We start from the raw sequence: 72089 nt of genomic DNA, 5'->3' as shown, positions 1-72089 counted from the left end.
GCGTTACGTTGCATTTGCAGAGCCCCTGATGTACCTAAATAGTAGAAACCCCCCACAAGTGACCCCATATTAGTAAATAGACCCCCCAAGGAACTTATCTAGATGTGTTGTGAGAACTTTGAACCCCCAAGTGTTTCACTACAGTTTAGAACGCAGAGCTGTGAAAATAAAAAATCATTTTTTTTCCCACAAAAATTATTTTTTAGCCCCCAGTTTTGTATTTTTCCAAGGGTAACAGGAGAAATTGGACCACAAAAGTTGTTGTCCAATTTGTCCTGAGTACGCTGATACCCCATATGTGGGGGTGAACCACCGTTTGGCTGCATGGCAGAGCTCGAAAGGGAAGGAGCGCCATTTGGAATGCAGACTTAGATGGATTGGTCTGCAGGCTGTTGTGAATTCCGTTCTCGGGCTCCCTCCTGTGGTCATGAGCGGTATTGTGTGAGTTTGCTCTGGGGCTCCCTCTGGTGGCCTTTAGCGATATGGCTGGTCTTGGCTGGGCTCAGCTTCTTCATTTCCTACTATGCTGAGGCCTATTTAATTCACCTGGCCTTTCATTTGTTGCCTGCTGTCGGTGTATTCAGTCCTGTTTCTGAGAGCTCCTGAATATTCCTTGTGACCAGTCTCCTGCTGGAGAAGTTAAGTTTGTTTGTTCATTTTGCTCATTATTTCCTTGAAAACGTTTCTTGTATATGATGAGTTCAGTCCAGCTTGCTTATATGTGATTTTTCGCTTGCTGGTTAGTTCTGGGGTGCAGAGTGCGCCCCTCACATCGTGAGGTGTGGGGGTTCTTGTATTCTCTGCGTGGTTTAGTTTTTATAGTTTTTGTACTGACCGCACAGACTCCTACATATTTTCAGTCTATCTAGTGTTAGCGGGCCTCATTTGCTAAACCTGTTTCATTTCTACGTTTGTCTTTTCCCCTTAACTCACCGTTATTATTTGTGGGGGGCTGACTAATACTTTGGGGTTATTTCTCTGAGGCAAGTGAGGTCTTTGCTTTCTCTCTAGGGGTAGTCAGTTTCTCAGGCTGTGAACTGTTGTGAACTCTATTTCTGGGCTCCCTCTAGTGGTCACAAGCGGTACTGTGTAGTGTTGTCCTTCTGCAGGTTGGCTTCATCAGCTGGTTCGTTATCCTTGGTTGGTTTTCTATTTAGCCCACCTGGATACTCAGTTCCTTGCCTGCTATCAATGTATTCAGTGCTCTTCAGATTCCGTGTGTCTACCTTGCTCCCAGTCTCTCCAAGACAAGCTAAGTTTTTGTTTGATCATTTTTTGATTATCAGTGTTCATTATGTTTTTAGTCCAGCTCGCTAAAATGTTATTTCTTCGCTTGCTGGTTGCTCTAGGGGACTGAGTTTCTCCCCCCACACCGTTAGTTGGTGTGGGGGTTCTTGAAATCTCAGAGTGGATATTTTGTAAGGGTTTTTTACTGACCGCATAGATTCCCTTTTCTATTGTCTGCTATCTAGTATTAGTGGGCCTCATTTGCTGAATCTGCTTTCACCCCTGTGTATGTGCCTTCCTCTTACCTCACCGTTATTATTTGTTGGGGGCTTCTATATCTTTGGGGATTATTTCTCTGGAGGCAAGAGGTCTTTCTTTCTCTCTAGGGGTAGTTAGTTCCTTAGGCTGGCTCGAGACGTCTAGGAATTCAGGCACGTTCACCGGCTACTTCTAGTGTGTTTGGTTAGGTTCAGATTTGCGGTCAGTCCAGCTTGCCACCTCCCTAGAGCTTGTCCTATGTTTGTTACTTAGCTGGAGTAATTTGTGATCCTCAACCACTAAGGATCATAACAGTGAACGTGGCGTCTAGGATTTTAGGAACGCTCCACGGCTGCCTTTAGTGTTTGTGGATAGGATTAGGATTGCGTTCAGTATAGCTTCCACCTCCCCAGAACTGGTCCTATATTCTGGTCACATGTGTCAGGTCAGTTTTGAGATCCTACCACCGGATCATAACAGCAGGCGTTACGTTGCATTTGCAGAGCCCCTGATGTACCTAAACAGTAGAAACTCCCCCACAAGTGACCCCATATTGGTAAATAGACCCAAGAAACTTATCTAGATGTGTTTTGAGAACTTTGAACCCTCAAGTGTTTCACTAGTTTATAACGCAGAGCCGTGAAAATAAAAACTCATTTTTTTCCCACAAAAATGGTATTTAGCCACTCAAGTTTTTATTTTCCCAAGGGTAACAAGAGAAATTGGACCCCAAAAGTTGTTGTCCAATTTGTCCTGAGTACGCTGATACCCCATATGTTGGTGTAAACCCGTTTGGGTGCACGGGAGAGCTCGGAAGGGAAGAAGCACTGTTTTACTTTTTCAAGGCAGAATTGGCTGGAGTTGAGATCGGACGCCATGTCGCGTTTGGAGAGCCCTGATGTGCCTAAACAGTGGAAACCCCCAATTGCAACTGAAACCCTAATCCAAACACACCCCTAACCCTAATCCCAACCACACCCCTAACCCTAACACAACCCTAACCCTAATCCCAACCATAACCCCAACCACACCCCTAACCCTGACACACCCTAACCCTAATCCCAACCGTAAATGTAATCCAAACCCTAACTTTAGCCCCAACCCTAACTTTAGCCCCAGCCAAAACTTTAGCCCCATCCCTAACTGTAGCCCTAGCCCCAACTCTAACCCCAACCGTAGCCCTAACCCTAGCCCCAACCTAGCCCTAACTCTAGCTCTAACCCTAGCCCTCACCTTAGCCCCAACCCTAACCCTAGCCCTAACCCCAACCCTAACCCTAGCCCTAACCCTAACCCTAGCCCTAACCCTACCCCTAACCCTAATGGGAAAATGGAAATAAATACATTTTTTAAATTTTATTATTTTTCCTTAACTAAGGGGGTCATGAAGGGAGGTTTGATTTACTTTTATAGCAGGTTTTTTAGCGGATTTTTATGATTGGCAGCTGTCACACACTAAAAGATGCTTTTTATTGCAAAAAAATTGTTTTTGCGTCTCCACATTTTGAGAGCAATAATTTTTCCATATTGTGGTCATGTGAGGTCTTGTTTTTTGCGGGACGAGTTGATGTTTTTATTGGTAACATTTTCGGGCACGTGACATATTTTGATCGCTTTTTATTCCGATTTTTTTGAGGCAGAATGACCAAAAACCAGCTATTCATGAATTTCTTTTGGGGGGGCGTTTATACCGTTCCATGTTTGGTAAAATTGATAAAGCAGTTTTATTCTTCAGGTCAGTATGATTACAGCGATACCTCATTTATATCATTTTTTTTATGTTTTGGCGCTTTTATACTATAAAAACTATTTTATAGAAAAAATAATTATTTTTGCATCGCTTTATTCTGAGGACTATAACTTTTTTATTTTTTCACTGATGATGCTGTATGGTGGCTCGTTTTTTGCGGGACAAGATGACGTTTTCAGCGGTACCATGGTTATTTATATCCGTCTTTTTGATCGCGTGTTATTTCACTTTTTCTTTGGCAGTATGATAATAAAGCGTTGTTTTTTGCCTCTTTTACGGTGTTCACTGAAGGGGTTAACTAGTGGGAGTTTTATAGGTCAGGTCGTTACGGACTTGGCGATACTAAATATGTGTACTTTTATTGTTTTGTGTTTTTTTTATTTAGATAAAAGAAATGTATTTATGGGAACAGTATTTTTTTTTTTTTATTTAGGAATTATTATATTTTTTTTTTACACTATCACATTGTCCCAGGGGGGAAATCACTATATAGTGACAGAGCGCTGATCTGACACTTTGCAGAGCAATGTGTCAGATCAGCGATCTGACGTGCACTGCTCCAGGCTTACAGGCGCCTGCTCTGAGCAGGCGCTTGTAAGCCACCTCCCTGCAGGACCCAGAAGTAGCCCCGCGGCCATTTTGGATCCGGGGCCTGCAGGGAGGAGATGCTCGGTACAAGGTGAGCACATCGCCTTGAACCGAGGGTCTCAGGGAAGCCCGCAGGGAGCCCCCTCCCTGCGCAAGGCTTCCCTATACTGCCGGAACACTGCGATCACCGCTCCTGGCACATAGTGCCGGATGTCAGCTGCGATAGTCAGCTGACACCCTGCTGCGATCGGCTGCGCTTCCCCCGTGGCTTTTATCCTAAGTGCGACTCCTAAAGCGACTTATGGCGCTCTCCCCATGCGCTGACTCATACAGGATTCTTGGCTGCATCCAGGCTACCCCAAAACGTCATTTGGAACTGATAGAGACAGGATACATGTTTCTCTCAATACCAGTATATTTGTTGTGATGAAGGTCTGGATGTGGACCAAAAACGTTCAACTTGCCTTTATGGATGCACATCAATAAACATTTTCATTGCACGCCAAAATTTCCTTCAGAGTGCCAAGTTTTTTCTGGTTTTGGCTTTTATCTTAAGTCATATTGCAAGACTCGTTAAAGGGTTGATTGTGACTTATAGGATCGCTACTTCCAACAGGTGGCGCTATAGAGTTTAAAGGGACTCTGTCACCTGAATTTGGAGGGAACAATTTTTAGCCATAGGGGCGGGGTTTTCGGGTGTTTGATTCACCCTTTCCATACCCGCTGGCTGCGTGCTAGCTGAAATATTGGATTGAAGTTCATTCTCTGTCCTCCATAGTACACGCCTGCGTAAGGCAAGATTTGCGTAAGGCAAAATTCAGGTGACAGAGTCCCTTTAAGTCCTCTTTTTCTCTGAAGATGCAATTTGCATATAACACTAGGGTCAGGGAACTTAGATTAACTTAACACTTAAGTGGTGATTTAAGCAGTGAAAGACTGTAAAGATATTGTGTGTAAGGATGGATGGAATTGCTTAATGGAGTATTGGTATACACTCTGTGGTGTGAGGCACAGCTCTTTGCACTGCGGCCATATGGCGCCATAGTGATTGTACTTTATGTACTCTGTTCCAGATACAATGGATCCTGAAGAACATGCTCAGAAATGAGGTTTCATAGACCTCTATGGCAGCTCTATCACTGCTCTGTACAAAACAGGGAAGTAATGCAATTGTGTGCATGAGCCCTTAAAGGGAACCTGTCACCCCGTTTTTTCAAGATGAGATAAAAATAGCGTTAAATAGGGGCAGAGCTGTGCTTTACATTAGTGTATTTTTTGTGCCTTTATTACCCACCTATGCTGCCGAAATACCTTTGTAAAGTCGCCGTTTTGGGCTGTCACTCACGCTGGTCTGGTCATATGGGCGTGGTCACATCGCTGTTTCTCCCCCAGATCTTGCTCATCTTTCCGTTGGTGGCGTAGTGGTGTGCACATGCCCAACAGGCGAGTCCACTGCGCATCTGAAGGAAAAGAGCGCGATCTGCGCTATTCAGCGGTTTATCGGTGGGCGCGGCCATCTTCCTGAGGCGCAGATAGTAGTGCTCGGCTTCCCGGGGCTTCAGGAAAATGGCCGCGGGATGCCGCGCGTGCGCAGATGGAGATCGCGGCGGCCATTTTCCTGAAGCCGAGTTCGCATCTCTTTACAAAGGTATTTCGGCAGCATAGGTGGGGAATAAAGGCACAAAAAATACACTAATGTAAAGCACAGCTCTGCCCCTATTTAACGCTATTTTTATTTAATCTTGAAAAAACGGGGTGACAGGTTCCCTTTAAGATACAGTACTTCAGGCAGCAGTGAATAAAGACAATAAGTATTACAAAGAAGAAATAATATAAATCCGGTGTTTAAAAATATTCCAGAAATAAGTTGCAAAGTCATTATGAAACCAAGATAGTCATGATAATCTAGAAAACCACTCCCAGTGTAGTAAGATGCAGTAAAAGTAATCAATATTTAGCAAAACAGTATTGCATGTTTTTTTATGAACAAGTGCTGTACTTGGTGCAATTAAAGTATGGGGTGAAAATGTCAGGCGCTTCCTGGACTTTGCCCCACAAGTACCTGGTGTTGTAATTGTATTTGTACAGCGGCGCTCCGCAGCCAATTCCACATCACCTGAGCAGGCACACCCTCGCCTCCTTGTTTTTTTTTGTATCTCTCAGGTGACCTAGTATAACCTCAGTGGTATTTGCTAAACGCTCGCTGCACAACAGGATCTAGAACGTGGTCCCAGTAATGAAATACTCACGTGTGCTCAACTATTTTGCACATGAAAGACCACGACATCACCTGTTCTTGTGCAGATGGGCCACAGAAAGGACACTATCTAATCTGAAGGCATTTACCTCTGTAAATGTTTCTCACCAAATAATTTATTTACGAGGAAAGAAATGAGATCATGACAGACTACCCAAAATAGAACAAATTATTAAAAAAAGGTAAAACTAATAAGTAGCATTAGAACAATAATAAATACAGGCTTGAGATAGTAAACAGTTGGGATGTTTCAGTGTCAGTGGATTTCTTTTGGCAAATAAGACATGTTTATTTCTTAGCTGGTGAACAAGGAAACATTTATTTTAACAATAAAAGTCGTGTCTTAAAGGGATTTCCTTGTCTTATTAGGCTGCCGTCACAGTAGCAGTATTCGGTCAGTATTTTACATCAGTATTTGTAAGCCAAAACCAGCAGTGGGTGATAAATGCAGAAGGGGTGCATATGTTTCTATTATACTTTTCCTCTAATTGTTCCACCCCTGGTTTTGGCTTACAAATACTGATGTAAAATACTGACCGAATACTGATAGTGTGACGGCAGCCTTAAACTGATAACCTATCCTATTCACTTAAATAGGAGCGGAGCTGTAGTTCTCAGCAACAGCAACTACACTTCAATTCTCCAGCTCTTCCATGGATACATCTGGAGCTGGAACAGCTTATCAGACCCCCACGAATCAGACCCCTACCAATTTATTTATCACCTTTCCTGGCCATTTGTACAATGTATGGTGAACTTCAGTACAGAATTCACTTTCCTTACAAAGTATCAAAATTTGTGTGATAAATAGTATCAATATTTACGGTATATAAAACTGGTCTCATGTTTAATAACTCAGTGCAGCCAAAAGTAAAGGTGTCTCCTAGATCATGGCATCTCAAACAATTTCTAATGGTTCCTCACCAGACAGACCAAGGTGATGCCCGAGTCTGAACAAGACAGACCAAAGTGATGCCAAGGCCTCACCATTTCTGGTGAATTTCCATGCCAAAAAGATGCAGCCCACCAGTTCGATAAGTAGCAAGCTCGAACACTCAGTTTATTTGGAGGATCATTTTTACATATATGGCCGGGGTCACACTTGCGAGTGCAATGTGAGAAACTTGCACGAGTCTCTCGCATCAATACCCGGCACTGCCGCCGGCACTCGGGACCGGAGTGTGCATGTATTTCTATGCAGCTGAACGCTCCGGTCCTGAGTGCCAGCGGCAGTGCCGGGTATTCATGTGAGAGACTCGTGCAAGTTTCTCACATTGCACTTGCAAGTGTGACCCCGGCCTAAAAGTGAGTTCAGAAGAAGCGGTAACAATTGTGCCAAATGCAGATCCTGCCTGTGAATTTACAGGGGTTGTTCATTACAGGATAGCCCCTTATTAATAGTTCTCCTGTATACTTACCTCCTGGACAGGCACCATTCCTCCGATCCCAGACCTGTGTCCCCAGGTGGCTATGTGCTATAAACAATGTTTTCTGACCACTGCAACCAATCATTTCCTACTTGAATAATTTCCTTGTATTTACAATCTGTTCATAACACATCACAAAATTAAATAACTTTTGAACCACAATAAGATTCCTACTAAAAATATATACGGTGTGTCCGTAAAGTCATGGTGCACTTTTATAGTTTACATTTTGGTGCCTTTCTCTGGCCCAATCATATCAGTCCTGTTCATGAGGAGAGATAACAAGAACCAATCAAACAACTCAAACTCATTTAAGCTGTTGCTGAGCCCCGGTCAGATTAACCCCTGATAGACTGAACTCTGATTAATACACTGCCAGATCTGTGACATCATGCAACCACAAGCTTATGCTATCGTTTGGATGTGTGTGGGGCAGTAAATGGAGCCCACATTGAACTGCACTGAATAGGTATGAAGCTGGGGAAAGTTTTTCTTTTATTTGGAGCGGATTTCACATTTCTATCATTTTTTGTTACTTTCCAGTGACTGATCAAAAGGGCACCATGACTTTACAGACACACTGTATATATATATATATTTTACAGGGTCAATGCTCAGTCCATGGAATTGGCCTTTAACCTGATCTAAATCCATCACAAAATACATGATCCAAGTAATGGACATTCCTTGAGAGGCAGTCCCACGGTGTATAAATAGCTATGATCATTAGGCATCTCATCTCTGAGATCTTCTCCAGCACCGTCAGTCTAGCTTCCTATCACTCAGCAGTGAGACTTATAAATAATGTGGATTATTAATCATCTCTTGATCATCAGGAGGCTGGTTAGTTAGGTGTCCAATACTCATACAGTATACATTGGACATGTAACGCATCTTCAGACAGTGGCTGCTATATGTAAGAAAACTTCTTGGCATATGTAAGGAGGGCTTCTGGCTAACAACGTGCCCATTCATTTTTGTCATTGCGGGCAAAAACTACTACTGGAGGGTTCGCTTTTTTTAACATTTTTTCCCATCTGAAAAAAAACAATCATAGACTCAGCCAGTTCATGCATTGTGCTTGCTTTAAAGGGAAACGATCAGTAGGTTCAACCCTCCTAAGCTGTCTACATGGACATGCAGGTCATAGAAAGCTGAATAAAATAATACCTTGATATCTGTGATCCGGTGTCTTATTCCAGAGAAATCCATGTTTTTCTTATATGTAAATGAGCTGTTAAGATCTATGGGCCGGACATAGATGTCACTTAGACGCCACCTCCAAAGCATATTTTAAAGGGAACCTGTCACCAGTTTTTCCCTATTAACTAAAAATATAATCTAATAGAGTGTGAGCTATGCATTCCCCAACTACTTGTGAAACCCCCCCGACTCCCCATGAATCCCCTATAAGAAACTTTTATATTGCTCCTGCGCTGTATGTACAGGTCCCGCGCGTGCGTCTTCAAATTGCCCTCTGCGCGTGCGCAGTATGCTTTGCCCAACAGCGGGCAACGCCGAAAAGCATTAGTGCGCATGCTCCGGAAGTACTATGTCCCAGAAAACAGCGAAAGACTTCAGGGACATAGTACTTCCGGAGCATGCGCACTAATGCTTTTCGGCTTTGCCCGCAGTTGGGCAAAGCATACTGCGCACGTGCGGGACCTGTACATGAACAATGCTATTCACAGAACGGAATGCGTACAGCACACGGATTTGGGGTGGGAAGAGGGGCCAGAACCAACGCCCATTGGACCGGATCGAGGATATTTCAATACAGCGCGGGAGCAATATAAAAGGTTCTTATGGGGGATTCATGGGAAGTCGGGGGGGTTTCACAAGTTGGGGAATGTATAGCTCATACTCTATTAGATGATATTTTTAGTTGATAGGCAAAAAACTGGTGACAGGTTCCCTTTACATATCAGGTGGCGTTACTAGGGTGATACATGTAGATCAGGAGAGCAGACTGTCAGCTATTATATGTCTCACACTGGTAATGCCTCCTTTCATTTATAATATGCTCTGAAGCTGGAGTTCTGCACAATCAGTAGATCTTAACAGCTCATTTACATAATGAGAAAAATGTGGATTTCTCTGGAATAAGACACTGGATCACAGATATGAAGGTATCATGTTATTCAGGTTCCTATGACCTGCATGTCCATATAGACGGCTTAGGAGGGCTGATCCTGCTGAGAGATTCCCTTTAAGGACAACTTATCTATGCATTCTTGGGTGGTCATCTCAAATAGATTTCCCCTCGTCTTACAATTACCCATAAATGGGGGTTGTCTCCTGAACACATCAGTGTGATCACAAGATAGAATTGGGGTATCGGGAACAAGATGATGAGAAAAATACCTTTATTGATCAGCCGGTAGCTCTAATGATAATTTTAATTTTTTTTTAATTCCCTGGACTTGTGTTATGAAAAAATAAAAAAGTCACAGTTACTGACTCTCTGCAAATCCGGAGATATCTTTCTGCCACTGCCCCCTTTGATGACATGCTGCAACGATGGCGTCAAGTTTCCAGAGCATGAGTCGGCTGCAAATAATCATTGGCATTGACATCACTGCTGAGCACAGTGATTGGCTGCAGTGGTCACGTGCTCTAGCCTTAATGTCACCACTGCAGCTTGTCAGAAAAAAGAGAGGCAGTGCTGGACCAGTGGATGGTGAGTAACGGTGATTTTATTATTTTTCCCTATGGATATGCAACATTTTTAAACGCAACCTGAACATAGCGCACAATGCGGACTATAAGGGGGCAGGTTTTGGAGAGACGTCGATGAGATAAATGGGTCTCAGGTTTGCAAGTTATGTCCTAGAAATTGGAGCCGGGTCGTTTTATTTTTGGTAATTTTACACTGTGCATCCCATGAAGTGAGAGGTGGGCATCGCACTGACCGGTGAGTATAGGCCAGAGACCAGCAAAGGTCATTTCCTCCTGGCGGCGGGGCTCTCAGTGCACAGCACTATTACCTATAGATTAACCCTGTGCTGTACAGCCAGCACCTGCCTCTAACGTGTCCGTGGGTTGCCACGGCAGCTGCCGCCATCTTGGTGCTCGTGTGAGGCCCCAGGGTGGGCTGTGTAGACCACCATTTCCAGGACTACTGCAATCCTACGGTATGGAGCAGGCGGTTCTAGCGACGTAAGGGAAGTACAAATAATAATGTAAAAATAATATCGCACGAAGTTGTGATCGCCCCTTGTTGTCAGATCAAGAGTATAAATAACAAACGTATTCCATATCACCACAAATGGCCGAACTATCGCGACAGAACAGTGATTACCCACTAAAGAGAGAAAGAATTAGCAGGAGCACTGATTTTCGGTTGCTGCCCCTCCCCCAAACATGCACTAATGGTCAGAATGTGCCCTCCCCTGCAGCCAGATGTGTGATATCTGCAGTGTGGAGTTGGGTAGCAGGTCTCCCACCGGACGCCCCTGAGGGAGGTGAGCGCCCCGGGTTATTTCTGGCTGCAGCCCGGTCAGCGGCCGCCAGGTCAGTGCCCTGGAGGGACATGGCGGAATGGTCTCGTCCTCTCGCCCCATACACTGCGCGCTGCCGCCGTCCGGGCGCGCCCCCGAGCCTTCTTGTTTTGGTTTCTTCCAGCGCCGGGAAGGTGTCTGTGGTGTGTCCGCTACGTCATATGGGCAGCCCGCCGCTGATTGGCTGCCGGCGCCTCACCAGACACGCATGTTGTTTTCGGTGAGGACAGCTGCGGCCGCCTCCTGCTCTGCTAGTCAGTGTGGGCGGGGGAGCGGGGCATAGGAGGACGGCGGCGGCGGTACCTGAGGGGGCGGGGGCTCTGCACAGCTGCACGGACAACCGGGCTCACGTATTTATAGCGGAGACGGAGGGAGAAGGAGCAGGAAACGGCGGGAGAAAAGGGAAAGTGGTCACAGCTGGAGCGAGGCCGGCCGCTGCCTGACACCGCACTGTACTCTGCTGCTAGGTGAGGCTGCAGCCAGGAATGGTGGTGGGTGCAGGATGTGGTGGTGGGCACTGACCTTACAGTGGTGGGCTCAGGCTGTAATGGCCACTAACCTTATGTTGGTAGGTGCAGAATATGGTGGGCACTGACTATATGGTGGTGGGCACTGACTATATGGTGGTGGGCACTGACCATATGGTGGTGGGCACTGACCATATGGTGGTGGGCACTGACCATATGGTGGTGGGCACTGAATATATGGTGGTGGGCACTGAATATATGGTGGTGGGCACTGAATATATGGTGGTGGGCTCAGGCTGTAATGGCCACTAACCTTATGTTGGTAGGTGCAGAATATGGTGGGCACTGACCATATGGTGGTGGGCACTGACCATATGGTGGTGGGCACTGAATATATGGTGGTGGGCATTGATCATGTGATGGTGGGCACAGAACATATGGTGCTGAGCTCAGGATGTAATGGGCACTAACCTTATGTTGGTAGGTGCAGAATATGGTGGACACTGATCATGTGGTGGTGGGCACTGACCATATGGTGGTGGGCTCAGGATGTAATGGGCACTAACCTTATGTTGGTAGGTGCAGGGTATGGTGGGCACTGACCTTACAGTGGTGGGCACTGGATGAGCTGGGGACATGTTAGTGGTGACAGTAATGATGGGCACTGTCCTTAGAGGTGACATGTGGATATAGTTTGTGGTGGGCACTGGATGTGATTAATGGTGGGCACAAATGTTATCCTGGATAGGTGACTACTAGCCCTGCCAGCAGTGATGGGCACAAAGGCCTCAGCAGGGGTTGGCACAAGATGTGATGTACATGTAAATGCTAATAATGGTGGGCACCAGTGCTGCCCATAGCGGAGGTGGCTGAAAGCATTTCTGCCTGTTTAGTTTGACAATTGCCCCTGTAATAATGCTGACTGTGGGGGGCACTGATGCCTACAGTGGTAGTAAGTCATGATGGCAGTAGAAATGGGCACAGGATCAGGATATAAGTAACCACAGTGGTGAGAGGTACATATGCTGTCATGAATGCTAGTAATTGTGGGCAGAGTGGCTACATGTAATGCTGCCAGCTGGGCTGGCACTCTGACCTTGCGCTGAGTGACTGCAGTAGTGCGTCTTTGTGGGCACAGGTCGTGTTTGCAGTCAGTGGATAGAAGGTTTATGGTTTTCTCCAGCTTCTGTAGTTGTGGCAGGGGATCTCTGTAATGTGAGCGGTGGGCACCATATGATGATGACCTAATGGGCTCTGCACTGATTGGCATAAAGCTTAGCAGCAGTTGGATTTTACCTCTGCCACATGCAGCCTGGCCTGATGAGGGGCATAGACTTTTTTTTTTTTTTTCTTCTACTAGATTGGCACAATGTTGGAGAATGCTGATGCTGCTGGCTATGTGTGATCAGCTGGCATGAAAGACCGGCGGGCACGTCCTGTATTGTACTCTCAGCACTGGTTCAGGTTGTGGATTCAGCACAGCCTTCTTGTTAAGGGTTTTATTGCCTTCTGTTGCCATTCAAGGAAGTCACTGAAGAGTCCATTATCGCATGGCACTTCCTGCTCCTCCACGTCATGCCCGTCGTGTCTGGTCATTGGCTGACGTGCTGTGACTGGTGCATGGGTCATGGCCAGGGTTACATATTATTCTCATTTACTAATCTGGGATTACAATTCTTCCTTTATCTCCTTTGCAGATAAATCTTAGTAAACAAATGCCAAGACTCGAGGAGCACTGCTGGAGTTGCTCTTGCGCCAGAAGTATAGACAAGGATAGCAAGAAGTTGAGCACTTGGTTGACGCGGAGAGCAGGAGAAGCCATGTCCACACTCAACTCCCTCATCAGCCTGGCCTACAGCACCCTAGCCAGCACCCAGGGCCGCAGCCTGATCCAGAGGAGCCTGGTCCTCTTCACAGTGGGCGCCTTCCTGGCTCTGGTGCTTAATCTTCTCCAGATTCAGAGGAATGTGACATTATTCCCTGAAGAAGTCATTGCTACCATCTTCTCTTCAGCCTGGTGGGTCCCTCCGTGTTGTGGCACAGCAGCTGGTAAGTGTCACGGACATTCCGCTTGTTAACCATTGCTATGACTGGTGGACCCTGTGATTGCTAGTGTGTGTGTAATAGTTGTGGAACTACAAGCGTCAGCTTTTTTTTTTTTTTTTTTTTACTGAGCATATTTGGTACTTTCCATATGTTGTATGCACCATATGGTGTGGACTCACAAACATTGGATCTTATAATATCTGATTATACATTGGTGGAAAACTTTGTAATTCAGTGCCTACAAACTGGTTGCGATGCAATCAACTACCATAAAGCTGATCTTACAAATTACATAAGTTGACTATTTTGGAAAGATCAACCAACAGCTTTAAATGTACGTTGACTTCCAAAATTTCACCTCCCTTGGCATATGTTGGGAGGGCTTATGATCAACAACATGCCCAATCCTTTCAGGTAAAAGCAGCTGCTGGGAGAGTTATGTTCTTTTTGTATATGTTCTTTTAGCCACACTTCCCATCTGAAACCATCAGCCAGTTCTTTCATGCATTGGATTTGCATTAAAGGGAATCTGTCAGTAGGAACAACCTTCCTAAGCGGTCTATAGAGGCATGTAACACGTAGGAAGTTGAATTAAATGATACCTTAATATCTGCAATGCAATGTTTTATTCCACAGGTATCCGTGTTTTATAAATATGTAAATGAGCTGTTGATCAGTGTCCTGCCCATAGCTCTTACCTGGGTATCTGACCCCAGATCTTATTATAGATGAAAGTAGGCGTTACCAGTGTGAGACATGTATTGGCTGACAGTCTGCTCTCCTGATCTACAGGTCTCGCACTGATAACACCTTTAAAGGGAACCTGTCACCCCCAAAATGGAAGGTGAGCTAAGGCCACCAGCATTAGGGGCTTATCTACAGCATTATGGAATGCTGTAGATAAGCCCCCCGATGTATCCTGAAAGATGAGAAAAAGAGGTTAGATTATACTCACCCAGGGGAGGTCCCACTGCGGTGGGCGTTGCGGTCCGGTCCGGAGCCTCCCATCTTCTTACGATGACGTCCTCTTCTTGTCTTCATGCTCCAGCGCAGGCGTACGTTGTCTGTCCTGTTGAGGGCAGAGCAAAGTACTGCAGTGCGCAGGCGCCGGGCCTCTGACCTTTCCCGGCGCCTGCGCACTGCAGTACTTTGCTCTGCCCTCAACAGGGCAGACAAAGTACGCCTGCGCCAGAGCCACAGCGTGAAAACAAGAAGAGGACGTCCTCTGATAAAGATAGGAGGCACCGGACCGCGATACCCACCGGACTGGGACCACCCCTGGGTGAGTATAATCTAACCTCTTTTTATCATCTTTTAGGATACATCGGGGGCTTATCTACAGCATTACACAATGCTGTAGATAAGCCCCTGATGCCGGTGGGCTTAGCTCACCTTCGATTTTGGGGGTGACAGGTTCCCTTTAATTTAAAATGAATCTCTGGAGGCAGATTCTATGGGAGATCTATGTCCGGCCCATAGGTCTTAACAGTTCATTTACATATTAAGAAAAACGTTGATTTCTCTGCAATAAAACATCAGATCAGAAATCAAGGTATCATTATATTTCTTTTGCTATGACCTACATGCCCATATAGATGGCTTAGGAGGGTAGAGCATACTGATGGGTTCCCTTTAAGGTAGCCATAGTAATAAGGGGAAAAACAACTGTGTTTTCATGCAAACATCTAATATGTATGAGGGCCTCCAGATTCTCCTCCAAAAGATGCCAAGGGGGCAGAATGATTGGGGTGGCTACATTTTTAACACCCAATCTTCTGCCTGATTGCATCTTATTCCCTCTTCTTATCCGGGGAGAGAGGACAGTCTTGCTGAACAGTCATCTAAGCTGTTTGGTCCCCTGTAGACTAAAGGCCCCGTCACACATAGCGAGATCGCTGCTGAGTCACAAGTTTTGTGATGCAACAGCGACCTCAGTAGCGATCTCGCTATGTGTGACACGTACCAGCGACCAGGCCCCTGCTGTGAGATCGCTGGTCGTGTCGGAATGGCCTGGACCTTTTTTTGGTCGTTGAGGTCCCGCTGACATCGCTGAATCGGTGTGTGTGTGTGACACCGATCCAGCGATGTCTTCACTGGTAACCAGGGTAAACATCGGGTTACTAAGCGCAGGGCCGCGCTTAGTAACCCGATGTTTACCCTGGTTACCAGCGTAAATGTAAAAAAAACCAAACAGTACATACTCACCATCTGATGTCCGTCAGGTCCCTTGCCGTCTGCTTCCTGCTCTGACTGAGTGCCGCCGTACAGTGAGAGCAGAGCGCAGCGGTGACGTCACCGCTGTGCTGTACTTTCACTTTCACTTTGCGGCGCTCAGTCAGTGTGGGAAGTAGACGGCAAGGGACCTGACGGACATCAGATGGTGAGTATGTACTGTTTGTTTTTTTTTTTGGTAACCAGGGTAAACATCGGGTTACTAAGCGCGGCCCTGCGCTTAGTAACCCGATGTTTACCCGGGTGCTGCAGGGGGACTTCGGCATCGTTGAAGACAGTTTCAACGATGCCGAAGTCGTTCCCCTGATCGTTGGTCGCTGGAGAGAGCTGTCTGTGTGACAGCTCCCCAGCGACCACACAGCGATTTACCAACGATCACGGCCAGGTCGTATCGCTGGTCGTGATCGTTGTTAAATCGCTATGTGTGACGGGGCCTTTAGTTCCCTGTGGAGTCATTCTTCAACTCAAAATGGCAGTTTCCTTTCGACAGTCCATATTTTTTAGGGTCCTTTCACACAGGCTGATGACTGGGCGGATGTACAACCATTGCACAAGTTAGTAGACTGTTGATCCATTTCTGCTTTATCAGTGATTGGTGCTTGATGTCAGAAAATCTGGCCAAGTAAAAGACCTTTTTTAGAAGTGTTCCTTGACCATAGTAAGATAACATTGTCCTCCTGCTAGGATTTCATCTCTTCCCCACCCCCCCCCCCCAGCAGTCAGCTGTATTATGAGAGGGACCACACGGGAAGGGTTCAATTTCTCGGTAGCACTACAATATGAATGGTGGCATTAAAGGGTTGTCTGAGCATGGGAGAAAAGTCTGCAGTCTGTCAAATCGTGACCATGTGTCTTCCCAGTTTCCGGGTATTGCTGGGCAAGTGGGCAGTCATGTGACTAGTCCTTCACTCTTTTCACTTTGGGAGACTGAACATATCTAGTTGGTAAGTGAATCGTATACAAGGGGTCACATGATCGCCGACTTACACCGCCATTATCGGGAAATGCTGTCACATAGTGACTTCAGATTTGTCCCAAGCCTGGACAACCCCCTTTAAAGGGAACCTGTCACCTGAATTTGGCGGGACCAGTTTTGGGTCATATGGGCGGGGTTTTCGGCCTGCAGCCAGCGGGTAAGGAAAGGGTGAATCAAACACCCGAAAACCCCACCCATATGACCCAAAACTGGTCCCGCCAAATTCAGGTGACAGGTTCCCTTTAAGTATTGAAAATGGGATGACCTCACTGCTATGAGACATTCCTTGTACGGTAGGAGACTATGTTGCTCTATGCATCTGTGGTGGCTGATATCCTACCGAGCTTCCTCCTCACTGCAGAGTCATTACATTGTTTCACTGTGGGTTGTCTGGTTACATTATGTAATGTGCCAGAAATGGCCTGAAAATGAACGGCTTGTTCTTTCACGGAATAGAAGGGTTAGAATGGCTTCTCCCTCCCTGCACACATCTGCCTGGCACATGTAGATAGCACAGGAAATGTAAGCTCCTCATCCTGTGATTGGTGGCCTCCTAAACTGGTGAGCTGCCGGCCCCGGCCCCCATTGGCGTTCCCATGTAAAACGCCAATGCTCCAGACGAAAATAAGGAAATGATCAGCACTCGCAAGAAACCAAGCCATAAATCATCTCCAGACGGCAGGGGCAAGTAAGGAGAGCTGAGCGCTGTTACTGCTGGAGCTAAATATACAGCTTCTCTCCACATACACAACGTATGCAAGCCCCTCTAGGAAAAATGCAAAATGTCTTTATCTGCTAATTCAGTTTACCTATGTGGTAATTGGTTTGTTATATTGCACCATCATATTCTGTGATGCTGTACAAAGATGTGTATATAATAAAAAAAAAAAAAAAAATCCAGCTAGATACACTGAACATGTGAGCTCACAGTCCAAGAAGTACAGAAAATGGCATGCTACTATTCTTTATGGGATCATGGTCACCAGGGATCTCAATCGCTGTCCATAAGTGAGTGACATCCGCTGGCATCTCCTGTCTTGTGGCTCGTGTCCATATAACCAGGACTTTCCTCTGGGAGTAGACTGGCTTATTTATATTTTCTGTTTAACCCTCTTTATTGTATATTCTAATAATGTAATTCACGTGCTGTTTTTCAGCTGTCGTTGGCCTTCTTTATCCCTGCATTGACAGCCACCTTGGAGAACCTCACAAGTTCAAGAGAGAATGGGCCAGCGTCATGAGATGTATAGCGGTATTTGTCGGCATCAACCATGCTAGTGCCGTATCCTTCAGTCTATATTTTACTACCAGTGCTGCTTTTTTTTTTTTTTTTGTTTTTTTTTATTGGTGGCTTTATATAATATGCAATGTGTTGTAAAGCATCGTGCGTATGGCCATATTATGGTACAGAGCTTGGGTAGGTCACCTATAAACTTAACTGTAGCTCCATATGCTCTTGACTTTATAAAGGTCTGAATTTGTAGCATACTTCTTTAGATGGAGGTCTAAGTGTCATGTCGTGTAGGACTTCATGTGCTGCAATAGTCTCCATGCCATGTATGAGGCCTAAGATATTTGGATCAGAAAGGTTTATCATTACCAATGGTATTGGTGCTAATCGATTACGCAGGACCCAGTCTAGCGGCCGTGGCCGTATTCTCTTGACGCTGGACGTGAACCCTGAAAACCACTCTAACTAGGCGGCCTGGTGCAAAGTCGCAGGTACTTCAAGCTACAGCAATAATGTTGCGTTAGGCCCGTTAATCAAATGAGGAGGTAGGAGGCAGTACTCGGGTCTTCCATCCAGTGGCCACAGATTACGGACCACCCAACGGACCGGGTTCTGCTAATAGATTTGCACCAATTCTATTTATCGATCAATACGTTTGTGTTCATCATTTCCATGGAATCCAAACTCTGTGAAAGCCTCCGGTTATTTTAAGTGTGTAAATGTAATCGTACACTATGACTTCTGTTGTGTTCCTTAACTTCAATCTTTCAATCAGAAACTGGATTTTGCGAATAACGTTCAGCTGTCCCTGACGCTGGCGGCCTTGTCACTGGGCCTGTGGTGGACGTTTGACCGTTCCCGCAGTGGCCTGGGGCTTGGGATTACAATAGCCTTTCTTGCAACCCTCATCACACAGTTCCTGGTCTATAATGGAGTGTACCAGTAAGTTGCATGTTTTAGTTTCTGAGGGGTAAAACTTTACAAACCTAATGGTTTTTTCTAGATCCGCCGGTCTGTTTCCCCAGCTGAAACTGTTGTCATCCCAACATGTGACCTCTGCAGCCATTTAGTGCCATCACCCGTGACCTCAGTAATGTCCGCAGGCCACATCATAGTTGGGGGTGGGTAAACAGACCAGCTGGCAACCAAGGAAGGGATGGCATGGGAGTGGAAGGCAATTGCGAAGGGAAATATTACTTATTGTGGTTTTTGAGGGCTTTCACTTTTCACCTTTTGTCAGCCGTTTTAAATCTTTTAATGGACTGGGAAACCACATATACTGTCTACGGCAGGGGGGTCTCAAAATGAAACTGGTTTCAGGACCAATTCATATTTATTTATTTACTTTATGTAGGGTGTGGGCACACTGCTAAATTTTTAGTCTGGGTCTGAAAAGCACAACAGGTTGCATGGCCACTGTGTAGCTGCTACATCACAGTGGCATACAAGTAAATGGTGTCACACTAAATGCCCATCGTTACATACAGTATGATGGCCCCCACAGCTCCATTTACACAGTGTAATATCCCCGCAGCACTGACCCCCTGCGGCTCGTCTCCCTCTTGCCTTGTTTGGAGATCCTTTCTGATGGATACTGACAGCAGTATACAAGTTAAAGGGGTATTTCCATCTCCAAGATCCTATCCCAATAAGTAGTAGGTGTAATAATATTAGCATATACTTCCAATTGGAAATATAGCATACTTTTTCTGATTCACCTTGTTTCTTCATGTGCAGGCATTGCAGGACCTTGCATATCCATAGTCACGACCACTAGCAACTAGCCAACTATCACTATATCAGTGGTCATAACCATGGATACCTAAGGTCCTGCAATGCCAGCACACGAGGAAAGAGACGTAGTGAATTGGAAAAACTATACTAAATATCAAAATTGGAGGTATTTGCTAATCTTATTACACCGACTACATATTAGGATAGGCTCTTGGAGATTGCAGTACCTTAAGTCCGTTCAGACTGCAGGATCTGCTGAAATGGGCTTTACTTCTAAATTGGCATCTATTTGAGAAAATTCTGCCATTGGAGCTCTTCTACTAGTCATCAACTATTTGTGCTCGACTCCTCAGTGGTGAAGTTTTTAATAGATGTTTCCTACTAGGAATCTGAGAGAAATTGGTGGTAAAACAGAATGCTCCTTACTCGCCTAGAGTGGAACAGAGTTTGTTTTCATGTTCTTAACTCTTCTTTGTTTTTTCTTTCTTTTAGGTACACCTCCCCAGACTTCCTCTATATTCGATCCTGGCTGCCTTGCATATTCTTTTCTGGTGGGGTGACTGTTGGAAATATAGGAAGGCAGCTAGCCATGGTAATTTTCTTTGGTTAAACATGTTTGAAAAGTAAAAGTCAAAATGTTCCTGGGTCCAGCACAGTCTCAGCCGTTGCTCCCAGTGTCTGATATTTTCTGCAGTGCTGGTGTCATGTTAATAGTGCTGACCTACCCAAGTAGTCTGCGTGATGTCACTGATTAGCTGCAGTGCTGGTGACATGATGCCGCTCCTGTGGCCGATGTGTGTTTATATACATATGTATGATATAATGTGCCTTGCAAAAGTATTCGGCCCCCTGGAACTTTTCAACCTTTTCCCACATATCATGTTTCAAACATAAAGATACCAAATGTAACTTTTTGGTGAAGAATCAACAAGTGGAACACAATTGTGAAGATGAACAAAATTTAATGGTTAATTTAAATTTTTGTGGAAATTCAAAAACTGAGAAGAGGGGCGTGCAATATTATTCAGCCCCTTTACTTTCAGTGGGCAATCTCACTCCAGAAGTTCATTGTGGATCTCTGAATGATCCAATGTTGTCCTAAATGCCTAATGATAAGTATAATCCACCGGTGTGTTATCAAGTCTCCGTATAAATGCACCTGCTCTGTGATAGTCTCAGGGTTCTGTGTGAAGCACAGAGAGCATCATGAAGACCAAGGAACACAACAGCCAGGTCCGTGATACTGTTGTGGAGAGGTTTAAAGCCGGATTTGGATACAAAATTATTTCCAAAACTTTGAACATCCCAAGGAGCACTGTGCAAGTGATCATATTGAAATGGAAGGAGTATCATACCACTGCAAATCTACCAAGACCCGACCTTCCCTCTAAACTTTCATCTCAAACAAGTAGAAGACTGATCAGAGATGCAGCCAAGAGGCCCATGATCACTCTGGATGAACTGCAGAGATCTACAGCTGAGGTGGGACAGTCTGTCCATAGGACAACAATCAGTCGTACACTACACAAATCTGGCCTTTTATAGAAGAGCCGCAAGAAGAAAGCCATTTCTCAAAGATATCCATAAAGTGTCATTTAAACTTTGCAACAAGCCACCCGGGAGACACACCAAACATGTGGAAGAAGGTGCTCTGGTCAGATGAAACCAAAATCGAACTATTTGGCAACCATTCCAAACGATATGTTTGGCGTAAAGGCAACACAGCTCATCACCCTGAACACACCATCCCCACTGTCAAACATGGTGGTGGCAGCATCATGGGTTAGGCCTGCTTTTCTTCAGCAGGGACAGGCAAGATGGTTAAAATTGATGGGAAGATGGATGGAGCCAAATACAGGACCATTCTTGAAGAAAACGTGTTGGAGTCTGCAAAAGACCTGAGACTGGGATGGAGATTTGTCTTCCAACTAGACAATGATGCCAAACATAAAGCAAAATCTACAATGGAATGGTTCACAAATAAACGTATCCAGGTGTTAGAATGTCAAAGTCCAGACCACAATCCAATCGAGAATCTGTGGAAAGAGCTGAAAACTGCTGTTCACAAACGATCTCCATCAAACCTCACTGAGCTCGAGCTGTTTGCCAAGGAAGAATGGGCAAGAATTTCAGTCTTTCGATGTACAAAACTGATAGAGACATACCCCAAGCGAGTTACAGCTGTAATCGTAGCAAAAGGTGGTGCATCAAAGTACTAAGTTAAAGGGGCTGAATAATATTGCACGCCCCACTTCTCAGTTTTTAAATTTCCACAAAAATTTAAAATGACCAATACATTTTCGTTCAACTTCACAATTGTGTTCCACTTTTTTTTGTTGTTTCTTCACCAAAAATTTACATTTGGTATCTTTATAAGTGATGAGCAAGTGTACTCGCTGCTCGGGTTTTCCAGAGCACGCTCGGGTGATCTCCGAGTATTTGTTAGGGTACGTGTCCACGTTCAGGATGGTCGGCGCTTTGGACGGAGCGGAAAACTCGCTTAGCCCAAAGCTCTGCCCCCTTCTGTAGACGCGATGATGCCGGATGTGTTCATTGCACACATCTGGAATCATCGCACCCCACACATAGGGCCCTGTGTTTTTTACCTTGCAGCAGCGCCACAAGGTAAACGGACATGCTGTGTTTTAAAAAGGCGCGCCGCATGTCCGGACACGCAGGGCCGCCGGATGCATGTTACCACGCATAGTGGAGACGGGATTTCATAAAATCCCCTCCACTATGCTGTAACATTTGAACGCTGCGGCTCCACGCAGCATTCAATCTGCAGCTATTCCGGATGTAATACGGCCCGTGGACACATACCCTTAGTGTTCGGAGATTTAGTTTTCATCTCCGCACCTGAATGATTTACAGCTACTAGCCAGCTTGATTACATGTGGGGATTCCCTAGTAACCAGGCAACCCCCACATGTACTCAGCCTGGCTAGTAGCTGTAAATCATTCAGCTGGGGCCATGAACACTTAATCTCCGAGCAGTTACAAATACTCAGACCACCCGAGCGTGCTAGGGAAAACCCGAGCAACGAGTGTACTCGCTCATCACTGATCTTTATGTTTGAAGCATGATATGTGGGAAAAGGTTGAAAAGTTCCAGGGGGTAGAATACTTTTGCAAGGCACTGTATATATAATCTGCCAGAAAAATGGTGCAAAGTAACATTATTCCCATGCATAGCAAGTACCAAATAGTCTAGTATTTAAGTATATATCTGTCTAAGCTTTTTATTTATTTTTGGGGGGCAGGCTTTTGCTCTAATTTTTGTTTGTTTTTATTTCAGGGTCCTACAGAAAAAGCACACTCAGACTAGATGCCACAACATGGCCCCCATAGATGTACTAAGAGAAGAACAGCACTCATTTCAAGAAAAGCTTGTACTATGTTACTGAGTAACTCGCAAGCTTTTCATCTGTAAAACGCATTAGTGTGAAGGCTGTCGCTTCATAATTTGGTTAGTACATTATACCTTGTGCAGAATCCAGCCCTTCGGATTATTACCACATCAGACTATTCCTACATACAGCGGGACTGGGATGAGAGGAGAAATGATTTCCCGGTACTGCATCTGTTCTTCCATGACTGCCGCAGGTTTATCTGTCTCTATAGTGGCAGGCTTTCAGATGTCTTCTGCATGATGTAAAAGGCTGGATGCCAGCTATAAGTACCAGTATTACAATTTCATTCTGAGAAGCTGAAGAGGACATGTCTGTTATGGAGTCTTGCCGTAACCTCTGGAAGTCATGATGGATGCAAGGAGGAAAAAAAGAAAAATAAGAATAAGCGAATAGGAGTGTATTATTTATCTACAATGGAAAATAAGGCTGTGGGGGGGAAATGGTGGTATAAACAATGCTGAACATAAGTGGAAGCCATGGATCTGACAAGGAATCTGTTGGCTTTTACTTAATACTCGATAGACAGCCAAGAATTCACTTCCTTGGAAATCATATGTTTCTTGGTTCGCTGCCCAGGGAATAGTTAGTCTTGGTGGTCATTGGAAGCTAGAATATTTTACATTTTTGCTGAATGTGAGTGATATTTTGAGCCAAGTGACTGTATCACGTTGGTCACTTTTGGAAGGTGACTGCATACGTAGAGATCCTTGGTTGCCCACTTCTGACTAATCTCACACCGATTTATGGTTGGATGTGATCTTTGAGCCATTTTAAACAGGTTTTCCAGGACAATAATAATCTCTTATCCCATCAGATCAGTGGGGATCCGTCCCCTGATATCCTGGCCAATCAGCTGGCCACAGCACTCCAGGAAGAGCAGCTTTCTCTGCATTGTCTACCATGCACAGCTCCATACACCTTATAGTGGCTATTCCTGGTATTGCAGCTTTGTTCTATTCACCTAAGGGTAACCGTTGTTAACATTTTTATTGTGTAAATCAATCGTACGCATGAAAATAAGCAACGTTGTAATATCTTATCAGAGAAATCTGCTTTCTCCTCCTCCTGGACTGATCTTTCATGCTCAAGTGATAGGTAAGATCTGTATTCAGTGAAGACAGACGTTCCAATTACTGAGATAAGTGATGTCAGTTGGTTCTTATAAAGTTCTATGGAGGGAGGAGCTAGAGACAGACATTCTACTGCAGGTTACACTTTAAATTCTACTGAGCTGCAGTACCAGGCATGGCCACCACAAGTTGTCTGGTGCTGTGCCCGTCCCTTCAATCAGCTGATTGGTTCTGGATTCCATGGATGGGCCATCAATATTGTAGTCACGGAAAACCCATCTAAACTGATGGTCCTGTACATACAAGTGCCACCAGCAATGAGCATATTCCCAGGGCAGCAGATGTCATCGCATTGAAGAACATTTACCTTCTAAAAGTGTAATTTATGATCCTGGAAGAGGAACCGGCTTTTTTTTTTTTTTTTTTCGGTCTCGCAGCCTTATTAATATTTGCAGTCTGTGATTGCCTTGTAAAAAGAAAAGTGCATTTGTCACTTCATTAAACTTGTGGTGTTTTCATTCTTCTATAGTATTTGTGAGCACAGAATTCACCATCACATCAAATGACGTGTACTTTATAGTGATTTACAGCAAACCGTCAATTTATCAAGTGCAATGTGTTAAAAAATAACTTAAAGGGAATCTATCTGATCGGTGTGGTAGTGTTACAGTTAATATTGCACAATATTTAGACTTGTAGGTGCCCTTTTTAAGGGACGGTGGTATCTTGCATATCTATACAGTTAAAGTGCTCCCTTTAGCATAGCAGTAAATCTGAGATGAAGCAAAGATGTTCTGCAGCAAATGTTAGCACGCCTTGCAATTAGTGATGAGCGAATATACTCGTTACTCGAGATTTTTCGAGCATGCTCGGGTGTCCTCCGAGCGGTTTTTTTTTTTTTTTTTTTTTTTTTTTGTGCTTGGAGATTTAGTTTTTCTTGCCGCAGCTGAATGATTTACATCTGTTAGCCAGCATAAGTACATGTGGGGGTTGCCTGGTTGCTAGGGAATCCCCACATGGACTTATGCTGGCTAACAGATGTAAATCATTCACTAAACCACTAAAAAGTACTCGGAAGACACCCGAGCGTGCTCGGGAAATCTCGAGTAACGAGTATATTCGCTCATCACTACTTGCAATTTGATATCTTGTACCATGGCTCAACTAATACTTTTCACTGACATTTCAGATGAGACTTTCTGTTGCTTTTTAATGACCTGGAAAACCCCATTGAACATGCACCATATTTTAACCATACATTCTATAAAATTGGATCTTTGAGATTCTGCTCACCGTCTGAGCGATGTGGTCACCAGAATTTGTGTGACATCAGTAAGGCCATCTTTAGCCATGGATATATTGTTTAATCCTTAGAGGCTGGGGGGCTTATTGGTGTATAAAAATATATTTGTATGTCCCAGAAATTCTTCTTGTATGTACCTGGGTATCTACTGTATAGATTTGCCTCTTTAACACAATAGATTCCCTTTAAATTATACGTAATGTTGTATAAATGTCATTAGGAGTTGTATACTGGCGGACCTCTAGGGCCATGTAACTACAGCATTACTGCAACTCGCTAAACCCTTGTAGACGTGTAGCTGCATGAACCTGTCACTCGTGTGTGGGAGCTGTAGACCTAAAGCTGGCCATACACATACGATGGCTGACGGACCACCGCTCATTCAACCCATGTAAATGCTCCTCTGACACAATTCGGGTCCTTTTAAATTTCAAGGCCAAGACCTTTTATCTTCCCTGACATCACATTTCGTTAGGATCGGACAAAAGTAGTTAAATGCGTATTGGGGTATTCCCATATCACAAGATCCTATCCCAATATATTATCAAATGCTCCAATTAGAACTGTAGTATAGTTGTTCTGATTTGCCATGTCACTTTCCTCATGTGCAGGTCACTGCAGTAGCTTGGGTATCCATGGTTATGTCCACTAGCAACTAATAACTCACTATGAGTGGCCGTAACCATGGATACCCAAGGAAAGGGATATGGCGACTCAGGAGAACTATACTACATTTCTAATTGGAGGTATTTGATATCCTTACACCTACTACATATTGGGATGGGATCTTAGAGATGGGAATACATATTTATTTATTTATTTTTTTTCTTTCCTCACATGGCTGTATTATGGCAGCTTGTTGGAGTTGTATATTACAAGTCTAAAACTGATGGGATTTTGCCAAAAAAAAAATGCCAAGAAAAAATCCTCTGTATGAGCCCTACAGAGGTGCAGGATTGGCGCCCTAGTTTGGCTATGCTTAAACAATGCTTTGCTTGTATGGAGCCATAATAGTAGTGTGCACAACACCTTACTGTATAAACATCAGCAAATCTAATAAACGGATAATTAGATACTCGTGTCCATGGGATTAGCTTGGTATTGTAGCTTCATTGATGTAAAATGGGATAAGCTGCAATAAAAAGTGCGTCCTATGCACAAGTGTTTCTTCCCACCATTTGCTGTTTGTGCCCATCAGCAGCAAATAAAATATTCTTACCACCGACAATTAGTTTAGTAGGAAAACTCCCACATCCGGTGTTTGACAGGTTCAATGCCAAGAGGGTTTTTGAGGATGCAAATCAGCAATAACTTCTTTATTGGGAAAAATTGGTACGCATTAATTTTTGTATTTCCAAATACTCCATTTATTAACATTATGAAGGTATCTTTGTTTTGTTTTTCTGTGACGTTGCCTTTTTCATATTTTACTTTATGCAAAGAAATTTTGATTTCAATTCTTGATGCAAGATGGTTTTGTCTTTCAGTTATCTGGCATTACATTTCTAGTAGTGTCTATTGCAAAAATTAAAAATGGACCCCCCCCCCCCTATCGTATATATATCGGTGTAGTGTTGGCATTAAGCAATGCCACAGGAGATGAGGGTTGTGACTAGAGTTGAGCAGATCACTGGCGAATATTGTATTCCCCAAAAGTCAATGGGACTAGAGTTGAGCGAATATATTCAGAACCGATCGTCAAACAAACTCCTCATGAATAGGGTACACGAAAATGGCACAAATATGGCAAATTTGGATTCAGCGATCGTTTCCGAATATATTCGCTCAACTCTTGTTGTGACGCTACGCAAGATATGGGGGGAGGGGAGCTAACCATACACATTGGGCAGACGTCTGCAGAGTGTTCAGCTGAAGGCTATCACTCCCACCTCCCCATACATGTGAGCGCTGGGGATTTTGGGCTTATTAGGCCTTGACACTCCACCTGCGCAATCCTTCTCTCGCCTATCAGGGAGAGCCAGGAGCTGACCATACACATCAGATGGCCGAGCAATCCTCCCAAAATCGGTGCGTTCGGCCAGCTTTCATCTAACGTGTGTTGGGGGCTTTTATTCAAACTGTCACAAAAAAAGGCAATGATAAACTGTGCTCCCTTCTGAAGGGTGGGGTCCCTTCATAGACATGTAGCCCACCTGTAACTGGCAAGTAACAGTTCGGTACTCACATTCTGCTACACATTTAAGCTATTAAATTGAGCCTATATTAGCTCTTAATGAAGTTATTAAAATCTGTGTTGAAGACTTTGGGTCCGATTTAAGCTGTTTTCAGCAGAATTCTAGTGAAAAACACTTTAACAAGCGTCAATATATATTTTTGCAACTTGATGTTGTTCAAAAATATTGCAACATTTGGGCAGATTGTACTCCAGCGATCCTCTTTTTCTTCTAAGACTGGCCTGCACAGTCTTAATGAGTTGTCCCTTCTATAATTTCTATTATTTATTTTTAGTTTTTTTTTCCCAAGCCAAATCCGACCACTACTATTTCATGTTGCCAATACTTGCAGCAAGTCTTTGAAATCAAAATCGGCCAAGTTATAAAAGTACTTACGAATAATTGCACTATGCTGGACTATGGATACACACTTTGTATTTTTCCAGTTAATGATCTTCACTTGTAGGCTTTCTGTGAATGCTTTGTGTATCAAATTTTATTTTTTATTAAAGTTGTGGATCATTTGAATCTTCTTACTTTATTGTGCAATATAGCAAAGCCCTACAGCTCATTGTAGAGCACGGGTTCTTAAGAAGAATGTTGCCATTTTTTATTTTTTGCATTGATTTCTATAATATTTTATTATTGAAATGAAATTTACGGTTTTAACATTTATTCATATAATTTTTTTTCCCCTGCTGCCAGTTTGCATTTGCTTCTGTGTAAACCATTTGGGTATGACACTTTCACACCACAAATACTGCAGCCATAGGAGACTAGAGACGCACAGACCACAATCTCCTATATTGTGGTTGCCTTAGCTGTGAACTGTGCATTCCCCATGGGGTGTCCAGTTCACAGCTATGAGGGAGTCGGGTACCATGTTATTGTAGTCCTGGACTGTGCTCTTGGCTACAATTTCCACGCCACCACCTTTCACATAGTGGTCGGTGACAGGAGCTGTGCACAGTGGTTATGAGATGTGGTGAGCACTAATCAAGAGCCTGACGCTGTACTAATACCAGGCTATTGAGACGTTTCTTGCCACTGCGAGCAGAACTGCAGCGGTGGCTTCTTCCAGCAGTGAGAACAGCTCGGTAGCCTGGGACTAGTAGTACAATGTCAGGCTGCCGCTCTGTACTCACTGCAGTGTTCAGAGTTCATCATCACGCTGCTGTGCTCTGAACACTGACACTGAACACTGTCTCTGCTCAGTGTAAAGCTTCATTCAGATGTCCCTACATTACATACAGTTACGTCCATATATATTTGGACAGAGGCAACATTTTTATAATTTTGGTTATAGACATTACCACAATGAATTTTAAACAAAACAATTCAGATGCAGTTGAAGTTCAGACTCTCAGGTGGGTGATCGCAGAATAATCTCCATGGTGAAGAGAAAACCCTTCACAACAGCCAACCAAGTGAAGAACACTCTCCAGGAGGTCGGCGTATCAATATCCAAATCTACTAAAGAGAAGACTGCATGAAAGTAAATACAGAGGGTTCACTGCACGGTGCAAGCCACTCATAAGCATCAAGAATAAAAAGGCTAGACTGGACTTTGCTAAAAAACATCTAAAAAAGCCAGCACAGTTCTGGAAGAACATTCTTTGGACAGATGAAACCAAGATCAACCTCTACCAGAATGATGGAAAGAGAAAAGTATGGCGAAGACGTGGTACAGCTCATGATCCAAAGCATACCACATCATCTGTAAAACCCGGCGGAGGCAGTGTGATGGCTTGGGCATGCATGGCTGCCAGTGGCACTGGGTCACTAGTGTTTATTGATGATGTGACACAGGACAGAAGCAGCCGAATGAATTCTGAGGTATTCAGAGCCATACTGTGTGCTCAGAGCCAGCCAAATGCAGCCAAACTGATTGGTCGCCGTTTCATACTACAGATGGACAATAAAGCAACCCAGGAGTTTATTAAAGCAAAGAAGTGGAATATTCTTGAATGGCCAAGTCAGTCACCTGATCTCAACCCAAATTGAGCATGCATTTCACTTGTTAAAGACTAAACTTCAGACAGAAAGGCCTGTCCATGAGTTCAAGACTTCAGGCAGTCATTGACAACAAAGGGTTTTCAACCAAGTACCATAAATAATTTTAAATAAAATGTTCATAATGTTCATTTCATCTGTCCAATTACTTTTGGTCCCTTTAAAAACAGGGTGGCACATGTTAAGGAGCTGAAACTCCTAAACCCTTCATCCAATTTTAATGTGGATACCCTCAAATGAAAGCTGAAAGTCTGAACTTCAACTGCATCTGAATTGTTTTGTTTAAAATTCATTGTGGTAATGTCTATAACCAAAATTAGAAAAATGTTGTCTCTGTCCAAATATATATGGACGTAACTACATCTGAGTGAGGCTTTTACACTAACTGAGCACAGCCATGTACCTAATCCCATCATACACTAACTGAGCACAGCCATGTACCTAATCCCATCACCTGTGATGGTCTGCTCAGCTATGTATCTAAAACGATCACTGAAACGGTGAACAGTGCAGCTCCAACTAAATGAATCTGTGCTAATGACCGACCTCTGTGTCACTGTCCACTTATTAATATCACTTTGCAGCCACTAAGGAAATGGTTCCTACTCTACATCCTGCCTTATCCTTTGGCAAACACCTAGAATAAGGAGTGATATTTCACACATGGAACAGATCCCACCAACCTGTACTGCAGTTGCACTGCTAGCTCACATAGATTTTCATAGCAAATTTCTGCAGCTGTTGACCTCCCCCTCCTAATTTTTCAAGCTGAAAATAGCCAAACTTTTTTTTTTCATATTTTATACCATTATAAAAATGTTAATATTTTGGGGAACAAAATGTTGTTTTTCATTTGTTGGGGAAAAAAAAAATGATGCATTCCCTTTAAACTCTGCAGCTCCATTTATCATCTAGTGTAGATTATAAAGGGAATGTTGCTGATGAAATGTAGCCATTAAAATGAACAGTAATGCTCAGACATACTCTTAATAATTGTTCTGGCTCTGACCTCTGTGAAGGCTAAATGCCTGTAGGTCCAGTCTGATTGCCACTGTGAATCGGGAAGAAACTTTTTTTTTTTTTTTTAATAAAGCCAATTGGTTCATGCTTTGTGCTCCTTTAAGTCAATAAGGTAAAGCAAAGTTCTATGATCAACCTCCACCCCTTCCCTCTGATGTCTGCTCCTTCCGCCAGTTGATGGATAAAAACAAACGTTAAAACATAACTTATTGGCATAGGGTTTTTATATATAACACCTATACATTGTCTTAAGTGTTCTGGGTTGAAAAATAACCTGAATAAAGGTTTGGCACTGCTCACCAAGGCATTTGGTAGTAGATAAGTTATTACTATGCTACTACTTTTTGAAGCTGTTTGATTACGGGCCAGCCTGGTATGCATCTCTCCCCATGTGCCAGACCACAGACTGTTTAAAAGGTTTGGGGTGTCTTTTTTTTTATCAGCTCTGTTTGGACTATGAGCAGTGAGCTGGATCCTTTTTTTTTTTTTTTTTTTCTTTCTTCTTGATGGCTATAACTTAATTGCTTAACCTAAGTTCACATTGTGTCTCAGGCTACTTTCACACTAGCGTCGGGAACAACCCGTCGCTGTGCGTCGGGCCGAGGTTCCCGACGCTAGCGTGGTCTCCGCCGCACAACGGGGGCAGCGGATGCATTTTTCCCACGCATCCGCTGCCCCATTGTGAGGTGCGGGGAGGTGGGGGCGGAGTTCCGGCCGCGCATGCGCGGTCGGAAAAAGCGGACCGTCGGGAGCAAAAAACGTTACATGTAACGTTTTTTTCTCCCGACGGTCCGCTACCACACGCCCAAGCGTCGCAAAACTGACGCGACGTTTTGCAATGCGTCGCAAATGCGTCGCTAATGTTAGTCTATGACGAAAAAACGTATCCAGCAAGAACTTTTGCTGGATGCGTATTTTCGGCAAAACGACGCATTTGCGACGTATTGCAGTTAACGCTAGTGTGAAAGTAGCCTTAGCCTACAGTCAGGGTCTGGCATCTGAAGCCCTAGAAAAACTGTTTTTCCAATGATTATGCTAATGGAGCCATTGACTATAATGATGCAGATGGAGTTACTGTGTGCTCTTGTTAGGCTACTTTCACACTAGCGTCAGTACGGGTCCGTCGCTATGCGTCAGACGTTTCCAAATAATACAATTCTGGAAAGTGCTGGAAAAACATGTCTGATCCATCGAGGTCGCATCTCCGCATAAGTTACAGAACTTTAATGTTTGCTGCTAACATTTTAGTGCAATATATCAAAGGACCTTCAGCAGGCTTGTGGAGTCCATGCACTGGCAGATCAGAGCTAGTGATGAGCGAGTGTGCTCGCTACTTGGGTTTTCCGAGCATGCTCGGGTGTTCTCCCAGTATCTTGGGCGTGCTCGTAAATTATGTTTGAGTCCCCGCAGCTGCATGATTTGCAGCTGCTAGACAGCCTGAATACATGTGGGAATTCCCTAACAAATAGGCAATCCCCGCATGTGATCAGGTTGTCTAGCAGCCACAAATCGTGCAGCTGTGGGGACACAGACATAATCTACGAGCATGCCCAAGATACTCGGAGAACACCCGAGCATGCTCGGAAATCTTGAGTAACGAGCACACTCGCTCATCACTAATCAGAACTGGTTTGGTGGCACGGAGAGGAACTGTACACTATTAACCAGTGTCATGGCAGATCACTATTAACACTGAGGAACCTACTGCACCCTCCTTCTTTGTCATAAAGTTATTCCTATCTTAGACTTTCATTCCTGAGACAGGAATTCTCCTGCTTCTAGGTCCCAAGAGGCAGGGTACAAGAACGTCTGAGCACCAATGTGCTCCGTTGTTACTGCCATTTTCATATAAATGTGTGGCAGTTCCAGAAAAAAAGTGTAGAACAGCGAGCTAGGCTCAGAGTTGCCAACTATTCTGAAATTCTTGGACGGTCCACAAAAAATAGGTCACCTTTTTTTCCCTGTCCATAAAAAAAAAAATAATAATAATTGCATCCATGATTTTTGGAAGCTGGACAAACTCATCCAGATTATTTTAGTTGTAATTATCCTTTTACAGTGAATGAAGCTGATGTTGTCAAATCAGAATTATTGGCGTGATTTTTTTTCTCAAGCTGTCCAGTTAAACTAAAAAATTAATTCTGCAACCATGGCTACTCTTAGGCTCTACACCGAGTAAATATCGCCGGGGGTCTGTAAATTGCCTTTTTGCATGAGTTGTCAGAAACAAAACCGCATTGTTGAATGGAGGAAAAAAAAAACCAGATGATCAATAATAAAAAAAAAACAACCTAAAGACTACATGTTAGGGCATGTTAGGTTAGGCTATGGGTTGAACTAGATGGACTTAGGGTATATGCGCACGTTGCGGTTTCTCTGCGGATCCGCAGCGATTTTTGAGGTGCAGAAATGCTGCAGATCCGCAATTGATTTACAGTACAATGTAAATCAATGAGAAAAAAAAATGCTGTGCACACTTTGCGGAAAATCCGCTGCGGAAACGCTGGGGTTTAAAAGAAGTAGCATGTCACTTCTTTTTTGTGAATCTGCAGCGTTTTTGTACCCACTCCATTATAGAAAACCGCAGGGGTAAAAACCGCAGCAAATCCGCAAGAAAACCGTACAAAAAAACGCTGCGGAACCGCACAAAAAAACGCAGGTGCGTTTTCTGCCAGGAGAGACAGAATCCGCACCAGAAATTCCTAAGCCTAATCCGCAACGTTTGCACATACCCTCAAAGTCTTCTGTCAACCTTAATAACTATGTAACTATGACTATAGAAAAGCATTTGGGGAAAAAAAAGTAGCGGTCAAAAACAATAAAGCAAGTGCTCAGGAAACAATCAAAAATACACAAAAAATATATGACAAAAAATGCCCACGGGTCTTCCTCTTGGAAAAATTGTCAGGTTCGCTCGGGTGTAAAAGATGTGTGCACATAGCCATATACTCAAGGTAGGGCCTTGTGTACATAGAAGGAGCCTATATGTGTATACATATATGCTTCAGTGCTCACCAGAACTCTTATAGGACCTGAGCAAACACAAAATGATTGATTGATGATTGATTGAAGGAAGGAATAGACCGGGAGTGACAGCTTTAGACTGTCCTGTATCTGTGATTCTATCTGACTCGAGTTATGTGCACTTGTGATAGGAGAATGTGTTTACGAGGTCACCGACATCCGAAGGGAAAATGAAATCAGGTGATCATTTCTCCTAAATCATGCGGCAGTCATGTTAGTAATTTCTTTATCATTTATCGCCATCTAGTGGCCAATGTGGAAATTTGACTTGGGACAGAAAAAGAAAATCTATTGACAACAAGTTATTTTTAGCAAAGGTCCATTTTAGTAGAAACTGTGACATATGTCTCAAGATGATATAAGCATACCTCTCAACTGTGTCGGATCCAGCGGGATAGTCCTAAAGTGACTGGAGCAAGGATGTGAAAAAACACACAGGTATTTGGGGTGTTTTTTTCCTTTGAGGAAACTATAGGGACTTCATTCTGTCACTTTTGCAATGTTAGAAAGACTGATTCTAGCTTTTCTGTTTCTTGCAGTCAAAATTGAAATAGAGCGCCTCCCCCAGTGCAGTGAACAAACACAATTCTGTCATTCATTGTATGGTAAAAGTTACCTGTGAACACGATTCACCAGGTGTGATTACAGCAGTACAAAACTTTCATATATTTTTTCTTTTTTAAATATTTGGTTTGTGATGCCACCATGACCAGAACCACCATTAGTACATGAATACATCCCCAGAACCACCATCAGTACATGAATACAGCAGCAAACATAAAGGGGTTGTCTCCTTTCAGAAAATTCCCATCAACGAGCACAGTGTCACGCCCTACAGATGGGTCTATCGGGTGGACCCTCTGGACCGCAAATACAGCGGTTGCTGATACCAGGAAGGGAGAGCCAGACCAAGAAAGCAGGTTCAAAAGGTTTATTGTAAAGTAATACAAATACTAGGGGAGACTCCCCAAAGGAGGGCCACAGGACCACAACACCAGGGTGCCTCTAAGGAGTCCAAGGCTTGGAGTGACCCCTATACAGGGATTTCCCCTTGACCACCAATAGAGGGTCCGATGAAGCAGACACCTGTGTTAAACCGACCTAGGAGGCTGGGGAGAAATGAACTGAAAAGACAGGGCAGAACGTGGAACTAGGAAGCAGGCTGAAGACTGCAGGGAATCGTCCAGGATCCAGGACACAGGATGCCGAGAAGGCCAGACACGATCCTAGGGGAAAAAGGAACACAGAGTAAGGCAGGCAAACAGGATTGGTAAGCATAGCAGGACAAGACCTGGAGCAGCAACTTCAGGATAATAGAAGTTGCCCAGGCGGAGTCCAGGAGTGACTGAGATCCTTTTATCCCTCCAGCCTGCAGGTGATAGGCCGGGAGGAGGGGCAGTGAGTAGGAACGGGCTGGCCGTTTAAGAAGCCAGAGAGCTGGCCTGCCCGCCCCCTATGCACTCCCTAGGAGAGGGAGAGGAACGAGGAAGTGCAGCAGACATGGGAGCAAGGACCCGGGCAGCATGTCTGCAGGGATGGACCCCGGAGCGCCGGCGGATGACCGGAGCGTGACCCTGCTGGCTCAGGACAGAACCGGAGGAGGTAAGAACAGGCGGGGAAGAGAAAGTAGGTGCCCCGGACCGCGAGGTGGTGACCGTACCCCCCCCTCCAGGCCCCCCCGGGCGGCGACTGGCAAGGAACCGACGTAGGAGACGAGGAGCATGGATGTTGCCCTCCGGTTCCCAGGACCTCTCCTCAGGACCAAACCCCTTCCAGTCGACCAGGTACCATGTGGCACGCCCTCTCTTCTTCACGTCCAGAATGGCACTGACCTCATACTCGTCATTGGCCGATATAGGAGGAGGACGCTCTCCCGGATCCTGGGAGAAGCGGTTGAGGATCACAGGCTTGAGGAGGGAACGGTGGAAAGAATTATGTATTCGCAGAGAAGGAGGCAGTCGTAGCTGATAGCACACATCGTTGAGTCTCCGGGACACCTCGAACGGTCCGATGTACCGAGGTCCGAGCTTGAAGGAGGGCACCTTAAGGCGGACGTACTTGGCTGATAACCATACCTTGTCACCCGGTTGAAACATCTGGGCATCAAGTCTTCTTTTGTCGGCCTGGTCCTTCATACGCTGGGATGCTTTCTCAAGAGCTACACGAGTCTTGTTCCAGATGTCGGCGAAGTCACGAGCCACGGCCTCTGCTGCAGGATTGGTAGTAGCGATGTCCAAGGGGGTCGGGATCCTCGGGTGCTGCCCATATACAATAAAGAATGGAGTGTTACGTGAAGACTCACCAACATGATTATTGTACGAGAACTCCGCCCAAGGCAGTAGGGACGTCCAGTTGTCGTGGTGTGCGTTGACAAAGTGCCGTAGATAACCTGCCAACACCTGGTTTACCCGTTCCACCTGTCCGTTAGTCTGTGGATGATAAGCCGAAGAGAAGTCCAAGGTAATATCGAGTTTCCTGCAGAGAGACCGCCAGAATCGGGACACGAATTGAACTCCCCTATCGGAAACAATGTTGGAGGGTAACCCATGCAACCGGAGGATATGTAGAACAAACAACTCGGCCAGCTTGGGTGCCGAAGGAAGACCAGGCAGAGAAACGAAGTGACCCATCTTGGAAAATCTGTCCACCACGACCCAGATGACAGTATTCCCGGAGGATGCAGGAAGATCCGTGATGAAGTCCATCGCAATGTGTTGCCATGGTTTTGATGGTACAGGCAAGGGCAAGAGTTGACCGGCGGGAAGCCGTTTGGGGGTCTTGTTGCAGGCACAGGAAGAACAGGCAGAGACGTAGTCTGTCACCTCATGACGCATCCCAGGCCACCAGTAGTACCGGCCGATCAACTGTAGGGTCTTAGTCAGACCCGCGTGCCCAGCTAGTAAGGAGGAATGTCCCCAGCGGAGGATGCGTTCTCGATTAGGTTCAGGCACCAGCGTCTTCCCTGGGGGTACCTGCGACAGTCGGAGCGGTGCAACCATGATCACCTTGGATGGATCGATGATGGGACGAGGTTCCTCCTCATGATCGTCGGTAAGAAAAGAGCGGGAGAGGGCGTCAGCCTTGACATTCTTATCTGCGGGACGAAAATGAAGACGGTAATCAAACCGAGCAAAGAATAAAGACCAACGGGCCTGGCGAGGGTTGAGCCTCTGGGCAGAGTGGAGATAGGCCAAGTTCTTGTGGTCAGTGTAGATCACCACCGGGTGCACTGCTCCCTCTAGGAGGTAACGCCACTCCTCCAAGGCCATTTTGATGGCAAGCAACTCACGGTCACCAATGGAGTAATTCCGCTCACAGGGGGAAAAGGCCTTCGAAAAGAAGCCGCAAGAGACCTTACGTCCGGAGGCGGCTCTCTGCGTGAGGACGGCCCCGGCACCTGTGGAGGATGCGTCCACCTCCAGAAAGAACTGCTTCTCAGCGACGGGCCTGTGCAGGGCTGGTGCGGAGGAGAAGGCCCGTTTGAGTGCCTGGAAGGAGCACTCAGCCTCTGGAGCCCATCCATTAGCAGGTGTTCCCTTGCGTGTGAGTGCAGTGAGGGGTTTGACCAGATCCGAGAAGTGCGGGATAAACTGCCGGTAGTAGTTGGCGAATCCCAAGAAGCGCTGGATGGCTTTGATCCCGACCGGCCGAGGCCAGTTCATGATGGCCGACACCTTATCAGGATCCATCTCCAGCCCAGAGTCAGAGACGATGTATCCAAGGAACGGCAGAGAAGACCGCTCGAAGAGGCATTTCTCATACTTGGCGTACAAGCGGTTCTCCCGTAATCGAAGGAGAACTCGTCGGACGTCTCTTCTGTGTGTGGGTAGGTCTGGGGAGAAAACCAAGATGTCATCTAGGTATACCACAACACATACGTACAGCAAGTCACGGAAGACGTCGTTCACGAACTCCTGGAAGACGGCTGGTGCATTGCACAGTCCGAAGGGCATCACCCGGTATTCGAAGTGACCATCACGGGTGTTGAAGGCGGTTTTCCACTCGTCACCGGCCCGGATGCGGACAAGGTTGTAAGCCCCTCGCAGGTCCAGCTTGGTGAACAACCGGGCTCCCCGGAGCCGATCGAAGAGTTCTGGAATAAGAGGCAGAGGGTACTTATTCTTTACCGTGATGGCGTTTAATCCACGGTAGTCAATGCAAGGACGCAAAGACCCGTCCTTCTTTTTCACGTAGAAGAACCCGGCTCCGACAGGGGATGTGGACCTCTGGATGAATCCCCGGGCCAAGCTGTCTGTGACGTATTCTGACATCGCCTGGGTCTCAGCAGGGGACAGTGGGTAGATTCGTCCTGTAGGAAAAGAGGCACCTGGAACCAAATCGATGGGACAATCATAAGGCCTGTGCGGGGGCAAGACCTCTGCTTCTCGTTTATCGAAGACGTCCGCATATGCCCAGTAGGCCTCCGGAAGTCCAGGCAAGGACGTAGGTGAGGGAGGCAAACGGATAGGCCGGACGGACAGCAGGCAATGGCTATGGCAGGCCGAACCCCAACGCTGGATCTCCCCACTTCGCCAGTCTATGACTGGCTCATGCATACGCAGCCATGGCAGACCGAGCAAGAAAGGTGGGGAGAGAGTAGGTAGCACGAGAAAGGCAATCCTCTCAGTATGGAGAGCTCCGATCTGAATCTCCACCTCACTGGTAATGCCCTCAACGGAGTCTTGTAGGGGTCTCCCATCAACGGAGGTAATGGTGCGGGGATGCTGCAGGGGGTGTATAGGGATGCCGAGGCGGAGAGCCATGTCTCGCTGAATAAAGTTACCTGCAGATCCCGAGTCCAAATACGCCAACTCTGAGAACCGCCTGTCACCAATTTTCACCTGTATGGAAACAGTTAATGGTAGAGAGGTATCACTCTCACCTAGGATGGCCTCTCTTACCTGTCCTAGGTGGAGGAGTTTTCCGGTCTTCTGGGACATTGCCGGCGGAAGTGGTTGGAGCCACCACAATAGAGACACAACCTCCGGGCGACTCTCTCCTCACGCTCCCAGGGACTCAGCCGGAGACGATCCACCTCCATGGGTTCGGGTGCTTCGGCAGACGAGGCGTTACCTGGTAACAGGGGCCTCTGTAAAGAGGGTGCCAATCGAGGTGGTCTTCTCTCCTGGGCTCTCTCCTTGGTGCGTTCTTGTAGGCGGCGGTCCATCCGGACGGCAAGGGAGATGTATTCGTCCAGGGTATCGGGGAGGTCTCGTACGGCAAGCTCGTCCTTCAGGCGACTGGATAACCCTCTCCGGAAGACACCGATCAGGGGCTCGTCAGACCAGCGAAGCTCCGAAGCCAAAGTGCGAAACTGTATGGCGTATTGGCCAACCGAGAGAGTACCTTGCTGTAAGCTGAACAACTCCTCCGTGGCCGAAGCCACTCGACCTGGCTCATCAAAGATCTTCCGGAAGGTGTCCAAGAAGGACCGCAGATCAGATACAATGGGGTCCTCTCTCTCCAGTAGTGGGTTGAACCAGGCCAAGGCCTCGCCCTCCAGGTGTGATGCCAGAAAGGCCACTTTCGCCACATCCGTAGGGTATTGATGAGGGAGAAGCCTGAAATGCTGCTGGCATAGGTTGATGAAACCCCTGCACATTTTTGGATCCCCAGAGTACCTGGTGGGTTTGCAGAGACGAGGGGAAGAGAAGACGCCTCCTACGGCAACGGGATCCAACACGGGTGCAGTAACCGGGGCAGGAGGAGACCGCTGTAGATTCGAGAGCCGCTCGTCAACAGACGTCATGTACTCCAGCATCTGGGTCTGTATCCGTCCTTGTTGATCCAGCTCCTGATGTAGATCTGCAAGATGAGAGGAGTAAGATGCATCCACCCCCTGAGGGGAACCTAGACGGGCCTCCAGGGTCCGCATGAACACAACAACCTGTTCCTGGCTCTGGCGGAGACTAGCAAGCTCCCTCTGAGCATCGAACCTGGCATCAGCGGGGTCCATGGCCTGGGCAAAATCTGTCACGCCCTACAGATGGGTCTATCGGGTGGACCCTCTGGACCGCAAATACAGCGGTTGCTGATACCAGGAAGGGAGAGCCAGACCAAGAAAGCAGGTTCAAAAGGTTTATTGTAAAGTAATACAAATACTAGGGGAGACTCCCCAAAGGAGGGCCACAGGACCACAACACCAGGGTGCCTCTAAGGAGTCCAAGGCTTGGAGTGACCCCTATACAGGGATTTCCCCTTGACCACCAATAGAGGGTCCGATGAAGCAGACACCTGTGTTAAACCGACCTAGGAGGCTGGGGAGAAATGAACTGAAAAGACAGGGCAGAACGTGGAACTAGGAAGCAGGCTGAAGACTGCAGGGAATCGTCCAGGATCCAGGACACAGGATGCCGAGAAGGCCAGACACGATCCTAGGGGAAAAAGGAACACAGAGTAAGGCAGGCAAACAGGATTGGTAAGCATAGCAGGACAAGACCTGGAGCAGCAACTTCAGGATAATAGAAGTTGCCCAGGCGGAGTCCAGGAGTGACTGAGATCCTTTTATCCCTCCAGCCTGCAGGTGATAGGCCGGGAGGAGGGGCAGTGAGTAGGAACGGGCTGGCCGTTTAAGAAGCCAGAGAGCTGGCCTGCCCGCCCCCTATGCACTCCCTAGGAGAGGGAGAGGAACGAGGAAGTGCAGCAGACATGGGAGCAAGGACCCGGGCAGCATGTCTGCAGGGATGGACCCCGGAGCGCCGGCGGATGACCGGAGCGTGACCCTGCTGGCTCAGGACAGAACCGGAGGAGGTAAGAACAGGCGGGGAAGAGAAAGTAGGTGCCCCGGACCGCGAGGTGGTGACACACAGTTTGTTAAAGGGAACCTGTCACATGAATTTGGCGGAACCAGTTTTGGGTCATATGGGCGGGGTTTTCGGGCGTTTGATTCACCCTTTCCTTACCCGCTGGCTGCATGCTGGCCGCAATATTGGATTGAAGTTCATTCTCTGTCCTCCATAGTACACGCCTGCGTAAGGCAATCTTGCCTTGTGCAGGCATGGACAGGCTACGGAGGACAGACAACGAACTTCAATCCAATATTGCAGCCAGCATGCAGCCAGCGGGTAAGGAAAGGGTGAATCAAACGCCCGAAAACCCCGCCCATATGACCCAAAACTGGTTCCGCCAAATTCATGTGACAGGTTCCCTTTAAAAAAAAATATATCACCAGACCGCACTTTACTCATCATCGGGACCATTGGTTAGTTTCTGCCACTGAATTGGTGTCTAGAATTGGCTACAGTGCTGACAATGCAGCTGCTGATCAGTGAACTTTGCAGCTTTGCAAGTGCAGATGGAACACTCCGACAGCACAACAGCCAGTGTCTCTGACCGGAGTGTCGTCAATGCTGCTGCCAATTCCAAACACCACCAGCAGCACTGGAGACTCAGTCATGGATCCAGGTATGGTGAGAGAAGCGCAATTTGTTTATATATATATATATATATATATATATATATATATATATATAATTAGAAAAAAAGGGGGAAACAGCACGGCAGAACTTCAGAACAAAAGTGATGTTTATTGCCCAAATGGCGTGGCAAAGGCTTGAGAAAGGATTGTATCCGAAACGTCGCCACGCTATTTGGGCAATAAACATCACTTTTTTCTGGAGGTCTGCCGTGCTGTTTCCCCCTTTTTGCCTACTATTGTAAGGAGCCTTCTGAGACTGCTGGCTGGGAATGCGTGCACTTTGTTAAGGTATTTTGTCTAGTGCCGTTCCAATTTTTTTTTCTCTATATATATATACACACAAGTGTTTCTCACTAAAGTAGAATATCATCAAAAAGATAATTTATTTCAGTTTTTCAATATAAAAAGTGAAACTCTACAACAGAGTGATCTATTTCAAGTGTTTATTTCTGTTAATGTTGATAATTATGGCTTACAGCCAATGAAAACCCAAACGTCATTATCTCAGTAATTTAGAATAATTAACAAAAACACCTGCAAAGGCTTCCTAAGAGTTTAAAAGGGTCCTTTTTATTCTGTTTCACCAGGCTCCACAATCATGGAGAAGACTGCTGACTTGACAAATGTCAAGGAGGCAGTCATTGACACACTCCACAAGGAGGGTAAGCCAAAAAAGAGCATTGCTAAAGAAGCTAGCTGTTCTAAAAAAGTGCTGTATCCAAGCATATTAATGGAAAGTTGAGTGGAAGGAAAAAGTCTGGTACAAAAAGGTGCACAAGCAACGGGGAACAGCTTTGAACTCGCTTCCTCAAACTCAATGTGGACAACTCTGAACTCATAATCTTTCTTCCATCTCATAGATCTTCCTTACCTGACCTATCTATCGCAATTAACGACATCACGCTTTCCCCCGTACTGGAAGTCCGCTGCCTTGGGGTAACCCTTGACTCTGCCCTGTCCTTCAAACCGCACATCCAAGCTCTTTCCACTTCCTGTCGCCTCCAGCTCAAAAATATCTCCAGAATCCATCCTTTCCTCAACCATCAATCTACAAAAATGCTTGTGCATGCCCTCATCATCTCCCGTCTCGACTACTGCAACATCCTTTTCTGTGGCCTCCGTGCTAACACCCTTGCACCTCCCCAGCCCATCCTTAACTCTGCTGCGCGACTAATTCATCTCTCTCCTCGCTACTCCTCCGCTTCTCCCTCTGCAAATCTCTTCACTGGCTCCCATTCCCTCAGCGTATCCAGTTCAAATTACTAATACTGACCTACAAAGCCATCCATAACCTGTCTCCTCCATATATCTCTGAACTAATCTCCCGATATCTTCCCTCACGTAATCTCCGGTCCTCCCTAGACCACCTCTCCTCCACACTTATCCGCTCCTCACCCAACCGCCTCCAAGACTTCTCCCGAATATCCCGCATCCTCTGGAATTCTTTGCCCCAACACGTCCGACTATCAACCACATTCAGATCCTTCAGAAGGATCCTGAAAACCCACCTCTTCAGGAAAGCGTACAGCCTGCACTGACCCCGCTGCCTCCTCACCACTACCAGAGCTACCACCTCACCAACACTGGAGCTCCTGCAACCCTCAACCTATTGTCTCCTTAACCACCATCCTGGTAAGCTCGCAATGGCAGCGTCCTCGCCCCTCTGTATCAGTCTGTAATTGTTAGTTTGCTTAGTGTAAGTGATATCTGTAATTTGTATGTAACCCCTTCTCATGTACAGCACCATGGAATCAATGCTGCTATATAAATAAATAATAATAATTATTATTATTAGGGCCAATTCACATGTGGATCCTCAAGCAGAAGTCTACCTTGTCGTGGTGGCAGCTTAAAAATGTTTTGGCCAAAACAAAACCTGATGGCTATGCATGTGATACGGTGTTCAATAGGAACTGTTAATGTGTGATTGGTGAGGACTTGGAGCAGAAGTAGAGTTTTTCCAAAAGTGGGAGGTAGGATTGTGCAAGTTTTCCAGGGTGGAGGCAGAGCTGGGCAGAAACTCAAGGGGGCTTGAAAAGCTTGCCAGTATCGGGCCCTGAAATTCCTGGTGGCAACCACGGCTGGCATAGTAAGGTTTTTGAGGTTTCATGTAGCTAGAAAAAAATTGCTTTTCATCTGGCTTTTATACCCCTTCTAGTGATGAGCGAGTGTACTCGTTGCTCGGGTTTTCCCGAGCACGCTGGGGTGACCTCCGAGTATTTGTTAGTGTTCGGAGATTTCGTTTTCATCACGGCAGCTGAATGATTTACAGCTACTAGCCAGGCTGAGTACATGTGGGGGTTGCTTGGTTGCTAGGTAATCCCCACATGTAATCAAGCTGGCTAATAGCTGTAAATCATGCTGCTGAGGCGATGAAAACGTAATCTCCGAGCAGTCATAAATACTCGGAGACCACCCGAGCGTGCTCGGGAAAACCCGAGCAACAAGTATACTCGCTCATCACTAACCCCTTCTACATGCCATAGATTTTAGCAAGGAGCTTGAAAATGTGATCATTTGCAGAAGCCTCCTTGAGTAGGCGACACGCGTCGGGTGCTTCTCCTTGCCCCTATCTTTAACATGTGTTCTCCGTTGGCTGCCTTTTGCTAACTCATGCTGGTCACAGCAGTTTACCAGTTCAGTGGGTGCTATAGGTTTGTATTGACCTTTAGCTTATTGGTGCAACCTGATCTTTTATCTAACAACTTTACTTAGGTTACCTCCATGGCTGGGTAAATATGCTAACAAATCTGATTATTTTTCATATTGAGGGTAAAGCCGTAGCTGTTATTTACTCTATTCTATGACTAGCTTTCTAGTCGGGTGGCCATTCATATCTGTTCCCCTATTTTTTACTTTTAGGGGTTAATGCTATATGTATATTTGATGGTATGCTGTTTATTCAAATATTGTTTTATTGATTTTTGGGCACACATGTAAAATAGTTTTTTTTTGCACAGCTTTATCATAAGCTGGTTTGATTTATGGGTATGTCACATGTGTGACATTTTTAAATGTTTTTAATGGTCTCTGTGTGTTTTTGTACCTAATAAAATTTGATACTATGTGAGTTATTGTATGGCGATCCTTCCTGTATGGCCTACACCTTTTCTTCTTGGTCATTTGCATATCTTAGCAACATGTGTTATGTCCTCGGTTTCCATACACTTACAGCTTGTCATACAGAATAATACAGATACTGAGAATTACACCATGGGCAGTATATATATATATATATACATATATATATATATATATATATATATATATATATATATATATACATACATACATACACATATATATATATATATATATATATATATATATATATATATATATCTTCTATATAATTGTCTAAGGGTCACTTCCATCTCTCTGTCTGTCTGTCTGTCTTTCTGTCTGTCTGTCTGTCACTGAAGTCCCAAGTCGCTGATTGGTCGCGGCAAAACAGCCACGACCAATCAGCGACGAGCACAGTCCGGCGGCAAAATGGCCGCTCCTTACTCCCCGCAGTCAGTGCCCGCTCCATACTCCCCTCCAGTCAGCGCTCACACAGGGTTAATGGCAGCGTTGACGGACCGCATTATGCCGCGGTGTAACGCACTCCTTTAACGCTGCTATTAACCCTGTGTGACCAACTTTTTACTATTGATGCTGCCTATGCAGCATCAATAGTAAAAAGATCTAATGTTAAAAATAATTTAAAAAATAAAAAAGTTATATACTCACCGTCCGTTGGCCCCTTGGATCAGGAACAGACCTTTCCCGCTCTTCGCAACTCTCCGGTGACCACTCCATGCATTGTGATCTCACGAGATGATGACGTAGCGGTCTCGAGAGACCGCTACATCATCATCTCGCGAGACCGCAATGCACTCTTGGGACCGGAGCGCGCGAGGAGCATTGGTAAAGGCCTCGCTTGGATCCAGGGGCCAACGGAGGGTGAGTATATAACTATTTTTTATTCTAATTCTTTTTTTAACAGGTATATGATGCCCACATTGCTGTATACTACGTGGGCTGTGCTATATACTATGTGGGCTGTGCAATATAATACATGGGCTGTGCAATATAATACATGGGCTGCGCAATATACTACGTGGGCTGTGCAATATACTACGTGGCTGTGCAATATACTACATGGCTGTGCAATATACTACATGGGCTGTGCAATATACTATGTGGCTGTGCAATATACTGCGTGGCTGTACAATTTACTACGTGGGCTGTTCAATATACTATGTGGGCTGTGCAATATACTATGTGGGCTGTGCAATATACTACGTGGGCTGTGCAATATACTACGTGGCTGTGCAATATACTACGTGGCTGTGCAATATACTACGTGGGCTGTGTTATATACTGCGTGACTGTGCTATATACTATGTGGCTGTGCAATATACTGCGTGGCTGTGCAATATACTGCGTTGCTGTGCAATATACTGCGTGGGCTGTGCAATATACTATGTGGCTGCGTAATATACTACGTGGCTGCGCAATATACTACGTGGTCTGTGCAATATACTACGTGGCTGTGCAATATAATACATGGGCTGTGCAATATACTACGTGGGCTGTGCAATATACTACGTGGCTGTGCAATATACTGCATGGCTGTGCAATATACTACGTGGCTGTGCAATATACTGCGTGGCTGTGCAATATACTGCGTGGCTGTGCAATATACTATGTGGGCTGTGCAATATACTACGTGGGCTGTGCAATATACTACGTGGCTGTACAATATACTACGTGGGCTGTGTTATATACTGCGTGACTGTGCTATATACTATGTGGCTGTGCAATATACTGCGTGGCTGTGCAATATACTGCGTGGCTGTACAATATACTGCGTGGGCTGTGCAATATACTACGTGGGCTGTGCAATATACTACGTGGCTGCATAATATACTACGTGGCTGCGCAATATACTATGTGGGCTGTGCAATATACTACGTGGCTGTGCAATATACAACGTGGGCTGTGCAATATACTACTTGGGCTGTGCAATATACTACGTGGCTGTGCAATATACTACATGGCTGTGCAATATAATACATGGGCTGTGCAATATACTACGTGGGCTGTGCAATATACTACGTGGCTGTGCAATATACTGCGTGGCTGTGCAATATACTACGTGGCTGTGCAATATACTGCGTGGCTGTGCAATATACTGCGTGGCTGTGCAATATACTATGTGGGCTGTACAATATACTACGTGGGCTGTGCAATATACTACGTGGCTGTACCATATACTACGTGGGCTGTGTTATATACTGCGTGACTGTGCTATATACTATGTGGCTGTGCAATATACTGCGTGGCTGTGCAATATACTGCGTGGCTGTACAATATACTGCGTGGGCTGTGCAATATACTATGTGGGCTGTGCAATATACTACGTGGCTGCGTAATATACTACGTGGCTGCGCAATATACTATGTGGGCTGTGCAATATACTACGTGGGCTGTGCAATATACTACGTGGGCTGTGCAATATACTACTTGGGCTGTGCAATATACTACGTGGCTGTGCAATATACTACGTGGCTGTGCGCCGGAACTTGAGTGCCGGACCCGATGCAGGTGTGGGCTGAATATGGCGTTCCCACATGCGAACATCATTGGCAAATTGGAAAATCACAAGGGGTTTTTAAGGAGGTAAGGTGAGGATGGGACACACACTCCCCTTGAGAAAGCACGTGAGTTGCGAAACGCGCGTCGGGGCGTTCCCACAGCGGCACTTATGACGGGTAAGCACTGATAGAGAACATTTCCTAATCGTTTTTTGTGCTTTTATGGTGGTTTCAGCTCTATTTATCCGGGTATAATATACTATTTATCTGCCTTAAAGGATTTCTTATGAGCTTTAGCACAGAGATATATTCTTCATCAAATAATGTTCAAGACCATGTTAATATTTGCTGCTTGGTACGGAATTTAGACTGAGTCATTTTCTATATACATGGCTGTGCTATATACTACATGGGCTATTATATACTACGTGGCTGTGCTATATACTACGTGGCTGTGCTATATACTATGTGACCGGCTGCAAACAATCAGCGACAGGCGCAGTCCGGCCACGAATTGGCGTGGTATTTGAACCACGCTTCGCTAATTGGTCGCGCCCGAATCCGGTGTATTCAATGTATTATTCTAAAATCTTCATAAATAAACTACATATATATTCCAGAATACCCGATGCGTTAGAATAGGGCTACCATCTAGTGTATATATATATACAGTACAGACCAAAAGTTTGGACACACCTTCTCATTTAAAGATTTTTTCTGTATTTTCATGACTATGAAAATTGTACATTCACACTGAAGGAATCAACACTATGAATTAACACATGTGGAATTATATACTTAACAAAATAGTGTGAAACAACTAAAATTATGTCTTATATTCTAGGTTCTTCAAAGTAGCCACTTTTTGCTTTGATGACTGCTTTGCACACTCTTGGCATTCTCTTGATGAGCTTGAAGAGGTAGTCATCGGGAATGGTCTTCCAGCAATCCTGAAGGAGTTCCCAGAGATGTTTAGCACTTGTTGGCCATTTTGCCTTCACTCTGCGGTCCAGCTCACTCCAAACCATCTCGATTGGGTTCAGGTCTGGTGACTGTGGAGGTCAGGTCATATATATACAGTGCCTACAAGTAGTATTCAACCCCCTGCAGATTTAGCAGGTTTAATAAGATGAAAATAAGTTAGAGCCTTCAAACTTCAAACAAGAGCAGGATTTATTAACAGATGCATAAATCTTACAAACCAAAAAGTTTTGTTGCTCAGTTACATTTTTATAAATTTTAAACATAAAAGTGTGGGTCAATTATTATTCAACCCCTAGGTTTAATATTTTGTGGAATAACCTTTGTTTGCAATTACAGCTAATAATCGTCTTTTATAAGACCTGATCAGGCCGGCACAGGTCTCTGGAGTTATCTTGGCCCACTCCTCCATGCAGATCTTCTCCAAGTTATCTAGGTTCTTTGGGTGTCTCATGTGGACGTTAATCTTGAGCTCCTTCCACAAGTTTTCAATTGGGTTAAGGTCAGGAGACTGACTAGGCCACTGCAACACCTTGATTTTTTGCCTCTTGAACCAGGCCTTGGTTTTCTTGGCTGTGTGCTTTGGGTCATTGTTGTGAAATTGGATTCTGGGCTCCCCCGGTGGCCACTTGTGGAATTGTACTTGTGTGCATCATCCCCTCTGTTCACCTGCTCCTATCAGGATGTGGGAGTCGCTATATAACCTTGCTCCTCTGTCAGTTTCATGCCGGTCAACAATGTAATCAGAAGCCTTTCTGTGCATGTTCCTGCTACTAGACAACTCCCAGCTAAGTTGGACTTTTGTCCTTGTGTGTTTTTGCATTTTGTTCCTGTTCACAGCTGCTGTTTCGTTACTGTGTCTGGAAAGCTCTTGTGAGCGGAAATTGCCACTCTGGTGTTATGAGTTAATGCTAGAGTCTTAAAGTAATTTCTGGATGGTGTTTTGATAGGGTTTTCTGCTGACCATGAAAGTGCCCTTTCTGTCTTCTTTCTATCTAGTAAGCGGACCTCGATTTTTGCTAAACCTATTTTCATACTACGTTTGTCATTTCATCTAAAATCACCGCCAATATATGTGGGGGCCTCTGTCTGCCTTTTGGGAAAATTTCTCTAGAGGTGAGCCAGGACTGTCTTTTCCTCTGCTAGGATTAGGTAGTTCTCCGGCTGGCGCTGGGCATCTAGGGATAAAAAAACGTAGGCATGCTACCCGGCCACTTCTAGTTGTGCGGCAGGTTTAGTTCATGGTCAGTATAGTTTCCATCTTCCAAGAGCTAGTTCTCATATATGCTGGGCTATGTTCTCTCGCCATTGAGAATCATGACAGTTTGACCGGCCCAAAAAAAAAAAGGGGTTAAATTACTGGCTGAGAAAGGAGAGAAAAAAGAAGTCTGCTACAATTTTTTTTTTTTATTTTTTTTTCCTCTAGTTCTGAGTGTGCTCTTAATTGAATCACTTGCTAGTCTGCCTATACTGCAGCCTTCCTCTCTTTCTCTCCTTCTTATCCTTGAATGGCTCTGTGTTCACCTGTTTCAAATGGATCTTCAGAGTGTAGCTACAGGTTTGAATAATCTCGCCACAAAGGTACAAAATTTGCAAGATTTCGTTGTTCATGCACCTATGTCTGAGCCTAGAATTCCTTTGCCTGAATTCTTCTCGGGGAATAGATCTCACTTTCAAAATTTTAAAAATAATTGCAAATTGTTTTTGTCCCTGAAGTCTCGCTCTGCCGGAGACCCTGCACAGCAGGTCAGGATTGTAATTTCCTTGCTCCGGGGCGACCCTCAAGACTGGGCTTTTGCATTGGCACCAGGGGATCCTGCGTTGCTCAATGTGGATGCGTTTTTTCTGGCCTTGGGGTTGCTTTATGAGGAACCTCATTTAGAGCTTCAGGCGGAAAAGGCCTTGATGTCCTTGTCTCAGGGGCAAGATGAAGCTGAAATATACTGCCAAAAATTCCGCAAATGGTCTGTGCTTACTCAGTGGAATGAGTGCGCCCTGGCGGCGATTTTCAGAGAAGGTCTCTCTGATGCCATTAAGGATGTTATGGTGGGGTTCCCTGTGCCTGCGAGTCTGAATGAGTCCATGACGATGGCTATTCAGATCGATAGACGTCTGCGGGAGCGCAAACCTGTGCACCATTTGGCGGTGTCTACTGAGAAAACGCCAGAAAATATGCAATGTGATAGAATTCTGTCCAGAAGCGAGCGGCAGAATTTTAGACGAAAAAATGGGTTGTGCTTCTATTGTGGTGATTCAACTCATGTTATATCAGCATGCTTTAAGCGTACTAAGAAGCCTGACAAGTCTGTTTCAATTAGCACTTTACAGTCTAAGTTTATTCTATCTGTGACCCTGATTTGTTCTTTGTCATCTATTACCGCGGACGCCTATGTCGACTCTGGCGCTGCTTTGAGTCTTATGGATTGGTCCTTTGCCAAACGCTGTGGGTATGATTTGGAGCCATTGGAGGCTCCGATACCTCTGAAAGGGATTGACTCCACCCCATTGGCTAGTAATAAACCACAATACTGGACACAAGTGACTATGCGTGTTAATCCGGATCACCAGGAGGTTATTCGCTTTCTGGTGCTGTATAATCTACATGATGTTTTGGTGCTGGGATTGCCATGGCTGCAATCTCATAACCCAGTCCTCGACTGGAGAGCTATGTCTGTGTTAAGCTGGGGATGTAAAGGAACTCATGGGGACGTACCTTTGGTTTCCATTTCATCATCTATTCCCTCTGAGATTCCTGAATTCTTGTCTGACTTTCGTGACGTTTTTGAAGAACCCAAGGTTGGTTCACTACCTCCGCACCGGGAGTGCGATTGTGCCATAGACTTGATCCCAGGTAGTAAATACCCTAAGGGTCGTTTATTTAATCTGTCTGTGCCTGAACACGCGGCTATGCGAGAATATATAAAGGAGTCCTTGGAAAAGGGACATATTCGTCCTTCGTCATCTCCCTTAGGAGCCGGTTTTTTCTTTGTGTCTAAGAAAGACGGCTCTTTGAGGCCGTGTATTGATTATCGACTTTTGAATAAAATCACGGTTAAATATCAATATCCGTTACCACTGCTTACTGATTTGTTTGCTCGTATAAAGGGGGCCAAGTGGTTCTCTAAGATTGATCTCCGTGGGGCGTATAATTTGGTGCGAATCAAGCAGGGGGATGAGTGGAAAACCGCATTTAATACGCCCGAGGGCCATTTTGAGTATTTGGTGATGCCTTTTGGTCTTTCAAATGCCCCTTCAGTCTTCCAGTCCTTTATGCATGACATTTTCCGCGATTATTTGGACAAATTTATGATTGTGTATCTGGATGATATTCTGATTTTTTCGGATGACTGGGACTCTCATGTCCAGCAGGTCAGGAGGGTTTTTCAGGTTTTGCGGTCTAATTCCTTGTGTGTGAAGGGTTCTAAGTGTGTTTTTGGGGTTCAAAAGATTTCCTTCTTGGGATACATTTTTTCCCCCTCTTCCATCGAGATGGATCCTGTCAAGGTTCAGGCTATTGGTGATTGGACGCAACCCTCTTCTCTTAAGAGTCTTCAGAAATTTTTGGGCTTTGCTAACTTTTATCGTCGATTTATTGCTGGTTTTTCTGATGTTGTAAAACCATTGACTGATTTGACTAAGAAGGGTGCTGATGTTGCTGATTGGTCCCCTGATGCTGTGGAGGCCTTTCGGGAGCTCAAGCGCCGCTTTTCTTCCGCCCCAGTGTTGCGTCAGCCTGATGTTGCTCTTCCTTTTCAGGTTGAGGTCGACGCTTCTGAAATCGGAGCTGGGGCGGTGTTGTCGCAGAGAAGTTCCGACTGCTCCGTGATGAGACCTTGTGCTTTTTTTTCCCGTAAATTTTCGCCCGCCGAGCGGAATTATGATATTGGGAATCGGGAGCTTTTGGCCATGAAGTGGGCTTTTGAGGAGTGGCGTCACTGGCTTGAGGGGGCCAGACATCAGGTGGTGGTATTGACTGACCACAAAAATTTAATTTACCTTGAGTCTGCCAGGCGCCTGAATCCTAGGCAGGCGCGCTGGTCGTTGTTTTTCTCTCGGTTTAATTTTGTGGTGTCTTACCTACCGGGTTCTAAGAATGTTAAGGCGGATGCCCTTTCTAGGAGTTTTGAGCCTGACTCCCCTGGTAATTCTGAGCCCACAGGTATCCTTAAAGATGGAGTGATATTGTCTGCCGTTTCTCCAGACCTGCGGCGGGCCTTGCAGGAGTTTCAGGCGGATAGACCTGATCGTTGCCCACCTGGTAGACTGTTTGTTCCTGATGATTGGACCAGTAGAGTCATCTCTGAGGTTCATTCTTCTGCGTTGGCAGGTCATCCTGGAATCTTTGGTACCAGGGATTTGGTGGCAAGGTCCTTCTGGTGGCCTTCCCTGTCACGAGATGTGCGAGGCTTTGTGCAGTCTTGTGACGTTTGTGCTCGGGCCAAGCCTTGTTGTTCTCGGGCTAGTGGATTGTTGTTACCCTTGCCTATCCCGAAGAGGCCTTGGACGCACATCTCGATGGATTTTATTTCGGATCTGCCTGTTTCTCATAAGATGTCTGTCATCTGGGTGGTGTGTGACCGTTTCTCTAAGATGGTCCATCTGGTTCCCTTGCCTAAGTTGCCTTCTTCTTCCGAGTTGGTTCCTCTGTTTTTTCAAAATGTTGTTCGTTTGCATGGTATTCCGGAGAATATCGTTTCTGACAGAGGGACCCAATTCGTGTCTAGATTTTGGCGGGCATTCTGTGCTAGGATGGGCATAGATTTGTCTTTTTCGTCTGCTTTCCATCCTCAGACTAATGGCCAGACCGAGCGGACTAATCAGACCTTGGAGACATATTTGAGGTGTTTTGTGTCTGCGGATCAGGATGATTGGGTTGCTTTTTTGCCTTTGGCGGAGTTCGCCCTCAATAATCGGGCCAGCTCTGCCACCTTGGTGTCCCCGTTTTTCTGTAATTCGGGGTTTCATCCTCGATTTTCCTCCGGTCAAGTGGAATCTTCGGATTGTCCTGGAGTGGATGCTGTGGTGGAGAGGTTGCATCAGATTTGGGGGCAGGTGGTGGACAATTTGAAGTTGTCCCAGGAGAAGACTCAGCTTTTTGCCAACCGCCGTCGTCGTGTTGGTCCTCGGCTTTGTGTTGGGGACTTGGTGTGGTTGTCTTCTCGTTTTGTCCCTATGAGGGTTTCTTCTCCTAAGTTTAAGCCTCGGTTCATCGGCCCGTACAAGATATTGGAGATTCTTAACCCTGTGTCCTTCCGTTTGGACCTCCCTGCATCCTTTTCGATTCATAATGTTTTTCATCGGTCATTGTTGCGCAGGTATGAGGTACCGGCTGTGCCTTCCGTTGAGCCTCCTGCTCCGGTGTTGGTTGAGGGTGAGTTGGAGTACGTTGTGGAAAAGATCTTGGACTCTCGTGTTTCCAGACGGAAACTCCAGTATCTGGTCAAATGGAAGGGATACGGTCAGGAGGATAATTCTTGGGTCACTGCCTCTGATGTTCATGCCTCCGATCTTGTCCGTGCCTTTCATAGGGCTCATCCTGATCGCCCTGGTGGTTCTGGTGAGGGTTCGGTGCCCCCTCCTTGAGGGGGGGGTACTGTTGTGAAATTGGATTCTGGGCTCCCCCGGTGGCCACTTGTGGAATTGTACTTGTGTGCATCATCCCCTCTGTTCACCTGCTCCTATCAGGATGTGGGAGTCGCTATATAACCTTGCTCCTCTGTCAGTTTCATGCCGGTCAACAATGTAATCAGAAGCCTTTCTGTGCATGTTCCTGCTACTAGACAACTCCCAGCTAAGTTGGACTTTTGTCCTTGTGTGTTTTTGCATTTTGTTCCTGTTCACAGCTGCTGTTTCGTTACTGTGTCTGGAAAGCTCTTGTGAGCGGAAATTGCCACTCTGGTGTTATGAGTTAATGCTAGAGTCTTAAAGTAATTTCTGGATGGTGTTTTGATAGGGTTTTCTGCTGACCATGAAAGTGCCCTTTCTGTCTTCTTTCTATCTAGTAAGCGGACCTCGATTTTTGCTAAACCTATTTTCATACTACGTTTGTCATTTCATCTAAAATCACCGCCAATATATGTGGGGGCCTCTGTCTGCCTTTTGGGAAAATTTCTCTAGAGGTGAGCCAGGACTGTCTTTTCCTCTGCTAGGATTAGGTAGTTCTCCGGCTGGCGCTGGGCATCTAGGGATAAAAAAACGTAGGCATGCTACCCGGCCACTTCTAGTTGTGCGGCAGGTTTAGTTCATGGTCAGTATAGTTTCCATCTTCCAAGAGCTAGTTCTCATATATGCTGGGCTATGTTCTCTCGCCATTGAGAATCATGACAGGTCATTGTCTTGTTGGAAGATGAAATGACGACCCATCTTAAGATCCTTGATGGAGGAGCGGAGGTTCTTGGCCAAAATCTCCAGGTAGGCCGTGCTATCCATCTTCCCATGGATGCGGACCAGATGGCCAGGCCCCTTGGCTGAGAAACAGCCCCACAGCATGATGCTGCCACCACCATGCTTGACTGTAGGGATGGTATTCTTGGGGTCGTATGCAGTGCCATCCAGTCTCCAAATATCACGTGTGTGGTTGGCACCAAAGATCTCGATCTTGGTCTCATCAGACCAGAGAACCTTGAACCAGTCAGTCTCAGAGTCCTCCAAGTGATCATGAGCAAACTGTAGATGAGCCTTGACATGACGCTTTGAAAGTAAAGGTACCTTATGGGCTCGTCTGGAACGGAGACCATTGCGGTGGAGTACGTTACTTATGGTATTGACTGAAACCAATGTCCCCACTGCCATGAGATCTTCCCGGAGCTCCTTCCTTGTTGTCCTTGGGTTAGCCTTGACTCTTCGGACAAGCCTGGCCTCGGCACGGGAGGAAACTTTCAAAGGCTGTCCAGGCCGTGGAAGGCTAACAGTAGTTCCATAAGCCTTCCACTTCCGGATGATGCTCCCAACAGTGGAGACAGGTAGGCCCAACTCCTTGGAAAGGGTTTTGTACCCCTTGCCAGCCTTGTGACCCTCCACGATCTTGTCTCTGATGGCCTTGGAATGCTCCTTTGTCTTTCCCATGTTGACCATGTATGAGTGCTGTTCACAAGTTTGGGGAGGGTCTTAAATAGTCAGAAAAGGCTGGAAAAAGAGATAATTAATCCAAACATGTGAAGCTCATTGTTCTTTGTGCCTGAACTACTTCTTAATACTTTAGGGGAACCAAACAGAATTCTGGTGGGTTGAGGGGTTGAATAATAAATGACCCTCTGAAAAGACTTTTCACAATTTAAAAAAAAAATAAACAAAGAAATAACATTCTTTTTTGCTGCAGTGCATTTCACACTTCCAGGCTGATCTACAGTCCAAATGTCACAATGCCAAGTTAATTCCAAATGTGTAAACCTGCTCAATCTGCAGGGGGTTGAATACTACTTGTAGGCACTGTATGTAAGTATATATCTTAATATATACTTACCTTGTAATGTCTTCACATCCTGTTCCATCCAGATGTGTCCGGATCCCAGAATTCCAAGAGGCAGAAGTTCTCGACCTCCATATTTGGACGCAGTACCACCAGCGGAACACTGTCGCACCACATACACAGACACACACATACAGTATACGCCGTATACACCACACACACACAAACACACTGTATACGCCGTAAGCACCACACACACTCACACAAACACACACTGTATATGCCGTACGCACCACACACACACTATACGCCTTACGCACCACAGACACACACAAACACACACTGTATACGCCATGAGCAGCATACACACACACACTATATACGCCATACGCACCACACACACACACTGTATATGCCGGACGCACCACACACACACACACACACACTGTATACACTGTACGCACCACACACACACACACACACTGTATATGCCGTACGCACAACACACACACTGTATATGCTGTACGCACCAAACACACACTGTATACACTGTACGCACCACACACACACTGTATACGTCGTGCGCAGCCTCTTGCGCGGTACCACCAGCAGAACACCGGCGCAAACACGCCGCTGCCGGGATCAGCTGAATGATTCACTGACCACCACATCTTTGTACAGGAGGAACACATGCACACTTTTAATGTGATCGCTGCTATCTGTCTGCACAAAGATGGCGCCCCCTGACAAAGGTGCTTCTCTGAAACGCACGTTGGGGTGGAGGCGCGCCCCCAGGACATCTTGATCATAGCTACTAGAAGGTGATTGTACTGACTATTTGTATCTATTCATATATATCTCAGAATAGTAACAACTCCGAGAAGTGATCATAGTGGATAGTGGGCTATTTATCTATTTATATATAGGCTGGCTCTGTGTATTTTGGTGTTATGGTATTATATACTAGAGAGGCTAGTCATCACTATATGTCCACTACTAGATGCCCAGGGAGACGCACCTCCTTTTTGCACAGCATCTCTATAAGGTTATGGTTTTGTGTTCCATTCCCTTTCAACTGTGTCTGTAATTTTATAAAATAAAGTTTGGTATATTTTGAGCAATTTGGACCAAAATATCATCTTTTTTTGTGTGTTGGTTTTACAAAGATGGCGGCAGTCTGATTTACTGCGCCTGCGTGAATTCCACGCAGGCGTAGTGAATCATTCGGCTGATCCTGGGGGCAGATGAACGACATGTCTACAGGCACAGGAAGCCGGTCACATTAAAGGGGTTTTCCCACGAACGAAAGTTTATTTTAAAAATTGTCTGTGTCTGACCATGTACGAGAGCACATGGGGTACACAGGTCAAAGGCGAGATGACATGAGAGGAGAAGACAGCAGATAGGGGAGAGAGAAAGCGCACAGGGGTGAGAGAGACAGAGCACAGGGGAGAGACAGCTCAAACAGGACAGCACATGAGGGGAGAACACAGCACAGGAAGGAGAGACAGCAGACAAGGGGGATAGCACATGGGGTAGACAGGTCAAAGAAGAGAGCACAGACGGGGGGAAGACGGCACATGGGGAAAAAGAGAGTGGATAGGTGGGTGAGCACATGGGGGGGAGAGAATCTCAACGCTGCAAAGCCTGCCCCCATCATGACATTACTGCCCTCCCAATGCGATAGCATCGGGCCTCCGTTTGGGATATATATATATATATATATATATATATATATATATATATATATATATTAGCTATTGAACCCGTTCTATGCCCGGGTGAGCATTTATATTGGTATATGGTCTCCATCCTGGTATGTGCTGCTACCATCTTGTGCCCCATCCTATTTTGTGCGCCATGTTGTCATGTGCTACTCTCTTTCTGAGCCCTCATCCTGTCATGTATTCCCATCCTGCACCAAAATCCTGTCATAAGCTGCTCCCATCGTGCGCCCCCATCCTGTCATGTGCTGCTCTCATCCTGCGGCACCATCGTGTCATGTGCTGCTCCCATCCTATGTGCTGCTCCCATCTGCTCTCTTCCTGCACCCCCATCCTGTTATGTGCTGCTCCCATCCATATGCCCCGTACGCTGCTCCATAAAGGCTGATGGCCCATAAGATAGTAAAATATGCCACGTATGCTGCTGCGATAAAAAAAAAAAGACATACTCACCTCTCGTCGCTGTGCGCTGAGTGCCGTGGACCTGAGCAGGTGGGGACACCGGCGCACTATGGGGGTCAAGTGCCAGAGTCGCCGCTGGCTCAGGCCTCCAGCACTTGCTATATTCACCTTTCCCTGTTCCACCACTGCGCGCCGCTCAGTCTTCCGGGTCCTGTGGCTGTGACTGTTCAAGCAGAGGGCGACGCACACTGTTCACGTCATCATGCCCTCTGACCTGAACGTCACAGGCAGAGGACGCGGAAGACAGAGCGGTGGAATGGGGAAAGGTGAATATAGCATACTCACCCTCCTGGCACGTCCGTGGTTCTCCGTCGGAGATCGCGGTATGCGTTCAGTGCTTACGCATACCACGATCTCCTGGGCTGCATCACCGGTAAGCGCGGACTGCGCAGGCGCCGATTGCCGCAATGTCATGAGAGGGTGGGATCATGACGCAGAAATCGGCGCCTGCGCAGTCCACGCTTTCCGGCACCATTTTCTTGAAGACACACTGCAGTGTCTCTTCAAGAAAATGGCACCGGAAAGTGCAGACTGTGCAGGCACCGATTCCGGGAGCAGGAGGATATCGATTCCGGGAGCAGGGGGACATTCATGCGGCGGAATTAGGGGGCGTTATCGTGACGCCGAAATCGTCACCAGGGCAGTCGGCGCTTTCCGGCGCCATTTTTCTTTAACGGACACTGTGGCTATAATATATCGCTGGGAGCGCTTGCGCAGTCTATAAAGTGGTGATACCTCCCAATTTTTGTCCCATATTAGGGACCTACGTATGGATGTCTCTGATTGTTATTTGGTGACATTAGATGTAAATAGTCTGTACACTAATATTGACAACAGCAAAGGTATCCAGGCTGTGGAAAATTTTCTGAACAATACGACCCAATTCCACCCTGATTTGAAACAATTTTGTATTTCACTTCTGACATTTGTTTTAACAAAAAACTTTTTTCTTTTTGAGGATGATTTTTTCGTTCAACAGAATGGTACTGCAATGGGCAGCAATGTAGCGCCACCTTACGCCAATATTTTTATGGCAGATTTCGAATCCAAATTTGTGTATACACATTCTCTCTTCCAACAGTATGGCATACTGTGGAAGAGATATATAGACGACATTTTCCTTATATGGAGTGGAGATATTGAATCTCTTATGTCTTTTCATCACACTATTAATAACAGTGTGGCCAAACTGACTTTTACTATTCAATACGATCATAGATCTATTGCATTTTTGGATACTTGGGTCATCATTAACGAAGATGGATCGTTATCTACCGATCTTTATGTTAAACTGACTGACAAAAATAGCTTACTTCTTTTTTCAAGTTGTCACCCCCGTCACATCACCAGGGCTCTCCCGAAGTCACAGTTTCAGAGAATTAATAGGATCGTTTCTGATAGTTTACAACGTACATTGAGGCTTAATGATATGGCCACTAAATTTCGCAATCGAGGATATCCGGATACCCTTTTGGTACCTCCTGCTGCTACTGCACCTCCTATTGCAAAACGACCCAAGAGAATGGCCTTTGTGAATACTCACCATCCCTTCATGCGGGTATTTCATGGGATTATACATAAACATTGGTCATTATTAGGACAATCATATCCCGATATCCCCGAGTTTGCTGTTCCTCCACTGATGTGCCATAAAAAACCTCCAAATTTACGTAACCTCCTGGTCTCAGCCGATATTGGGAGCTCTAAAACTGTAATGAGACAATCTTTTTTAACAACAATACGGAGGGGGACATTTCCTTGTCACCATTGTCTCCAATGCTCGAATATTACTAGAGGGGACACATTCACCCATCCAAGATCTGGTAAACAGTTTCCTATTCGCAACTTTTACAGCTGCGATTCTACCTATGTCATTTATTTCATTAAATGTCCATGCGGTCTCGGATATGTTGGTGAAACTACCCAACATATCCGAGACCGTATCTCTCAACACAAGTCTACAATTAGGTGCAAGAGACTTATGCTGCCCATACCAGCCCACTTCACCTCTCACAACCATAATATAGCTCAGCTAAGATATCAGATCATTGACAGTATACCTTTAGCTCGAAGAGGAGGAAATAGGATCTCTAAGCTTAAGGAGAAAGAGGCTTATTGGATTCACACTCTCCAAACCTTGGAACCCAATGGTTTAAATAGGGAGTATGAGGTATTTTATTAGCGATATATTTATATTAGTGGGTCTACTCTCTAGTGTATACGAGACTGAACTGAATTTATTATTTACAGTGAGGGATATTATACTCTTATACATTAGTTTAGCGTTCTGTTCAACTTTTGCTACATGGTCTTAACATTATGGTTTTTTTTCTCTTTCAGACTTAGTCCAGTGATTTTTTCACTTGCTGGATATCTTGATCTTATACAGGTTTGTGGGTTTCTAGTTCTCTTTTTCTTTTCTTTTCTCTTCTTTCATTCTCCCCTTATTTTTCTTTTTTTCCTTGCTTCATGGATAGATAAATCCCATTAATATCCATTTTAGTATATCATTATATACGGAAGCCGTCTTACACACTTATATCTCTTAATTGATCTTGCCATGATTCGCTCCTATTTCTGTCCTTCCTGTCCCCATAGCACAACGCACACATATCTGGATTGGGAGACATTCCCTGTCCCACCTCTGCCTGTTCTCTCCATTGCGCAAGCGCGACATCGTTATTTTGCTTATGTTTGATGTTTTTTTCTTTTTTCTCTATTTTTGCCCTTTAGTTCTCACAGCGCAAGCGAACATATTTGTTTACATTGGGAGACACCTTCTCTTGTTTCACCAATGTTTTATTTATTTACATCTTAGCCGCTAGCTCCGGTTGCCTCACTTCCGTCCGTTTTCTTCTCATTGCGCAAGCGCGGTGTTGAGGATTCACGCATGCGCAGTTGTCCATTAGTGTTTCTTTCCCTTCTTCCGGCCGCTCTAATTACTGACGCCATAAATAGGCGCAGCACCAGCCTCTTAGCACACCACGCACGTTGCCGGCAGTTTCCGGGTTGCCCTACATCATATTTTTCCTATATCTCCGATTCTCCAGGTATGTTTAGTGCTCTCTCTGTACCTATCTCACCATTTTTCCTTTGTTCCATGCACTTATGGCTATATATTCTATCTTTACAGCACCATTTCCTATATCGACATACAGGTAAACCATGGACCTTGTTTTTTCTTATGTTATCCACTGGACTGACTCTGACTCCCTAGGACTATTATCCATTTTCCTGGAGTATTATATGGACCTATAACTATATAGATTTGCAATTTGCAATTTTTATGTTATGTTTTTTCTTTTTCTTTTCCTTCGCTTATTTTCTCTTCAGCAATAGGAGTGATAAGAGATTTATCTCTATTACCTCGAGGAGAATATCCCCCCTGATGATGATTACTACTATTAGTAGCATTTTGCATTGTTTATTTATAGCAACACAAGTATGTTGGTATTTACTTCTGATTTGTTATCTCGACCATGTTACGAATATCTGTAATGTGATATTTATTTTCATTCTGTGTATTGTGACTTGTTTATAGATAAATTGCCGTGTAAAAGGCCGTTTTAGGCCGAAACGTTGGCACTCTGTATGTCTGGTCGAAGATCTTGGTTTTTTCCTGAAGAATTAATTAATGAAATAAAGATATATTCTGTATATTCATCTTTTGCCCTCAGATTGATCAATTTATAGAACTGTTTTTTTCTGAGGACTGTCCAAATCAAGACGATATTGATTCCCTTGATCTATTAATATAAAGTGGTGGGACAGAGTGACGCTCTCAGCGTTATATTATAGATATATACAGTATAAATGAAGTGAGGAAAATAATTATTTGCTACACTGCCGATTTTGCAAGTTTTCCCACCTACAAAGAACAGTAATTTTTATCATAGGTACACTTCAACTGTGAAAGGCCGAATCTTAAAAAAAAATCCAGAAAATCACATTGTATGACTTTTACATAAATAATTAGCATTTTATTGCATGAAATAAGTATTTGATACAATAGAAAAACAGAACTTAATATGTGATACAGAAACCTTTAGTTTTGCAATTGCAGAGGTCAGATGTTTCCTGTAGTTCTTGACCAAGTTTGCACACACTGCAGCAGGGATTTTGGCCCACTCCTCCATACAGATCTTCTCTGTCTCTTTCAGATTTCGGGGCTGTCACTAGGCAACATTGAGTTTCAGCTCTCTCCAAACATTTTCTATCGTGTTCAGATCTGGAGACTGGCTAGGCCACTCCAGAACCTTGAAAGACTTCTTACAGAGCCACTCCTTAGTGCCCTGGTTGTGTATTTTGGGTAATTGTAACACTGAAAGACCCAGCCACGACCTATCTTGAATGGCCTTAGTGAGAGAAGGAGATTGTTGGCCATAATCTCCTGGTACATGAACCCATTCATCCTCCCTTCAATACGGTGCAGTTGTCCTGTACCCTTTGCAGAAAAGCACCCTCAAAGTATGATGTTTCCCCCAACATGCTTCATGGTTGGGACTGTGCTCTTGGTGTTGTACTCATCCTTCATCTTCCTCCAAACATGGCGAGTGCAGTTGATACCAAAAAGTTATATTTTGGTCTCATCTGACTACATGACCTTCTCCTATGCCTCCTCCAGATCATCCAAATGGTCCTTGGAGAACATCAAACGGGCCTGGACATGTGCTGGCATGAGCAGGAGGACCTCACGAGCCCTGCAGGATTTTAATCCATGACGACGTAATGTGTTTCTAATGGTAATGTTTGAGACTATGCTCTCATCACTCTTCTGGTCATTGACCAGGTCCTCCCATTTAGTTCCTGACCTTTCCCAAATCATCCTTACCCCACAAGTTGAGAGCTTGCATGGAGCCCCGGACCGAGGAAGATTTACAGTCATCTTGTGTTTCTTCTATTTATTTTCTAATAATTGTGCTAACAGTTGTTGCCTTCTCACCAAGCTGCTTACCTATCCCAGCCTTGTGCAGGTCTACAATTTTGTCTCTGGTGTCCTTAGACAGCTCTTTGGTCTTGACCATGGTGGAGAGGTTGAGGTGTGATTGATTGTGTTTACAGGTGTATTTTATACAGGTAACAAGTTCAAACAAGTGAAATTAATACAGGTAATGCATGACGAGTAGGAGGACTTTTTAAAGAAAAAGTAACAGGACTGTAAGAGCCAGAATTCTTGATGGTTGTTAGGTGATCAAATACTTATTTCATGCAATAAGATGCAATTTAATTCTTTAAAAATCGTACAATGTGGTTTTCTGGTTTTTATTTTTAGATTCTGTCTCTCACAGTTGAAGTGTACCTACGATAAATATTCCAGACCTCTCCATTCTTTGTAGGTGGAAAAAAATCATCAGTGTATCAAATACTTATTTTCCCCACTGTGTATATATATATATATATATATATACTAGCTGAAGAGCCCGGCGTTGCCTGGGCATAGTAAATATCTGTGGTTAGTTATAGCACCTCACTTCTCTTATTTTCCCATCACGCCTCTCATTTTCCCCATCACACCTTTCATTTTCCCCCTCACATCTCTCATTTTCTCCCTCACACCTCTCATTTTCCCCCTCACTCCTCTTATTTTCCCCCTCACTCCTCTCATTCCCCCCTAACACTTGTCATTTCGACCTCACATCTGTCATTTTCCGATCACTCCACTATTTTCCCTCACTCCTCTCATTTTGCACTCACACCTTTTCATTTTCACCTCACACCTCTCATTTTCACCTCAGTATATACATGTTTGTCATCTCCCTTATATATAGTATACACCTGTATGTCATCTCCTGTATATAGTATATACCTGTATGTCATCTCCCCTGTATATAGTATATACCTGCTGTGTGTCATCTCCCCTGTATATAGTATATACCTGTATGTCATCTCCTCCTGTATATAGTATATACCTGTGTATCATCTCACCTATATATAGTATATATCTGTGTGTCATCTCCTCCTGTATATAGTATATACCTGTATGTCATCTTCTCCTATACATAGCATATACCTGTATGTCATCTCCTGTATATACTATATACCTGTAGGTAATCTGCTCCTGTATATAGTATATACCTGTGTGTCATCTCCTCCTGTATATAGTATATACCTGTATGTCATCTCCTCCTGTATGTAGTATGTACCTGTATGTCATCTCCTCCTCTATATAGTATATACCTGTGTGTCATCTCTCCTGTATATAGTATATATCTGTGTGTCATCTCCTCCTGTATATAGTATATACCTGTGTGTCATCTCCCCTGTAAATAGTATATACCTGTGTGTCATCTCCTCCTGTATATAGTATATATCTGTATGTCATCTCCTCCTGTATTAGACCTCGTTCACACGTTATTTGGTCAGTATTTTTACCTCAGTATTTGTAAGCTAAATTGGCAGCCTGATAAATCCCCAGCCAACAGTAAGCCCACCCCCTGGCAGTATATATTAGCTCACACATACACATAATAGACTGGTCATGTGACTGACAGCTGCCGGATTCCTATATGGTACATTTGTTGCTCTTGTAGTTTGTCTGCTTATCAATCAGATTTTTATTTTTGAAGGATAATACCAGACTTGTGTGTGTTTTAGGGTGAGTTTCGTGTGTCAAGTTGTGTGTGTTGAGATGCGTCTGGCGAGATGCATGTAGCGACTTTTGTGAGATGAGTTTTGTGTGGCGACATGCGTGTAGCAACTTTTTGTGTGTCGAGTTGCATGTGACAGGTTAGTGTAGCAAGTTGTGTGCAACAAGTTTTGCGCATGGCGAGATTTGCGCGTGGCGAGTTTTATGTGTGGTGCCTTTTGAGTATGTGCAAGTTTTGTGTGAGGCAACTTTTGCATGTGTTGCAACTTTTGTGCATGTGGCAATTTTTCCGCATGTGCAAGTTTTGCGTGTGGCGAGTTTTCCATGAGGTGAGTTTTGCACGTGTGGCGAGTTTTGCATGTGGAGAGTTTTGCGCGTGGCGAGTTTTGAGCGGCGACTTTTGTGTTTCGACTTTTATGTGGCGAGGTTGGTGTATGTGTGGTGAAATGTGCGCTGAGGGTGGTATATGTGTTCGAGCACGTGGTAGTGTGTGGCGCATTTTGTGTGTGTGTTCATATCCCTGTGGTGGTGTGGTGATTATCCCATGTCGGGGCCCCACCTTAGCAACTGTACAGTATATACTCTTTGGCGCCATCGCTCTCATTCTTTAAGTCCCCCTTGTTCACATCTGGCAGCTGTTAATTTGCCTCCAACACTTTTCCTTTCATTTTTTCCCCATTATGTAGATAGGGGCAAAATTGTTTGGTGAATTGGAAAGAGCGGGCTTATAATTTCACCTCACAACATAGCTTTGACGCTCTCGGGGTCCAGACATGTGACTGTGCAAAATTTTGTGCCTGTAGCTGCGACGCCTCCAACACTTTTCCTTTCACTTTTTCCCCATTATGTAGATAGGGGCAAAATTGTTTGGTGAATTGGAAAGCGCGGGGTTAAAATTTTGCCTCACAACATAGCCTATGACGATCTCGGGGTCCAGACGTGTGACTGTGCAAAATTTTGTGGCTGTAGCTGCGACGGTTCAGATGCCAATCCCGGACATACACACATACACACATACACACATTCAGCTTTATATATTAGATATACTAGCTATTGAACCCATTCTACGCCCGGGTGGCGAGCATTTATATTGGTATATGGCCTCCATCCTGGTATGTGCTGCTCTCATCTTGCTCTCCCATCCTGTCATGTGTTGCTCCATCCTGCGCCCCCATCCTGTCATGTGCTGCTCCATCCTGCATCCCCATCCTGTCATGTGCTCCCATCCTGCGCCCCCATCCTGTCATGTGCTGCTCCATCCTGCATCCCCATCCTGTCATGTGCTCCCATCCTGCGCCCCCATCCTGTCATATGCTGCTCCATCCTACACCCCCATCCTGTCATGTGTGTGCCCCCATCCTGTCATGTGCTGCTCCTATCCTGCGCCCCATCCTGTCATGTGCTCCCATCCTGCACCCCCATCCTGTCATGTGCTGCTCCCATCGTGCGCAATCATTCTGTCATGTGCTGCTCGCATCCTGTGCCCCCATTCTGTCATGTGCTGCTCCCATCCTGTGCCCCCATTCTGTTGTAATGTGCTGCACCCATTCTGCCTGTTCCTGTTTCCATTCTGCCATATGTTGCTCCCATCTTTCTCTCTCCGGCTCTACTGCCCAAGTGCGGCTGTGCTGAGTGCGGGCGGCTGTGCTGAGTGCGGGCGGCTGTGCTGAGTGCGGGCGGCTGTGGTGAGTGCGGGCGGCTGTGCATGGCTGTGGTGAGTGCGGGCGGCTGTGCGTGGCGGTGGTGAGTGCGGGCGGCTGTGCGTGGCGGTGGTGAGTGCGGGCGGCTGTGCTGAGTGCGGGCGGCTGTGCTGAGTGCGGGCGGCTGTGCTGAGTGCGGGTGGCTGTGCTGAGTGCGGGCGGCTGTGCGTGGCTGTGGTGAGTGCGGGCGGCTGTGCGTGGCTATGGTGAGTGCGGGCGGCTGTGCGTGGCGGTGGTGAGCGCGGGCGGCTGTGCGTGGCGGTGGTGAGCGCGGGCAGCTGTGCGTGGCGGTGGTGAGTGCGGGCGGCTGTGCGTGGCGGTGGTGAGAGTGCGGGCGGCTGTGCTGGGGGCCTGAGCAGGCGGGGACACCGGCGCGCTGTGGGGGTCAGGTGCCGGAGTCGCCGCTAGCTCGGGCCCCCGGCACTTGCTATATTTACCTGTCCCCTGTTCCGCCGCTCCGTCTTCCGGGTCCTCTGGCTGTGACTGTTCAGTCAGAGAGCGGCGCGCATTAAGCGCGTCATCGCACCCTGTGAACTGAACGTCACAGGTGTCTGCGCTTTCCGGCGCCATTTTCTTGAAGACACGCAGTGTGTCTTCAAGAAAATGGCGCTGGAAAGCGCGGACTGCGCAGGCGCCGATTCCGGGAGCAGGGGGACATTCATGGCCCGGAATCGCGTCGGTGGAACGGGACAGGTAAGTATTGCATACTCACCCTCCTGGCTCGTCCCTGCTTCTCCGTTGGAGATCGCGGTGTGCATTCAGCGCTTACGCATACCGCGATCTCCTGGGAGCGTCACTCTGTGGGGTCCAGACTGCGCCGGCGCTTGCGCTTGCGCAGTCTATAAAGGCTTCGGACAGAGTGACGCTCCCAGCGTTATATTATAGATATACAGGGCAGGAGAAGTGGTAATGTGCAGAGTATATACAGAAAAATACAGGTACTGGGAGAATTACACCCAGTATATATAAAGGAAAAGTGGTACTGTGCAATGTACATAAAGAGAATAATACAAATACTGAGAATTACACCCAGCATACAGGACAGAAGAAATGCTACTGTGCAGTGTATATATGCAAAATAAGGGTTCGCTCACACTGGCGTATATTCTCTCATGCGACCCGCATTTCATTTAATGGGTGATACAGTTCCAATGAGTTACCAGAGAGCAAGGCAGCCCTGAACAGTTACTAGCCCTGACCAGCCGCCCCTACACACCTGTATACTATATGTGTGCATACTATATGGAGCGCCCCAGAGACCTGGTCGTTGCAGTATCGTCGCTCTGCCACTAAGGGGAGTGATGGTACATCTGATTGCACTAAAGGAATTCACCTGACCAGGTATCACAGTCACACATTACACTTCACACTCTGGCCACCAGGGGGAGAAAGGGGTTCTATGTATTAGGCCACTCCTCACACTTGGGTAAAACTTGGGGCTGGATAGGAAGTTAGAGAGAAGCTGACTGGGTTTTGCCCAGGCAACACCTAGTGAGAGAAGAGGTTGCTTGGGAAGATTCAGGGGGGTCCCTGTCAGGGGTGGGATCCTGACAGTGGCCTAGCGAACAGGACAGATCGTTACGGAACCGCGCCTGCACTACATTGCGGCGGTATCTTAAGAAAGGACAAGAAGCGAGGTTTATTGTGGGGAAGTGAGAAACGAGATCACAGCACAAAGGCGAAAGAACCAGTAGGAGTCGTGCCCCGAGGTCGGCAACATCCTACTGAGGCGCGTAGCCGGTGGCCGGAACGCCGAGGAAGTATTGGGCTCTAAGCATTACTTCAAACCAACGGCAGGACAGTTAATTATAGGTTGGCTGTCTCACCTAAATCACCTAATGAAGACAACGGAGGCAAATTGTGGGAGAGGGGCGTCTCTAGGGTCCCTATAAAATAGCTCCAGGCCTACCCCGTCATATGGGTGCGTCCCATCCATATCATCTGGGGGACGGAGAGAGAAAGAACATCAGAAACATACACAACAGTTGTGAGGACTATCCCTTGGTGCTCAGCAGGGAAGTACTACAACACCCAGGCGCTAGTAGGTAGGTACTGATTTCCACCTGCAAAGGGAACTCTGGATGTGCCTTCGGACCGGCCGGTCTCAGCCAGCCCTGTCAGCAGTGCTCTGGATTGCGGATACCGAAGCCTTCAGTAAAGAGGTAAAGAGACTGCAACCCTGTGTCCTCAGTTATTTCATCGCACCACTCACCACCACCTTTAATTGGACACCCCTTAGCAGGGTCACGGACCGGGTCAGGCCACCGTGACAACCCCAAGACCGAGACAGAGAGGCCCGGTACCGAGTACCCTGCGGCCCTGTGTCTGGGGGCACTCCAAACTTGGCGTCACGAACAGGATCTACTTAAGCCTGAAGAATCAGGTCATGTGTGCCTTGGAACAGTGATTGAATTGTGCTTGAACCGTGATTTATTGCAAAGACTGTGTATTGCCATCGCCGCCGAAAGTTCCCACCAAAACCGCCGCCATTGCAGCGCCACAAGGAGCGCAGAAGAAGAAGAAGGGCATGCCATGGGAGGAGACTATCAAAGCGGCGCCAAAAGTGGCGACCGCCCCCTCCGACTACTGCTGCAAGATGACGACCTGCCCCGAAGCAGAGGAGAACCGCCCCCTGATTTGCAACGGCGGGAACCAAGACAAGAAGGAGCTCGACCCCCAAGAAATGGCGGAGCCAGGTGTATGTGCAGCTGCCGACTTCGAGACAGCAAAGGTGACCAGCGAGTACCTGAGCGATGGCGAAGTGATCCCGGGTTATCCCCACCGGCCAGAAGAGGACCCGAACCCACCGCAGCTGAAGGACCCGAACTTCTTGGAGCCGCCGGCGGAGGAGCCGAGTCAACCTATCCCGGACACGGAGCCAGCAGATGTGAAGCAATGGAAGTCGGAGCCGTGCCGGAGGGACGCCTTGGAAGAACCGCGGTCCGAGCCGCTGCCGACTCCAGCGTCCTCGTCAGTGGAACAGATCGGCATCGGTGGAACCACATCAGACGCAGGTATGGAAAGTGCCCCTGCCCCACCGACCGATCCTGCTCCCGTGAACGTTCCCCGCCCCGACAGTAACCGCTTCCTCTCAGCTGAGCTGGTGGTGATAACCCCCGATACCATGGAGAAGCTGGTGCCTCCGCTACCGACAACTATGGGGGAACCACTAGATGTGAGCTCGGAAGGGGTGATATTCCAATGGGATACCCCGAGGACTGGACCAGACCGGACCAGACAAGAGGGCCTCAGTATTGCTGCGCTCACCTGGGAACAGTATAAACAGTGCTTAATCCTACACTGGAAAAACCGAAAAGAGACAGAACAAAGTGACTCACCAAAAGCACAGAACCCAACAACTGCACGCAGTAAGAAAGACTTGGTAAAACAGGGGACTGTACTAGCCTTTCACCCGAAACGGGGTTGGGGCTCGATACAAGAACCTGGACTACCGACTGACATCTTCTTTACCAGTTACAATGTGAAGACCCCGTCCTGCAACAGATGTGACGATCCATTGCTATGTAAGGGGGACCAGGTGACCTACACTCGCCACCGGAGTGCGCAAGGATGGTGCGCTCGGAACATCCAACGATGCGGGCCTGTAGTGGCGCCTCCTGCTGTCCCAACCATGACTAATTCGGACCTGACAGATTCTGCTACCATCACCACTGTGCGCATTGTTGCTGCTACTGAGCTTGCAACCAAAGTTGTCATTCGAATCCAGACACCGGGTGACCTGGCTGCGACTGAGAGACGAACCACTGATACTGACACTGCATCAGCCGAGAACAGGGAACCGGAGCTTCCGCAGTCAGGAAGTATTCGCTACTGGCTGATGTCTTGCAACCTACTATGAGAATAAACCTCGACGCCATGAAACTGTAAATAGTTAACTGTTTGTCTCCGTGTTGCTGCCAATACCCGACCAGGGTTATCCTTAAAGGGATCCCTTTGTTTACCCGGGATCCCTATTGTTTTTGCTTTTTGGTTTTTCTGCTTTTTGTTCATCACTGTTTTAAAGACTGCCGAATCATGGACGGTGAATGGTTCACAAACTGTTGCTGTAAATAGTTCGCACCTTCTTAAAGGTGCCTCCTACTGGTTTTACAAAAGAAGGAGCTTTTTGAAGAGGCTGTTCCTGGAGAACAGCGCAGGAGTTCCTGCTTTAAACGGACTTGCAACTTGAGAGTTGCACTACCTCAAAGAGACTTGGTGTTCCTCTTAAAGGGGATGTTCATATGTTGCACTTAAATATAATGTTACTTTGAGAATGTTGAATGGTAATAGATAGTGTGTAGTTATTTAAAATAGAAAATGTTCAATGATGTTACTAGAGATTGAGGACAGGGAAGAATTGAAAGCCAAATTTCAATGGAAGTGAACCCGTAGGGGTTAGTGAGTCCTCCTGGGAACCATAGAGAGATGGTTGATTGATCTTATACTGTGAATAAAGATTAAGCTTACAAAAGAAAAGAGGCAGTAGGCCCGGACGAGTAGCCAGTAGGGTTGAGCGAAACGGGTCGATCATTTTCAAAAGTCGCCGACTTTTGGCTAAGTCGGCGTCTCATGAAACCCGATCCGACCCCTGTGCTTGTCGGCCATGCGGTACGCGACTTTCGCGCCAAAGTCGCGTTTCAATGACGCGAAAAGCGCCATTTCTCAGCCAATGAAGGTGAACGCAGAGTGTGGGCAGCGTGATGACATAGATCCTGGTCCCCACCATCTTAGAGAAGGGCATTGCAGTGATTGGCTTGCTGTCTGCGGCGTCACAGGGGCTATAAAGGGGCGTTCCCGCCGACCGCCATCTTACTGCTGCTGATCTGAGCTTAGGGACAGGTTGCTGCCGCTTCATCAGAAGCAGGGAGAGCGTTAGGCAGGGTCCACTAACCACCAAACCGCTTGTGCTGCAGCGATTTCCACTGTCCAACACCACCTTCGGTGTGCAGGAACAGTGGAAGCTATTTTTTTTTTTTTTTCCCCTCAGCGCTGTAGCTCATTGGGCTGCCCTAGAAGGCTCCGTGATAGCTGTATTGCTGTGTGTACGCCACTGTGGAAACCAACTGCTTTTTTCAAAGCACATATCCTCTTGTTCCTTCCTTTCTGCACAGCTATCTTTTTTGTTTGTCCACACTTTTTATTTAATTTGTGCATCAGTCCACTCCTATTGCTGCCTGCCATACCTGGCTTACATTACTGCAGGGAGATAGTAATTGTAGGACAGTTTTTTTTTTTTTTTTTGTTTTTTTTTGTGGGAGATTAAGATTGGCATTTCTGCTACAGTGCCATCCCTGTGTGTGCCATCTCTCACTGAGTGGGCCATAGAAAGCCTATTTATTTTTTCCGTGATTTGTGTTCTAAAATCTACCTCAACACAGAAACACTACATCAATCAGTGGGAGAAAAATATTGGCCTCAGTCAGGGCTTGTGTGCCACTGCTGTGTGTGCGCTATCTCTCATTCAGTGGGCTATAGCAAGCCTATATTTTTTTTTTTTTTTTTTTTTTAATATTATTTGGTTTCAAAAGTCTCCCTGAAAAAAAAAAAAAACCTAAAAAAACAGTGGGAGAGTAATATTGCCCTTTCAGCTTGTGTGCCAGTCTTGACTCCTGGGTGTGCCACCTCTCTCCCTCTCATTCAGTGGGCCATAGAAAGCCTATTTATTTTTTTTTTTAAATATTATTGGGTTTCTAAAGTCTCCCTGAAAAAAACAAAAAATACATAAAAAAACAGTGGGAGAGTAATATTGCCCTTTCAGCTTGTGTGCCAGTCTTGACTCCTGGGTGTGCCACCTCTCTCCCTTTCATTCAGTGGGCCATAGAAAGCCTATTTATTTTTTTTTTTAAATATTATTGGGTTTCTAAAGTCTCCCTGAAAAAACAAAAAAAACCTAAAAAAACAGTGGGAGAGTAATATTGCCCTTTCAGCTTGTGTGCCAGTCTTGACTCCTGGGTGTGCCACCTCTCTCCCTCTCATTCAGTGGGCCATAGAAAGCCTATTTATTTTTTTTTTTAAATATTATTGGGTTTCTAAAGTCTCCCTGAAAAAAACAAAAAATACATAAAAAAACAGTGGGAGAGTAATATTGCCCTTTCAGCTTGTGTGCCAGTCTTGACTCCTGGGTGTGCCACCTCTCTCCCTCTCATTCAGTGGGCCATAGAAAGCCTTTTTTTTTTTTGGTTTTTTTAATATTATTTGGTTTCTAAAGTCTCCCTGAAAAAAACAAAAAAAACATAAAAAACAGTGGGAGAGTAATATTGCCCTTTCAGCTTGTGCGCCAGTCTTGACTCCTGGTTGTGCCACCTCTCTCTCTCTAATTGTGGGCCATAGAAAGCCTTTTTTTTTTTTTTTTTTAATATTATTTGGTTTCTAAAGTCTCCCTGAGAAAAAAAAATAAATAAATTAGGTGGGAGATTAATATTGACATTAGTGCTTGAGTGACAGTCCTGCGTGTGTGTCATCTCTGTGATTTTGTGCCACAGAAAACAGAGTGTGTAACATTGTGCCTGATTTTCCTTGT

At 45.7% G+C, this 72089-nt stretch overlaps 1 protein-coding gene and 1 long non-coding RNA gene across 2 annotated transcripts; both read left to right on the top strand.

Moving 5' to 3' along the window:
- The first annotated feature begins 11240 nt into the window (after positions 1-11240).
- Positions 11241-25038, top strand: INSIG1 (insulin induced gene 1). The gene is made up of 6 exons (XM_077268621.1): positions 11241-11473; positions 13171-13522; positions 17885-18009; positions 18734-18900; positions 20185-20284; positions 22991-25038. Exons 2-6 carry the CDS (start codon positions 13189-13191, stop codon positions 23018-23020), a joined length of 756 nt encoding a protein of 251 aa, XP_077124736.1. The 5' UTR covers positions 11241-11473; positions 13171-13188; the 3' UTR covers positions 23021-25038.
- Positions 25039-47510: 22472 nt separating this feature from the next.
- Positions 47511-60875, top strand: LOC143783441 (uncharacterized). Its single transcript, XR_013217172.1, has 5 exons — positions 47511-47751; positions 55184-55918; positions 59624-59672; positions 60417-60441; positions 60617-60875. It is a non-coding gene; the product is annotated as an uncharacterized LOC143783441 (long non-coding RNA).
- The last annotated feature ends 11214 nt before the right edge of the window (positions 60876-72089 follow it).

This window comes from Ranitomeya variabilis, chromosome 6 (genome assembly GCF_051348905.1).
Source record: "Ranitomeya variabilis isolate aRanVar5 chromosome 6, aRanVar5.hap1, whole genome shotgun sequence".
Classification (NCBI taxonomy): domain Eukaryota; kingdom Metazoa; phylum Chordata; class Amphibia; order Anura; family Dendrobatidae; genus Ranitomeya; species Ranitomeya variabilis.
This window is presented reverse-complemented; position numbering and strand designations above follow the sequence as displayed.

Bases quoted from the DNA above. Each gene is read 5' to 3' on its own strand.
- INSIG1 (XM_077268621.1), top strand. From the start codon at position 13,189: ATGCCAAGACTCGAGGAGCACTGCTGGAGTTGCTCTTGCGCCAGAAGT. The intron at 13,523-17,884 runs GTAAGTGTCACG...GCTGTTTTTCAG, and splicing joins GTGTTGTGGCACAGCAGCTG to CTGTCGTTGGCCTTCTTTAT. The intron at 18,901-20,184 runs GTAAGTTGCATG...TCTTTCTTTTAG, and splicing joins GTCTATAATGGAGTGTACCA to GTACACCTCCCCAGACTTCC.